Genomic DNA, 60,948 nt, shown 5'->3' with positions numbered 1-60,948 from the left:
GGTGCTGCGGGCACCTGGGATGTCAAGGACACCGGGGAGCTCACCCTCGCTGGGACTCGGGAGGCGGTGGCTGTGCAGCGTCGCCGTCCACCGGAGGGCGCAGGACGCCGGCTCGCGCGCTCCTCCCTCGCCCGGAATGTCCTATCCAGGCCCCGGGCCGCGCCCACCACAGGGGGGCCACGGAGGGCACCCCCGGGCCAGAGTCCAAGTAGCACGGAGAGATGCAGCCACCCTAGTGATGCTCTCCGTGGGCACAAGGTCTCAGAGTGCTGGCTTACCTGCCCCAGAGCGGTGACACTGTAGCACTGTCTGTTCACATCCTCTAGGTTTATTACGATATAATTGAAAAACAAGCTTTCATACATGTGTGTTTGGGTAATTTCAAACGTTTCTAAACAGCAAGAAATACGGGCTCTGCCTCCATCAGGCCTGGGTTGGAGTGTCCTTTTGCCCTCCCCTCCTCGGGCAGGTTCTGCAGCCCTTGCTGCGGCTTCCCTGAGCCCGCGGGTGGGATGGGGCGCCGCAGACCCGCCAGGGCCGTTGGGTGACCGCAGGGCCCCAGGCTGGCACCCTAGGAGGCAGGGCCGCAGGGCCCCAGGCTAGCACCCTAGGAGGCAATGCAAGTGGGGGGCGGGGTGCCCCGTGTTTCTGGACAGCCTGCAGATGGCGCCCCGGGAAAGGGATTGAGAGCTGCGTTCTTCAAGCTGCGTAGACTGTGCGGCAGCCGCTGCGAGGACCCCGGGGGCAGTGGGGTGGAGGGTGGAGGCGGAATTACAAGCAGAGGGGCCTGGGGTGCAGCGGCCCCCGTGCTGGGGAGGAGCACCAAGGGGGCGCGGGAGCGACACGTGGCCCGCCCCCCACGCGCCGGGCAGCCCCGCGACCCCCACGCGCGGCGGGGCCCTAGCCACCCCACCCTGCGGCAGGTGGGTAGTGTCGCTATGAAGAGAAAGCCTCGATTGTCCCTCTTGCGAACCGCCACACGCCAGACCTCCGCTATTGTGCTTTCTCCATAGAAATGCAAACGAGCCGCGTGCGCCGGCCGCAATCTGCTCGCGCGTCCCAGCGCCCCGCGGCGCTCGGCTGCGGGCGGGGAGGTGGGCCCGGACCCTCCGGCGCGGCGGGGTCCCGGCGCGGGGCGTGCGGCGAGGCCTCCGGGCGAGCTCGGGTCGTGCGGCGGCTGGAGGGGGCTGTGCCCCTGGGCCTTTGGCTTGCAAGCGGAAAGCCCGCGCGGGCTATTTTTACTTGAAATTCCGGTTGAAAAACAACGGTCTTACAAACTTCCAATTACAAGTAAAGAAAAAAATAGAAACGTAGCCACAGAAAGACATGCAAAAAAAAAAAAAAAGAAATCTTCAGTTTCCCCAAAGGTGCATTTCATAAAGTGCTGCGTCTTATTATATTAGCAAGCTAAGGTGGTTTTTTTTTTTGTTTTGTTTTTTGTTTTTTTAACTTTTTCCTTTTAAGGACTTGAAACAACAAAAAGGCGAGTGAAATCTGCAGGCTCCCGTCTGCCTGGTAACACGCCGACAAAAGCGGCAGATTTGAGGCATTGTCATCCCCCGCACCCCTCCCCACGTGGCCTTCTGGCACGAGCCGCGGCGGCCGCCTCATTTGCATCAGAAAGCGGGCGCCGGCCAATGGGCGCGCAGCCTCGGGCCAGCTGGCGGCGCCCGGGCTCGGCCTATATAAGGGGGCGCGGCGCGCCGGGGCGCACTCGCCAGCCGTGCGCTCCCCGCTCTCCGGTCCTCGGCTCCCGGTCCTCGGCTCCCGCGGCTCCCGCGTCCGCGCCGCTCGCTCCTTGCGCGGATAACTAGCTGTTCCCGACCGCACCATGACTCTGGAGGAAATCCGAGGCCAGGACACGGTCCCCGAGAGCACCGCCAGGTGGGTCGGCGCGGGGCGCAGGACGTCTCGGCGCGCGGGGCGCCTGTGACCGTGCGGGCTGCAGCGGGTCGGGCGGCCGCCTCGGGGGCCCGCCGGGATGGGGAGCTCGCTGGGCGGGGGGCGGGGGCGTGGAGGGGGGTGCATCCCCGGGGCCGGGTCGCCGCAGGGGCTGGGGATCCCTGGCCGCTCCCCGCGCGCTCACGGCGCTGGCTCGTCCGCAGGATGCAGGGCGCCGGGAAAGCACTCCACGAGCTGCTGCTGTCCGCGCAGCGCCAGGGCTGCCTCACCGCCGGCGTCTACGAGTCCGCCAAAGTCCTGAATGTGTGAGTGTGGACGCGGCCCCGGCGGGGTGACCGGGGGCGGCGGCGGCGGCGGCGGCGGCTGGGGACCGGGAGGCGGCGGGGGCGCCCTGGGCTCGCCGCCCTGCCCTCACCGCCCCCCCCCCGCCCGCGCAGGGACCCCGACAACGTGACCTTCTGCGTGCTGGCCGCCGACGCGGAGGACGAGGGCGACATCGCGCTTCAGATCCACTTCACGCTGATCCAGGCGTTCTGCTGCGAGAACGACATCGACATCGTGCGCGTGGGCGACGTGCAGAGGCTGGCGGCGATCGTGGGCGCGGGCGACGAGGCGGCCGCCCCGGGGGACCTGCACTGCATCCTCATCTCGGTGAGTGTGGCCTCGCCCAGCGTCGCCCCGCCGCGCCCTCGGCCAGCGGCCAGCGGCCAGCGGCCGGCCAGGCTGACCTCTGCGCCCTCCCCGCAGAACCCCAATGAGGACGCGTGGAAGGACCCCGCCTTGGAGAAGCTCAGCGTGTTCTGCGAGGAGAGCCGCAGCGTCAACGACTGGGTGCCCAGTATCACCCTCCCCGAGTGACCGCGCGGAGGGGGCCTTGGTCTGATCGACGACGTGGTGACACCGGGGCGCCTAGCGCGCGGCTGGCTCTGTGGATGCGCCCTCGGAGCGCGCGGGCCCGGAGTGCTGCGCGGAGAGCGGCGAGGAGGGCGGCCCTGCAGGAGGGGCCCGGCGGCGGGGGCGCGGGGGCGGGCTGGCCCCCCGCCCGGGACTCCGCGAGTGTGGACTCCGCGAGTGTGGGCGGCGGCGGCCTGCCCGGGAAGGCCGGAGGCGGGCCGTGGGCCCCGGGCCGGGAAGGCCGGGAAGGCCGGACCGGCCGGGCCGGCGTGACTCAGCAGCCTGCGCTCTGCGCAGGAAGGAGGGGAGAGGCCAGGCAGGCGAGGCCTGGACTCCGGACTCTGGACTCGGACACTTACAGGAGCTCTGACCCACTGAGCGGCCTGCACCGCTGTTGCCAAGCGGACGGGGCGATGCTCCGGTTTCTAAAGGATTCTGCTGCTGCAGCTTTGGAGTTTTGTTTCTTAAACAATAAACTAACTGAAACAGACTTCTTCTCTTTCTTGAGGGTAGAGGGTCCCTGTCCGAGGGGAGGTGGTGTGCAGGGCCCCAGGCGGTCCCGGAAGCCCCGGCGGGGAGGACCCGGCGGGCACCTACTCCGTCCTCCCGCGGGGCTGAGTGCGCGCGGAGTGGGGGAGGGGACGCTGGCCAGAACTTGAGCCCTGCCCCCAGTTCTCTTTTTAGGGAAAGACTTTTGAACTTGCAAGACAGGAGCACGCTTGCGATAAGACATCAGCGCAGGAGCTCAAGGCTGGCCCTCCAGCCGGATAACAGCCGCCTCTCCCTCCCCTCCCTCTCCCCCTCCCCCTCCCCGGCCCGCAGCCCCCTCCCTCTCGACAGCTGCTTATCAGAACAGCTTGCAGGATGCAGGCGGCGCCCCCCTTCACAATGGGTCCTGCCTTCTGCAGGCGCTGCCCTTTGTGGTCCCAGGGGATGGTGGTGGCTGGCTCTCAGGAACCTTTTCCTCTGAAAGGCACGGCGCTGACGGCAGTGTCACGGCGGTATTAATATCATGTGTGACATGATGACTGCATTTAAGTATGAGTCATCATTTTGTCACGGCTCTGTTAGAACCTTCAGAGATCTGAGCAAAAATGGCAAGACGGCGTCCACACCAAAGGGGTGAGCAATTGTGAGCGGAGCCAGCCTCTGCTGCCCGCGATGCTGAGTGTCCTCTGCCCACGGCCCAGGGAGGAGGACCCTGCTGCGGTTCACAGCCCCTTCGCAGACTTACTACGGAAGCGACAGAATTTACATCTTTCCCACAAAGCCTTTCTTTGAGAAACATTTAGGGGGAAGATGTCCTGAGTGAATCAATCTTTTTTTTTTTTTTTTTAATTAGGCCAGCTGTCTGGACCCCGCCTCCGAGCTTGACCGGAACCGGGCCCCCCCGGGGAATTCGCAGGGGGGCTGGCATGCCCTTAGCAGGCTGCCGGGCAGTCCAGGGAGCCTTCTGGGCAAGGGAGGAGGTGCTGTGTTGTTTTTTCTAAGAAGAAAATTCTACTGATTTACCAGCAGCCCCAGGTGGCTGATTCACCCTGTTGGCTCCACTTTTTAAACTCTCTCCAAATCCCGGAAGCGTTCACAGGAACACAGGACTGTGGGAGCTTAATTTTTCTTCCCAGAATGAAAGCATCCTGTTTCACATTTATCAACCCTTCACGACGTTTTCCCCTTCATGAGGAGGAGGCCCAAGGAAAGAATTCAGCTGTGTTTGTGTGCCTGGTTTCATTACTATCTTACCTGTTTGCTGCTCAGAGCCTTGACTTTTTCCTCGTCAGGGTGGGGTCCCACGGGGTGGGGGGCCACACCAGTCTGCATCCTGGCAAACGGCCATTTGCCACAGCACGCTATAGTAAACACAAATGGGGCATGATTACTTTAGAATGTGCCCTTCAATGAATAAATTTAGCAGAACAGAGGGCAGTGCAGGCAGGCAGACCCTCCTGCTGGCCTACTGACCCCTGTAGGACATTCAGCTGGCAGCTCCTAAGAAATGCGGCTTTCTTGGATTAGAATCTACAGCAAGGGCACCTGTTGGAAGCCCAGGGGCTAGGAGAATTTGCCAGCAAAAAAATGCATGCTTGGACACAGTGCCAGCCCCAAAGCTGCTGGTTTGTTTGTTGTTTGTTTGTTTCATGAAAGGGATTTTATGCAATTAAAATAAAATACTCCAGAGGACAGGTAATAAAATGCACAGTGCTTTTAAACGCATTATTGCCTTCATGCTTCCAATAGCCCTCAGTGGCAATGCATAGATAAGCTAATTATCACACGCATGGTGAAGTGATCCATATGGACTGTTGGAGACAATGCCCTGTGTCTAGAAAAGTGCTAGATGGATATTAATGGCAACACTCCTTAAAGGTTAATGAAGGCATTTGCTACAGATCACAGAGCTCAAAGTGGACCGGTGGATTTAGGCCCCCGGCATCTGGTTTCAGGGCCCTGCATTTGACCTACTGGGACCCACATCCAGTCCCAGCATGCTGACTTTGCAAGGAAGGCTACTTTCACAAGATAACTTTGTAAGTCGATAAAAGTTTTGTGTGTTCATCATAGGAAAACTGTAAAATACCAAAAAAAAAAAAAAAAAAAAGGAAGAAGAATGAAAGAAAGAGGTAGAAGGACGGGCATGGGCCATCCCCATACCTCTGAGGGGTACACAACCCATTGTACACAAACCCACACAGCACTTTCTAAGAAGCTGGTGTCTCCCTGCTTGTGCTGCCACTTCTCTCCTTGGCGTCTTGTTGCGTATCCCCATGTCCCTCAGCAGCCTCCGGGACTGGCGTCTTTTCACACTGCAGCCGCATGCACCCTGAAGCAAGGTATCCAGGCACGGCACCTTCTTTCCCCTGGAAGGCCAATCTCTCCAGCCGAGGCCTCCATCCTTTCCCCGGTGGGACTGAGGCTGAATACATCTGTGAGGCTCTCGAGCGTTTACAGCCTGCGGTCCTGTGGGTTCTATGTTTTATGAAACTGTTAGGAGAAGCAGCACAGGGAACATCACTGCTCCTGTTGCTTGCAGAAAGCCACTTGAAGCAAAGGTGATAAAAAAAAATTTTCAGGGGGAGCAAACAGGTTGGCAGATAGAGTGACACTGTGGGGTCCATGAAGGGGGCAGATATTCATTTTTGATTTTTAAAAAGTTCCACTGGGTGTTATGCTATATTTTGGCAAATTGAACTCCAATAAAAAAATTTAAAAATAAAAAAAATAAAAAAATAAAAATTTCTTGAGTTTAGATGTTGGGTCTTCTGAGCTATGAGCTCCTGTCTTCATTTGGGTGTATCCTCCCTCCCCCAAAGGTCAAAGAGAATTATTCCTCCCCAGCCACTGCAGAGAGACTTTGGCTTCAGTTGATTGGGGGACTTTTGGGGGGGAGTTGGGAGGTTGGGGATGGGGGTGGGGAGGGCAGTGGGACATGATCCCCCACGGCGCCCGAGTCCTGCTGGTGATGGCTACATGCCTTCAATTTCTCTTTGAGGGCAGAGTTACCTTTGGTCTTTGTAAGCAGTCCTGTTTGCTGGTCTAGCTCAAGCTTTCCTTCTGTGTGTTCTAGAAAATAATTGGTAGAGAATTTCACTTCTCCTGAGAAGTGAGGTATATTCAAAGATCCCCTGAAGACCTCTCTTCCAGGTAGAGAGGTGGGCATGCCTGGCGGCATCAGCAAAGGACCAGGATTGGATTCTGGGAGGAGGTACATGCTAGAAGCTGCCGGAAACTGCTGGAAGCTGCTAGAAGCACCTCCAGGGTTGCACCGCTCAGCCCAAAATGCGGCAAAGATCTTCTGAGGCGTGTGAGCAGGACCTGAAAGGGAAGGCCTTCAGAGCCGTGTGAGCAGGCCCTTCCTCATGGTGGGGAGGAAGGCAGTGCTCTCAGCTGCTGGGTGGGGAGATGGGCTGTTGATTCATTCCCTCATGCATTCAGCTGGTGCTTACTGTGTGGGGCATAGACTCATGCGGGGTTCTTGCCACCTGGACTCTTGCTCCAGCAGAAGACAGGCTAACTCTGTCAGGCTGCAAATCGGAGAAGATCACAGAAAGAGTTGCTCTCTGTTGGGGAGCGGGAGGGCCTCACAAAACGCTCTCTGAGCCGAGCAGCTTTATATTGGCAGGAATTCTATAACTCTCTCAGGAGGACCTGGGATGTCCTGTGTCCCTCCCCATCCTGACTCGGGACAGGCGGCTGCCTCTGAGCAGGGCCAGCCCACCACTGGTCATCTCACCTGGAAGCCCGGCTGAGGAGGAAGCTGGTGCGTGCTGTGCCCCTCTGCGGCTTCCCAGAAGCTGGCATGTCCAGCATGTCCTGCCCCCGTGCAGGTTCCTCCCAGGTGGAAGGCAGGATTCCACCTTGGTCCCCTGACCTCCACCCTCTGAGGTCACTCCCCCGAGGATGGGATTAAGGGATTTTGCAGATGCAATCAAGGTTGCAGATTTTGCAGATGCAATCAAGGTTGCTAATCAGTTGACCCCAAAACAGGGAGATGCTCTGCGTGGGCCGAGCCTAATTCCCGTGAAGCAGAGGGTTTTCTCTGATTGGTCGCAGAAGAGGAAGCAAGCCTTCCCCTGACACCAAACGTTTGGTGTTTTTCACACCAGTTCTCCAAATATCTGATGCCAACAGGGCGTCCAACAATTCAATTCACTTCTGACCACCACCCAGAGGTCGTAGCATCAGAACTGACAGGTGACAACTTTCCCCACTTTGGACACCAGCCGCAAACAGAGTGCCCAGACTACCCCCATCTCTGCCGGGCCAAGTACAAATTCGGGGGTTCCCACGATGCCTCCCAGGTTTGATAATTTGCTGGATCGATTTACAGAGCCCAGGAAAAACAGTTTATGTAATAAATTACCAGCTTATCATGAAGGATAGAACTCCAGAATAGCCAGTGAAAGAGATCCACGACACAGGGGGGCATGGAGACCCATGGCCCCTTGGGCTCCCCTTGGGTACCCCACCCTCCTGACACCTGGATGCGCTCACCATCCCACCAGCTCTGCAAACACAGCGAGGGAATGGATTGAATGAATCATTGGCCGTTGGTGCTGGAGCTCAATCTCCAGCTCCTCTCCTCTCCCTGGAGTAAAAGTGGGGCTGAATGTTCCAACCTGCTAGTCACAGCTTGGTCTTTCTGGTGACAGGCCCCATCCCAAAGTCCCAAAGCTGTGAAGGGTCCTCCAACAGCCGCATCTTCCTCCTCAATTCAGGTGTGGCCTAACGGGGTCAGTTATGGGTAACAGAGGAAGCTCTGCTCACTCCTGCCAAGAGGGATCCTACAAGCTCTGTGCCAGGAATTGGGAAACAAAGACTAAATATAATTTCCTAGTACCGTTGACCCTTTTACAACGAGGGCTTGAGCGGCCTGGGTCCACTTCTATGAGGATCTTTTCGGGTAAATACAGGACAGTCCTGCAAATATATTTTCTCTGTTATGATTTTCCTAATGATGTTTTCTTTTCTCCAGCTTCCTCTATCGTAAAAATATAGCAAATAGTACAGGTTACATGCAAAATACTTGTAAATCAATCATTGTTATTTTCTGTCCGAAGTAGGCTCTTTGCGTTTTGGGGGTAAAGAGTTACACATGGATTTTTGATGCAGGTGCAGAGGGTGGGTGCCCCCAATCCCTGCATCATTCAGGGTCAACTGTATACCGCAGGATGCAAGAAGTCTTGAGCTGAGAGCCAGTTCTGGCCCCCTCCCTGTCCCTTACCTTTTCCAGGGGAGTCAACACCGGAGGACCGTTGACTGAATCATTTGGTTTTTACCCCACCCTCTCTCCTTACAGGAAATCTTCAAGTGCCTCTGAGTTACACATCATTCTCAGTGTGGGAAGTCTAGTTCATGTTTATTCCCCATTCTGCAGAGGGGAAACCGGCCTGAGGCAAATGAAGGGCTGTTGCAGGTGAGCTATTGGGAGGCCCCAGCCATGTTCCAGTGCCCAGCAGACCCGCGCGCTCAAGGCTGGCCAAGGGCCGCGTGGCCCCGCACGCCACAGGGGTCGGTCTGTCCCAGGCCCAGCTGATGGGCCCCATGGCAGCACCTCAGAGTCCTCCAGCAAGAAGGAAGCGGCTGGGAGCACATGATTGAAGCCACAAGGGTCCTACCTGCCCATGACCTTTGGAGCCCAGCTTGATTGTCTGGAAATGCAGTCTTTTGGTGAAAGCCAAGCTTTTCCTTACTATTGCTTGTGGTTTCCTGTTCCTCAGAGTAGACACACAGGTCTGTCTCTCTGGCCTCTGTTTGTGGGGACTGCAGGTCAGTGACAGACGGGAAAGTTGACTGTGGTCTGCAAGTCAAGGCCTCGAGAGAAAGTCAGTTAGGGCAACGTCGTCAATATGATGTAGAAGCTTTTTTGTTTTTTTTTTCTTCCACCGAAGCAGGCTCTGATCCTACAACCACTGGCCATTTCTTTATCTCCAACCACGCATTTGATGTGGTTTTACTTCCTCACCTCAAGGGGAGGTGGGATTCGCAGCTGGGCTTCATGATTCATTTTTTTTTCAGGCTTCTAGGTTGGCCTTGGAATGAAGTCATGAGCCCCGCGGTCATGCGGCAAAGGGGTGGAATTGATTCAGCTCTTTGGCAGGGTCTGATTGGCCATCCCCAGTCTTTGTGACGGTGGCCCCGGGCCGCATTCGCGTACGTTCAAACTTCCCCACTGGGAATCATTCAAGAGGAAGGTTTAATCATCCAGGGCTGTCGGAAGACCCACCGAAAACCGTCGTGCATTCAGTTTCTGCCCTGGGATTTCTGCAAATCTCGAGTATTCTGGTTCCATAGGGGTCCCCGAGGACAACAAGGGGGAAGCCCAGGGAATGGAGCCTTGGTGTTTCGGGTCCCGCCAGGCAGCCTCGGAGCTGAGGCTCAGGCCCCCCGGGGGCCAGGGTGAGAGCTAGCTGATTTGGCCCCCAGGCCAGCCTCAACAAGGGCCCCGAGAGACTTGGTGGGGGAAACCACACTACCCACGTAGGTGGTGCAGCTGAGGGGCCAGAGAGACACATGGGGTGGAGGGCGAAACTCCACGTCTTTGCTGTAGCCAGGAGCCTTGGCCATGCAGAGCTGGTCTGTCTTGTCCTTTGCCCTGAATCTTGGTTATGTTGATGGAGAAGCGACCCCGCCCCCCACCCCAATGGGCCATTCCAGGACTTGGGGCATCCCATCCTCAGAGTTGCATGTCATGTCCCAGCAGCTGGGCTCAGGTCTGGGCTGGGACCCCTGCCGGCTCCTGCTCGGGTCACAGGCCACCAGCAGCACCCACACACGTTCAACAGCAGCAGCAGCCCAGTGGTGGGAGAAAGATGGGGACCAGAGGCCCCCTTTTGGAGCGGGGGATGCAGGCCCACACCCTCATCCTGCCCGTGACTGTCATCACCCACAGGACACTGCAGCCCAGAGGACAATGTGGGGGCCTGTTGGAGAAGGGGCTTGCATGCAGGTGTTGGGGGGACCTGGGGCAGGTAGGAGCGACCTGGGGCTTTAAAAGTGGAGCCTGACTCAGGCAGGTGGAGCTCAGGGCACAGCCCCAGGACTGTCATTGCCCTGGGCCTTGCTCTGAATTTGCTTCGAAGTGCCTCCCAGAGTAACCACTGGGCTTCCCCATTCAGGGAGCTGCACTCAGGAGTTCTTGTGACAGGAGAGTTTCAAGGGGCAAATCTAGGGCTGAATGGAGAGAGAGGGAGGAAGGGACAGGGCAGGGGGAGAGGTTCCCAGGCTGTCTGAAGGCAGCATCTCCCCTCCTTATGATTGGACCTGCTCTTTCTGCAGAATGTCTCTCTCCCCGTCCCTGTCTCTCTCTCCCACACCTTCTGTGCAGCTCCCCTCCCAGATCTACGACCTTGACCTTCCCTCCGTCCCACCTTCCACACCGCTGGCTGCCAGTTACCAGCCTGTGTCACTGGCATCTCCCTTGCTCTGTGGACAACCAGACTGAGTATTGCCACGGCTCCGAGGGCCCCGGGGTGGGACCCTCCTACTTTACAGGCCTCCTCTTCCCCCATGGAAGGCTCTCCTTCATACTATGGACATCCGTCTGCGAGCCTGGGTGTTCCTCACAGAGAGGGACGGGGTTTCACCTGAAACACCTCGACTCGATGCGGTGCCTGGGGACATGCTCAGTAAGGACGGCACCTTGAATGCTCAACAAAAGAGGTTGAAGCAGAGCCACCCAGGTGGGGACACTCGTGCAATGTGTGTTGTGGAACTGGCGCAGGGTGTGCCTCTTTGTCCTGCTGGTTGGCGTGATCATCATCAGCCTCCAACCCATTTGCCAAGTGCCCGTCTGGGATTGGAATCTAGGTGCTGGACAATTGGAAGATCAACACAGGTTTTTTCATCACTGGCAGAAGCACCAATTCCGTGGGGGACAGAGGACCGGAGGCGAACCTCTGAGCTGGGTGGGAGGGTCTTGGCTCCCTTCTGCGGGAAGCTGGGGAGCAGTGCATCCCAGGGAGGGGTGGCGGCCAGCTGTTGACGAGTGCCTGTGAAGGTCAGCCTGGATGTGGGGGTTCAAGGATGGGCAGTGGGCTCTGCAGGGGTACATCCCAGCATACCCTAGATGGCTAGGGCCTGGGCAGGCCTGACAGCAGGTATTGGGGGGAAGGCAGGGCCAGGATGCCCAGATCCAGGGCTCTGGCTCCCCACGTGCCTCCCCCAGAGTAGGCTTATGGCTCTCTGCCGGCTAGCTGGAGCCCCTGACCCGCATTAGACCGGGAGCTGGGAGGGTGGTCCTGGGGGCAATGTTTGCAGCACGTTTCAGAGCCAGGTTGAGGCAGCGAGCTGCCTACAGCTGTATTGAGGTTATAGAACTCATTTTGCAAGAGAGACCCCAGGAAGTACAAGCTGAGGGTTTCTGTGATGCTGCTGGTGGAGGGCCTCCCCTTGGGACGTCCACAGACATTAGAAACCGCCAAGAGAAACCCCACAGAGGACACCCCACTAGCTTAGTGCAGGGGGTGCTCAGCGGCTGAGTGTTAGGGAGCTCATGGTCTCAACACCCAGGACCCAGGGCACCAGACCGTGTACCAGGCCAATGCTGTGCCACCCCCCGTCCCCGGCTCCAGACCTCCCAGCAGCCCCTGTTCCAGGAAGCAGAGCCCCTACCCCTGGCCCAGTTCCCATCAGGTACCCCCCCTCCCCCCATGGAGCATATGGTTTTAAATTTCCAAAAGACAAATCCCTTATCTGAAACATCTGCATAGTCTGAGCATCTGTCAGACAAACGGTGAGCTGGCTTGTGGCTGAGGCGGTGGTGACACTGGGCAGAGGGGCCACCCCCAGGTCCAAGCGACCCACACCCCTGGGGAGCCTGCCAGCTCGGGGCGGGGGTGAGGGTGGGGGCACTGGTGCCAGCGAGGAAGGGGCTTCAAAGCGCATCTGGCCTTCTCTGCTTATGCCTGGGTCTGCCCTTTCAGGTGGGAAAATGATACAGTTTCATACAAAGATTTAGGTTTGAATAAAAAAGTATCGATTAATAGGCTAAGTTTTAGGATGTGGAATCTGGCCGAAGGTCCAGCTGTGCTCCCCATTCCTGGCTCCACCTAGGTCTGTGTCTGCAGGGCGGCTGGTACGCTCCCAGGAGGACATGGCCTGGGCTTCTCCTTGGATTTGGCCCAGGGAGGGGTGTGGGGAGAGAGATTTCTTCCCTCTCCCTCTTGCTGTGGGGCCCTGTCCCTGATGGCCCCCTCTCCCCCGCACCGCTGCCAGGACCCCCTCCCCGTTGTGGTGTGGGGTACTTCCTGTGGTCTGGGGGTCCCACCTCCTCCCTTGGCCCTGCAGCCCCTGGGCTCGGGCCACCTGCAGGGAGAAGCCCAGGCCTTGGCCATTGCAGCTTGGACCAGAGGGTGGGGGGGAGTAAATCTGAGGTCCACATCAGCTGCCTCCCGGGGCCTGGGGAGGAATGTGCCCTGGAGGAAGACCGGGGCACCCCAGGGTCATTCTTGCTTATTTCCTCCAGGTCTGGGCTGGTGGGTCTTTCTGGAACAGGGAAGAGCAGGCGTCTGAACCTCTGAGCACCTGCCCATCTCCGGGGTCTCGTGCGAATTGGGAGGTCTGGGGCCTGGAGACTTCCTCTCCCTCAAGTCTCTAGTAGCATGACACCTGCAGGCCTGTGGGACACATCTGGGTCCTGAGGGCACCCCACGGGGCTGGAGGTCATCCTGAAGTCCCCTCCAATGGGAGTTTCTGTTTGCATCCAACACACTGTGGCCCACTTTGCTCCAGTTCTTGCTGACCATTGGTGGCAGGGGGCTCTGACTCCCCACTCCCTGCGGATTGGAGCCCGTGGAAGTGACCATGGAGAAAGGGGGAGGGTGTGAGCCCCATGACCGGACAGGAGCTGGTCTTGGCCTCCACCCCTCCAAGGCATGGGGCTAGAACTCTGGGTGGGAGGGACTGTGGGGCTGCCCCTTGAATTTCTGCCCCTTGGCCCCTTCCCAGCTCTGACCTCAGGAACCTCTGTACCTCTCTGAGTGTTACTGCCCATTTCTGAAAGAACGTGACCTCACACACAGTCCCTGGGGGCTCGGAGGGAACCAGTGCACGAGTGACCATGGCTCTGGAGCTGGGGTGGCTGTCGGTGGCCCTTCAGTGACTGCAGGAGCTGGAGGCCCCTTTGCTCTTCAACAAAGCATTGAACCCAAGAGGCTCTTACAACAGCCTAGTTATAGGATTCCAGCTTTCTGTGACCCCATAACAACTTGTTCTATTAGCAGCTTCCTCTGACACCCACGCACACACCTAAGCGCATATGTGTGTACGCAACACCCAGGACCCATGCATGCACACCTCCCACACGTGTGTGCACAATACATATAACACACACAGTACATGTGTGCACGAGTACACACACAATGCACACACACAGGTGCACATGTGTTTCCATGGTCATCTGTTGTGAGGCTCAACCTCTGTCTTGCTAGACTCCCCAGCTGTTAGCTAGGTCAGCTGCTCACAGTCCCCAGTGCTCGCCATCCTTTCTCTTGCTTCTGCTTCTTCCCGTGGAGGCTGACCTCTGTCCCATAGAAATGCAAGGAGACCGTCCCGTGTCAAAGCTGAAGGGTCCCAAAGGCCTGCCTTTTCCCACAGGGTAGCTATTAAACAAAGCTCCTCCCCTTACAGGCAGTCTCTGTCCCTTAAATAATAAAGCACTTGCTTTATTATTTTTTTTCAGGGCTTCAAATTACTCCAAATAAACAGCTAGTACAGAAAAAGTAATGACCAGAACGCTTGGTTTCCACTAAACGATTATATTATGGGAACATTGCGCCTTCTGGAATACAAGGTAAGATGATGGATGGACAGCCGGTGAACAGTATGTTCTGTTCCGAGCTGCAAGTTGGTGGCTTTCATTCTCGTGCTCACTCTTGCACAGGTTAGCAATTAGTGAAGGAGAACTTGAGCTCTCCGGGCTCTCGGGGAGCCTGTCTTATTTGCCCTGGACCAGCATCTGGTGCCAAGAGCAGATTCCAGAGCCTGCGAGGCCTGGCTGACAAGCCCTGGCCTCAGCAAGACCTCACTGCCCTAGCAGAGCTGCAGAGAGCAGGGGCAGCTCTCCAGGGCGGCTGGGCGGGGCCGGAGACCTCTGTAGCTGGTGGTCTGCTCCACCTGGGCCCCTGGGAGCACCTGCTGGAAGGCAGATCTCTGGCACGAACACCTCCACTCCCCACGCCTGCCTGGGGCCCACCCAGCAACGGATCCCAGTCCCAGCCTCTCCCTGCCCCTCTTCCATCTGAGAAGCCCACTCAGACACTTGTCGTGGGGTCACTGCAGACATTGACCAGCGGAGGTGTGAAGGGCAGTACAGTGGCCCAGACCAGGAACGGCTGGCTCCGTCTCCCCACCCTGGAATGGGGGCGATGCTGATCTTCTAGGATGTGTGGGACTGGCAGCTGCCCTTCCCCAAAAGGACCCCTGCCCTCTGGGGGTTGTGCTGTGTGGCTGTTAGTCTGACACCCCCAAGCAGGCTCACCCTGGCCTGCCTTTCCTATCTGTGCCTTCTGACTATACGGGGTCTGCTTTTCGGGGGGTTGGGGCTCTGGGAAGCTGCTCTGTGCATGTCCGTGTCTTACCATCCAGGGCACCGAGCATTTCTTCACATGGCTCCCAAAGCTGCCGTGTCATCAGCCAGAGGGGGACCAAAATGAGCATTTGCGTCCATATTTTTTTTGTTGAAATGTGAAAAGGCCACTCCTGTGCCCCTGATGGACTCTCCCCGCTGGAAGGACAGCTGGCTGTGAGGCGGGCCGGCTGGGCCTGGTGGCCTCACGCTGCTCCGGAAGCTCCTGGTGTCCCCGGGCCTCACACCCCTCGCTCCTCAGTGAGCAAAGCACTTCTCATTGGAAGTGCTTCTGATGGGGTGTGCCTCACTGTGACCCCAGAGCGTGCCACGCCCCTTGGCCATCCTGGGAAGGCAAGGCCACAGAGGCGCCCTGAGTGTCCTGCTGATGGAGGACTCCAGCATCCCCGGGGAGATGCCTGGGGCACCTGCCCTTCAGAGCTGGGCCAGGAATTGTTTATAAGGCCTAGTAAACCCTGTGAGTCATGTGCTGCAAGAGGACGGCTCAGATGTCGTTGGGAGGCAAGAAGCCAGCCGAGAGGGGGAGATGAGAGCCGACCAGCCTCACTGGGTGACTCGGGGCCGCCGGCCTGTGGCCTGGGGCTGGGCGACCACGAGGTGCTGCAGGTGTAGCTCTCCGCGGGCAGGACCTCCTGCACTGGTTTATTTTCATCTTCGTGTCGAGTTCCCCTTTGTTACGCTGGCCTCCCTGAGACACAGTGTGTCGTGCTCCCTGCTTTCGCTCTTGGCACTTACGATGCACACCTGCCCGCATTTCCCATCCTTCTGGCAGGGGGGCGGGCACCAAGCGAAGGGTGACAGGCTGCCGGCAGGACCTGTGGGCCGAGCTGAGGAAACGAGGGACGAGCCCACTGCCATCAGGGACTCCGTGGGGACTCCACAGTGACTCGCCCCAGGCCCGGCTGCTGTGCCAGGTCTGGGGGTGCATGCACACCATCCACGCGCTGCAGGCCATGGGGCAGGGAAGGCCTGGGAGCACCCCTCCCCCGGCGACCAGGGAAGTGGCTGCCCACGTAAGAGGCACTGGGCGCCCCATGGGCCAGCTGGTCGGCGGCCAGGCGACACTGAGCACCCTTTGTTTCTTGCTGCAATGACTTCCCTCTTTGGGTCAATTATGCAGCCTAATAGCTGTTATTACGTCTGAACAAAGTGTGCCGCAGCAGCCTGTGGCGGTCCCAAGGGCAGCTCACCCTTGTCCCAGCGTCCTGCCACACTCCAAGACCGGGCACCGGCTCCTACTTGGCTGGTCCTCCATGGGCCACCTCCCCCAGGGTAGCCGGTAGAGACTTTAGGGGGAGCCCAAGGAGGGCTGTGGAAGAGGGGACGGCGTGGACAGGCGCACCGTGGACCTCAGCCTGTTTCCTGGAGGTTCTCGTCTGGATGCATCTGCAGGCCAGCCATGTGCTTTTAGAGTTGCCAGATTAAAGTCTCGGCAAGGTGAGCTGGCTTTTTGCTTAGCCTCTCATGGAACGTTGTGGAAGGGATGGAAGAGGCCCCACTGGTCTCACTGCAGCTTCCATTGGCATTTGTTTTCTCTCAAGGATGACTCAGACTTCTTTCCTGGGAATCCCTCTGCCAGGTGCAGAGGTGGTGCCGTCCCTGTGCACACGAGCCAGGAGCTCCCCTTCCAGGTCAGGGACTGGACTGGGCAGTGTGGGGCTCTGAGGTCGGTCAGCCCAGCTCCTGCCCTCGGGGAGTAGAGGATCTGACTTGTCCATCAGTAGCTCTGGTCCAGGGTGGAGGGCCTGGCCTCGGGGTCAGCCAGTCATAGCAGAGGGATGTGGATGCTGTGGTCAGGTGGTCGCCTCCACCAGGCCTCCGGGTGAGCGGTGATGCACCTGTTGCAATGGACGGGGACATAGTTCCTTCATCATCACCACCTTGGTCATTGCTGCCAAGAAGGCCAAGTGGCCAAGACAGCAGCCAGGGCTGCCGATAGGGAAGCCCGTGGTTCCCTAGGTGTGGAAGCTGGGGTGAGGAGGACAGTGAGGTGGGGCCCTCCACCCTCGGTTCTGGGGTTGACTGGGGAGCTCTAAGCACCAGGGATTCTATGTGGATCTCTGCCTTCTTTGTGTGTTTCCCAGTTTTTGCAACAGGGCATCCAACATTGGGTGATAAATTGACTTTTTGTAGGGTTGTTGATGATGATTGTGGTTTCAGCTTAGAGCAAAACGTTAGCTTTTCCGTCCAATCCCCTCTCTTATTGCTGGGGTTCTATCCCCCGACAGGCAGAGCAAGGCTTTCTGCTGGCAAGTACCTGTGAAGCGTGCACTGTGGCCCTCGTTGGGCACCAGGACCCGAACTCAGTTCAGAGCCAGGGGGAGGGGAGACCCTAGACCGAGGCAGAAGTGGGTCCTGGGCGGGGACTGCAGAGGGGTGAAGGGCCCTGGGGGGGGGTGTAGACACTACCCCTCCCAGGAAGCAGTGTGGACAGGCCAGTCGCATCAGGGGTGTTCTGGAAAGTTCCTGAGGGCTGGCAGCATGAAGCAGGGCTGAGAGCCGCTGGAGGCCCCCCGGAACTCTGCCCTGCTGGATCCCTGGGATCTGCTGGCTTGCAGACGCAGGCTCTCATGGGGCAGGTGGGCCTGGGGCCTGAGCCTCCGTCTCCAGCCCGTGCCGCGGAGCAGAGAGCAAGCCTGGCATGGTCCCTATGGGTTCCCAGCCCTCTAGATGCACGTCTGTTTCCTCTAAAGCACACTTTGGCATTCCTGATGGACCTTCCTTATCCATGGGCTAGTCAAGGGGCCCCAAACTAGCCAGTCAATGTGAATGAGGCAGCGGGGTGCCCGCAGGTGGGGATTCCTCTGGGCTGCTTGTGTTCCAAGTGCCCTGGGCCACCTCCTGGCATGCCAAGGGACCTTTGGAGTCACCAGGGTCCTCAGTTGCTGTGACGCTCTGCCCCTGCCGTCCTGTGCTTCATATGGCCAAGCCGGGGCTGTGGTCTCCCTGTGAGCCGCCCTGCTTTGCTGATGGCTACACAGAGCTGTGCCCTCCTCTGGGGCCGAGTGGTTGGCAGAGGTGCATCTGTTGGTGGTAGAGGCAGGACCCAATCTTGGGGCAGTGTTCCCAGCCATACTTGTGCTTGGCCTTGTGCCCGTCTGTCTGGCAATGAGAAAGTTGCTGGGCCAGACCTGGAAGTCCCCTCCACTCCATCATGTGGCCTCCAGCCTGGAGCAGTGTGTCCCTAGCAGTGTGTCTTCTCATAGGCCCTCTGCCCCTGAAGCATCTACATGGCTCCTAGAAGGGCAGGGCCATCCCAGCTCCCCCGTCCTTGGCAGATGCCGGGTCCCCCAGGGGACATTTGGCAAGTGTCTGCTGAAAGCCCCACTCTGTCCCTGGCCTCAGAGCACTGAGTCCAAGTCCCGTATCTCAAGGGGACCCGAGACAGGAGCCAGGGACCCCGGAGGCCCCACTTGCCCAAGGTCACCTCATTCTGCACCCCTTAGACCCTCCATTTGCTGCATTTCCTCAAGGCTCTGTCTCCACAGGGATTCCTGGGGAGTGGCAGGCGGGGCTGGGGGCTCACAGTCCACTCGGGACTCTGGGGAAGGCTGATCGAGGCTGCCGCTGCCAGAGGCAATGTTCCAGGGAGTTCACGTTCCTTCCAGAAGTCAGGGAACGCTCCATGCTCACATGTGTGTGGAAATGCCCGTGGGGACAGGCCATGACCCAGGACCCAACAGAAGCGCTCTGAGAGGTGGGGGGTGCGTCCTTGCGACACAGCTCCGGGTTGGGGTCTGAGGAGCCGGCATGATGTCAGACTGACGGGGACAGAGAGAACTGTGTGTGACAAGGTCAAGTTCCAATCTCAGGATCCTGAAAGGGAAACTGCTCTCCTTCCATCGCCTCATGGAGTGGACGGGAAGTCCCATGGGCACCCGGACACTGTTGGGCCTGGCCTTTGGGGACGTTGGGGGTAGTGGGGAGTGGCCGGGCATCGCTGTGATGCGATCCCCCCTCTCATCGTGTTTTGCACGTCTACTATGTGCCAGGTGCTGTGCTAGTGGTCACAAACGTGTGGGGGTGGGTCCTGCCCTTGGACTAGCCAAATCGCATCCCAGTCAGGTAGGTGGTCACAGAAGTCAGCAGTAACTACAGTGTGAGGAGTCCCTGAGTGCAGGAACCCATGTGCTGACAGCTGTAGGGATCTAGGTGATGTGTGCATATGGACTTAGCCCAGACAGCAGGAACAGCATGTGCAAAGGCCCTGTGATTAGTGGGGTGGAAAGTGGGGTGGGGATCTCTGTGGTCCCTTTTGACTGAGAAGGGAGTGGAAGTGACATTACATGAGCATCTTCAGGTCCAGCCACTGGGGGCGGGGGTGGAATCCTTAAGTTCTGGGCCAGCGACCCAGGAGAAAGGAGTCAGGTGGTCCAGGAGAGCTGCAGGTGCACTCAGGCCACTGTCTCCCGGCTGTGCCTGTGCACTGGGAGTGGGGAGGAGCCAGCTCTGCTGCAGGCCCTGCCCCCTCAGGCCTCACAGGCCCTCAGGTCCCACCCCTCAGCCCCTCCCCCAGGCCCCTCCTGTCAGGACCCATCCCCAGGACCCACCCACCCCCAGGATGCTGGAGGAGGCCTGTGGCCAGGTACCTGTCCCTTACCACCATAGCTTCCCAGCCCTGCAGCCTCAGGGTCGCCTCTCTTCCTGCGCTGGCCTGGAGCACTTCTTGATCTGCCCTGAGCAACTGGGCCAGGGGGTGTGTGTCCTAGAATTGTAGGTTCTGGCGGAGGTTTGTGGCCTGTGGGGTGGTGTGGGGTTCTGAGGGGAATGGGATATGGGGTCCAGGGGAGTGGGGGTTCTGGAGATGTAGGTTCTGGGGGGTTTAGGCTCTAGAGGGTTGGGCCTGGTGGTGTGAGTCCTGTAGGTACAGGTTCTGGGGGGTGTAGGGCCTGAGGGGGTGTGGGGTCCTGGGGGTGTGGGTCCAGAATATGAGTTTGGGGGGCTGTGATCCAGGCCACCAGGACTCTGATATTAGGGAAAACTCGAGTTCTCTCAGTCACCCTGCTCACCAGCAGGTGAATTCACTAACCTTGCTGTCTCATGTCTGTGATCGAGATGTGTCAGGTTGTTCTAGGATCGGCATAGCCGAGCCTGTGGTGTCTCTCACACAGATCTGGCTGGAGTGAGCTGTGTCCATATGGACGTCTGTTCTGCTCCTCTTCTCCTGCCCCCTTCCTCCCCATTTGGCTGTCCTGGGGTCCCCGGGGCCAGGCACGGGACCCCGATGCCCATGTGTCAAGCTACTTGGGCCAGTGCATGGACTCCCACAGATGCCCAGAAAGATCTCCAAGACCATCCCTCGGAGCAGAATGTTCCCAGGCATAGCTTGTCCCTTTCAGGCCATTTCTTTCTGGAAAACACGGAAATGTGCCAGAAATAAGAGAGGCATCCCTGAGAATCTTTAGACCCAGATGGACGCATTCCCAGAGCACGATTCCCACTGCTGATAATTAGGACTAGGGACGAGGAGAACCCAACACCCACTGTGGGCGCCCCATCAGTCTGCTTCCAGAATCAGGGCGGTGCAGGCCGGGTGCGGGGCCAGCTGGCTTCCCCACTGTTGACTGTTTCTCCATTCCCAAGCAACACCCCCCCACACCCCCTCCACAGCCTCTGCTGCGCTTCTGAGGCTGTAGCTCCACCTCTGTCTTCCTCCCTCTGGCTCCTGATTCTGCAGAAACCACCGACCAACCGTCTAGGAAATATAGACGTCTCCTTCCAGAAGGACATCCTTTACAGTCTGAATTCTAAAGACGATCGCCCCCCATCTGGCAGGAGCCCAGTGCCCATCAGGGGCGGCTAGTACTGAATCTCATCGTTGAACCCCTCCTTTCTTTGTTTTAGGAGCACAACTCTTCAAAGCCAGCACGGAGACGACAGGAATTCTTTCCACGTTGGCGAAGGAGAACACGCCCTCCCGCACGTGTGCTCTCCTCTGTTGGTGGCATCCACACTGGGGCTGCCAGGACAAGCGTGTGACATCAAGAAGAGCTTCCGGTCCCACCCACAGCCTCGGGGAGGAACGAGGGGCTGGCATTGGATCATTCGCCAATGGCCCGTGATTTATCAACGTGCCCAGGGAATGAAGCCTCCATAAAACCCCCAAAGGACGGGGTTCAGAGAGCTCTGGGTTGGTGAACCACAATGTGTCCACATGCCACCATGCCAAGGGGACCTTGCCCTGTGTATCTCTTCATCTGGCTGTTGATTCGTATTCTTTAACGTCCTCTATAATACACCGGTAATCCAGCAGGTAGACACTGAGCTCTGTGAGCCTAGCGAGTGAGTGAATGGAACCCCCGGAGCGGATGGGGGAGCTCTGATTTGTAGCCTGTGGGCCACGAGCAGGGGTGAGTCCCTGCACCTGCAGCTGGAGGGTGAAGGGAGGGGGGTGGGCGCAGCCTGTGGGGCGCAGCCTCTACTCTCTGGGGACTGTCTCTGTCTTCCAGTGGACGGTGTCAGAACTGAGCTCAAGTGTAGGACGCTGGTCAGCATCTGCTGGGAATCGGAGAAGCACTTGGTGTAGGACGAACACGTCATAACAAGCCACGGAGAGGGTTCCAGGTGGACGGACAGACTCCACGGTCGGGCTGGACAGACAGACTCCACGGTCGGGCTGGGCAGCGGCTGGAATCACTGGCGTGAGGATGGCGTGAAGTGGTGTCTTGGTGACTCCCTTTCTAGCGTGGGGCAGTTTCGAGGCCGTGGATGCTTGTATCGCTGATCTGTGTATTCAGCGTGTGCACCGGGCCTCCTGGGGCGCCCAGGAGAAGCTCTAACTCGCTGGTTCCTGACTCCAGTCTTCAGAGGTGGCTGCTTGGTGGCAGCATCCTGGCACCATCAGGAAAAGGTCTCTGAGGTCCTGGCAAATGCCGGCTGTTCTGAAGATGCTGCTCTGGGTGAGTCTGGCGGACGGGGAGCCTCGCCTAGCGCACGGGATCCCTGGGACAGTGCTGCTGTGGTCCACTAGGACCCGGCTGCTCTCCTGACTTAGCCTGAGAGGACCAACCGCCCAGGCCCTGCATTGGCAGGAAGAAGGAGCGTGTGCCTCCCCCCCGCCCCCCCACCGTGTTCTCAGGCCTCCCAGTGAGCGTCCTGTTCGCCGGCTCCGAGTGTCTCCTGGGCACGTCTCCGGGATCTGGGGAATGAGCCACGGGCGCCGGGTCGTGGGGAAGAGGAGTGAGTGGCTCCTTCTGGATACTGATGGTGCTGCTGGGTCACCAGGTGATCCCAGGTCAGGTGTGGGCAGTGTCAGCACCCTTGCCACGGGTGTGATGGGCCACAGACGTGATGGGCCACGGGCAGGGTCCCTTGGAGCCCCCTTCCCCCCTGCATATCTATAGATGTTAACAGCTTTGTAGGCGTGGGGAACGTTCACCCCAATTGGATGAGAAAGAATTGCAAAAATCACAGCCCTGGGGGAGGGTCTCCCTGGCAGGGCTGGACCCCCTCTATGTGCTCCTGACCTTTTCAGGGAGGTTCTGCTACCACCCTGTAGGTGTGACTGAGCTAGGGGAATGAGAGTCGCTTCCTCTGAGCTGCCATGAGCCACCCTTCATCTGTGAGCACATACCCAGCAGGCACAGCCAGCAGCCCCGGGTCTTGCCCTGGCCAGCCCCCTGGTCCACGGCCCCCCCAGAGTCAGGGGGGCACAGTCCATGCGCTAGAATCTTGCAGTGCAGGAGAGGGGCAGCTGGGGTGAGGGCAGCAGATGTCCTGGGGCAGCCTGACCCCCCTGGATGTGTCCCCGGCACGCCTTCCTCCTGCCCTCCGAAGGCACCAAAGTGTCTGGGAATGCATCTGGCTGGTTCTCCGACTTGAGGCCTCAGACACCCCAGTCTCGGTCCTCGGGGGTGTGAGCCCTGGCTTGTAACGGGACAGCATGATAGCAGCGGCGGGACAAGCCCAAACTTGGGAAGGGGCGCAGAGTTTCAAAGGCTCCCGCTTGCTGGGGCCGGGGTTGCAGAGCAAGGCTGCTCTGGTTTGCTGACATCCACGGCTGCATGTACTTATTAGTAGCTCGTAGAAAGAGAAATCTTTCTGTTTTACAAGAAAATGGGATAGAGCCTTTCGGGACTGGCAAGCAGAATGCTGGTGAATGTTGAGAGAGTTTAGTCCATGTGGATTCCACGCGGTGTTTGATTAAAGGCGGCTTGTGTAAACTTCTGTCTCCAGAGGGGCCGGGGCCTGGCTGGCGGGGGCTCTGGCTCTTATCAGAGATCACTAGGGGGAATGCCTAGGGACACCTGGCTTGGAAGGCAGCACACAGCTGTACCCCTAGGTCTCATCCTAGGGATGCCCTGCTCTGGGGAGGGGTTTCTGGAGTGCTTGAGGGAGCAACACCCACCTGTAGGAGGGCGTTGGCGGCTGCAGGGCTGGCCCAAGGTGGGGTGGAGATGACCCAGGCCCACTTGGGCTGACCATGGCGGGCACAAGAGGCAGGCCGGCTGAGGGGACAGGGTGGCTCGCTTCAGGGCCGGGTACGGAGCACAGCAAAGCCCACCACGAGGTGGGATCCCTGGCCTGCACCTCCCGGGCACCCACCTGCAGCCCTGTTGACCCCCTGGGGCCCGTGACAGTGTTTAGGCCTGGTGACAGCAGATTGCATTCCACGGCAGCTGGGTGCTGGAGGGTCTCCTGGCCCCCTGGGGCCCGTGACAGTGTCTAGGCCTGGTGACAGAAGCCTGCACTCCACGGCAGCTGGGTGCTGGAGGGTGTCCCAGCCCCTTCCTGGCACCCTGCGCTGTGGTGTCTCTGCGCCCCCAGATCTCCCAGTGGGACGAGCTCCACTGCTGTGTGTGGTTTGCTGGGCAACATGCTCCTCACTGGCTCTAATCCTCCCTGCCACCCCGTCCCTCCCTGCCACCCTGTCCCCTGCCCGCAGGTGACCTGCATTGGGTGCCCTCTCCAGGGCACTTCTAGAGGACCTGCAGAGAGGTGCCCTCTTGGCTGGGACCCTGAGGACCACGACCGGTGCTTCCAGGCCTGAGCAAAGCCCACCCGGTGAGGAGGGCCTCCTAGACCTCTGAGCCGGCCTTCTGTCCAGACGCCCAGTCCAGCCCAGCAGAGTGTGGCCCCTGCAGACCTCACCCATCGGTGTGGAGGCCCCTCAGATAGCCTGAGCATCTCCAGGCAGATCTCATGGGAGCCCCCGCCCGACCAGGTGAGGGGGTCTTGGAGGGTCTCCTTCTCTGCAGCAGCCACCTCACGGGCATGGCTGGAGGAGGGACCCTTTGGGGTGACACACGGCCACCCCTGTCTCATCTGTGGGAGTCTTTGTCCTCGGGCCGGGGTGGAGTCCCTGCCAGCTGGAGGGTGTGGGAGGCCAGGGGGCTCTTTGGACAATCAGCTCCAGGGTTGTTTGGGTTGAACTGTGTCCCCTTGCCCACAGAAAGATAAGGACATTGAGGCCAAAGCTTCCGATGCTCGTGGCTGTAACCTTGGAAATAGAGTCTTAGCAGAGGTGATCAGGATAAGGCGAGGGCATCAGGGGGGCCGTGTCCAATATGACCTGAGTCCTTGTCAGAAAAGATGCCAAGCTCTCCCCAAGAGCTTCTGGGGAGAGAGGCGGAGGCGAGGGCCATGCATCCAGAAGCCAGGGAGGGCCAGGGAGAAGCCAGAGACACAAGGAGAGATCCCACCCCGAATCCTGCAGGGAGTGAGGTGCTGCCGATGCCTCGATCCCTGGCGTGTGGCCTCCAGGACCAGGAGACAGCAAACGTCTGTTGTTCAGTCCTGTTTTGTGGTGCTTTGTTATGGCTGTCCCTGAGCTGAGACGCGGTGCTAGGCTGTGCCTTCATGCCGGGGCTGGGGGTCCACGGGTGTCACGGACAGGCTGTCAGTGACTCTCTTCCGACCTCAGAGGTCCCGGATATAGGTCGACACACCTGCTGGGCTTCAGTGAACCCAGCGTGGCCATGTGCATCCCTCACCACCCAGCCCGTGGGGCGTCATCATACCCATCTTGCAGAGGGGCAAACTGAGGCCCAGGGAGGACTCAGTCCTGGGTTCAGAGCACTGCCCGACCGCCCTGGTGGGAGGTGGGCAAGTAGCCACGAGACTCCAGGTTTTTTGCTGGCATTTCATGGCCACTGGACAAGCTTCCAAACTGGAAACCCAGAGGAGCACAAGGTGTTGGGCTAACGAGGGAGCGTCTCACGGTGGAGGAGTGACCACATCCAGAGTAATGGCTGTCTGTTTGGCTTCGTGTCTGGAGTCAGCTGGCTCACCCTGACCGGGTGGCCTGTGCCCTGGGATTCCATCGGCTTGCCTGTAAAATGGGTATGATGAGGAGCAGCCCCAGCAAGTAACTGATGAAGGACTGGGGTGGCCTCGTGAGCCTGGTTTTCCCGGAAGGCCCAGCATCCGCACCTGTGCTTTCTGTTTGCCACACTCATGGGCAGGGCGACTGTGAGTGCTGCCAGCTGTGTTTTGTGGCCCCTCTACACATCGAGCCCCCCGAGGTGACAGCCGGTGGTGGTCGGGACCTCGAGGCTTCAGGGTAGCTGGGGCCCACAGGACCTCAAGTGTCAGCCCCTCCTGCCCACCCAGCCTGCGGGGGTGGGGGTGGCACCCCCTACCTCCTGTTCCTGTGCTGAGCTCACACTTGGTGACAGGTGTGCCGGGAGGAGGAGGTGCCCGTGGGACCCTGATCGCCTGGGGACTCTAGTAAATGCTGTTTCGTGAAGGCAGGGGTGAGCACGGTGGATGTGGAGGTGCCAACGACCCTCCTGCCTCCCGTCCTCACGGCCAAGTCCCCCTGGGCAGAGAGACCTGCTGACTCCTCCTGCTTTTCTGCCCTCCTCATTTGTGCTGTGGATGTGGTGACAGCTAAATGCTATCATGTCCAGGTTTTGGGATCCTGCTCTCTGCTCATCAAGGTCAGGGCGCATGGCGATGGTATTCCGCATTTCCAGGAAGAAAAAGTGGGTCAAATCATGAGGTAAAATGTACCAGCAGCAAAATGATGACTATTTTCATCTATCTAATCTATCATCTATGTATCAATCACCTATCTCTATCAATTATCTATCTATCATCTATCAATCAGCTATCATCTCTATCAATTATCATGTATCTATGTCTATTATCTATCATCTATCTATCATCTATATCTCTATCAGTCATCTATCACCTCTCTCTCTCTCTCTCATTTATCCGTTGCTTGTCTCTATATCTACGGAAAAAAATGTGCAACTGTTTGGCCAGCCCACGTGGAGCAAAGACAGAGCCTAAAGCTGAGCAGAACGTTGATGGGCTTCAAACTCAGGAGCAAAGTGTCCTTGGAACACAGGCTTACGCGTGGTGGAGTGTTCTTGGGCACGTTTCGGGAATCATTGTCACCGCTGCTGCCCGGCAGGCCCCACGGAGGAAGCCAGGCCACTGGCTTGTCAGCCACTTCCCCAGGGAGCAGCAAGCGTTCCAGCACCGTGTTTACTCTGGAAGCGGTAAAGGAGCCAGATCCTGCCTCCATCTGCCCCGGGGCCAGGCCCTCTGCCGTCCTGTCTGTCCCCTGGTCTGTCCTGAGGGGAGGCGTCGGTTTGCACCAGGTCCCTGGTCCGTCCCCTGCCCAGAGGGGACAGCTTCCTTTGTTACTGGCTATGGGGGAAGGCGGTGATGGGCTCACGTGCTGTGGAGGCCGAGAAGGCCCCGGCGGCCAGCTGTGAGCAGGAGACGTGAGCAGGAGACGTGAGCAACAGCCAGTGCTGTCGTCCAGTGTGAGGCCGAAGGACTGAGAACCGGCAGCTGCTCCGTCTGGGGGCTGGAGAGGCTGGAGTCCCAGCTCTCAACGAGAGTGCAAATTTGCCCTTTTCTTGCAGCTGACTGGGGGCTGCCCATCCCCATTGGTGAGGGCGGGGCTTTTCATTCAGTTTCTGAATTATTTCAGTTTTTGACACAAAGTGAACCATCATCAGGAAACCCTGAGTGGGGCCCTGTCAGGTCAGCCATGCGTGGAGAAGCACGGCTCCACTGGGAACGCCTTCCTGCAGCCTTCTGCCCCCAGCACGCTTCCGCGCTGACTCCAGGGGCTTACGGGCTGCCATCACGCCGGCCATTGCCTCCCCGCACGCCACCCTTGGAAGTCATGCTCTCCAGCTTTGTTCTCTCGATGTAGGACTCTCCTTCCCAGGGAGCCTGCTTTCCAAGCAGCCCTGGTGCCAGCAGCTGCAGGCTTTTCTTTAGGGATGAGCTGACATCTTACCGAGTGTTCTCAGTTGGCCTGGCCCCCCCACTGCAGGTCACCTGGAGGAAGCCACGTGATGGGAAACGGAAAACAGAGCTGCTCCTCAGCCCTGAGCTCCTGACATTCCCTCCGGCTGCCTGGGCCTCCCTCAAGCTCCATTCCAGGAGCAGCTGCGGGCTGGGGTCCACCTGTTCTTCCTCCTCCGAGACTGACCTGTGGTCCTCCTTCCTGACCCATCCTGGCTCCTGCCCCCAGGGACCCCTGCTCCCTGAGGCCCCCCTGCCCCCTGAGGCCCCTCCTGCTCCCCCAGTCTCCTCCTGCCCTCTGAGATCCCCCTTCCCCCCATCCCCGTCCCCTCCTGCCTGGCTCTCCCCACCCCGGGGGGAGTGAGGAAGCAGAGAGGTGTCTGCCCACCTTCCCACTCATGGCACGCACCCCGCTGCACGGCCGCTGCCCGGTGCCTTCCCTGGCCCTACACCCGGCAGCCCCATCCTAGCATTTCCTAGCATCCTAGCCCAGTGGAGTGGGAGCTGGAGAGAGAGAGCTCGGGCTGAGAGTGGTCACCCCGCGGTCTTTGCAGACCTCAGAGAGGCTGCACGGAATCCCTGTGGCCTGGAGCACGTCCCCACCGGGGCAGGGCCAGGGGTCTCTGTCCACCGCGTTCCCTGAGTCCTGAGTCCACTGTTCACCACCCCTGGAGGCCTGTGGTCAGAGACCTACCTGCAGCAAGATTTCTCCCTCTTGACTCCAGGTGGGTCCAGCAAGGGCAGGGCCCGAGGTGCGAGAGCGCAGAGGTCAGGAGCCCATGTCCCAAGGCAGGAAGGCCTGGGGCCCCAGTGCCGGTTGCTCAGACATTGAAAACAGACTTCCCTTCAACCTGCCACTGTCTTGCAGCCTCCAAAGCCAAGCATCTGCATCCCTTTCAAGACAACCAGCATTCTGCTGCAGGCCCAGGGAGGGAGGGTGTGGGCTGGGTCCTGGAAGAGGAGGGGTCGGGAGCAGTCCCTCCCTCGGGCGGAGAGCTTAGTAGCAGGATGCCCTGTCCCCATCCCTCCCTGTCCTGGCTGTGGGAGCCCAGCTGGGTGATGTCACCGTCCCCAGTGAAGCTCTGGGAGCAGGATTTGCACATGAGGCCAGGGCAGATTGCATTTTCCAAAGAAATCACACCAGCATCCATCTGCACTCCACACTCTTGTCTTGCAGTGTGACTGGTGTTCCTTCCCCGAGAGGCAGGGGTCCCTGCTTGCCACCCCCTTGCCGCCCCTAGCTGCCTGTCACGGGACCCCGAGCCAGAGACCCTCTCCTGCAGCTCCTGTCCCCCAGAAACCAGGACAGACCTCAGCGACGGCTGTTGTTTGCAGCCCGTGTGCTCTGAGGTCTGTTGCTTAGTCGTCGCACGGGAACAGGTGCGCGGCACTCGGGAGGGCAGGAGCGCGTCCCCAGACCTCAGAGAGCCAGCGGACGGGCCTTCCAAGCTGCGAGAAGCATCTTCCAGAAATGTGGGCCGTAGGCCTCGTGTTATAAATAAAATATCTGCTGCTTCCACTCACTGTTTGGGTATCGATTTCCACGGGTTGGGGAATCGGCTCTTTGGCCTCCCATAAACCCGAAAGCAGGTCCCACGGCACATCCTTCCTGGGCAGCCTCACTGGTGCTCCGTATTTACAGGCACCTGGGCTCTCGTTGGTGCCTTTATCCAAATAGAAAGCGCTGGAAATATCAAGAAAAGGGCTGGGGATCTGCTCATTTGCCCAGACATCTGGAAAACAATTTTAAATATTTATGTGTGATCTGCAGGCATTACATGTTTGCTGTGGGGAGCTTCCGTGGCTGCGTGGTGCAGTAGAGGAGGAAAAAAAAAAAGACATTCTCTGTAGAGAAAGCAAGCATTTTGTATTCCTGCTTGAAATGTAGGTTGCCCTGTTCTTAAATGTATCTGAAAAAAATAAATTGGACTCGCAAAAGGAAGTTGTCCGGGAAAAGCAAGTCGTTGACAGGGAAGGACGCCTGCGGGCTTGGCCTCTAATGGGAGAGGGTCAGGATCACCTGCTGTGGACGCCGTCGCCTCAGGTCCCGCTGCGAGCAACTGTCAGGGGGGAGTGACCACCGTTGGCTGGTGGGGGCCGGGCAGGCTACGGCGACGGGGACGTGTGTGCTCACCCTTCCCCCTCACTCCGGGGACTGACGGGTCCGCTGCAAGTAGGCGGGACCTCCGTCTGCGTCTTGGTGCACCCTCTGCCAGCGGATGGGAGGGCCCGGATGGTGCCTGCGGGGCGCACCCCCCTCCGCCTGCACTGGCCTGGGGTGCGGAAGCACAGTCCTTCCGGGAAGCCGCTAAGGCCTCTTGCTGGGCGTGTACACCTGGGGACATCTGGGGGACAGGTGCATGCCTAGGTTTTCCCTCCTTTGCAGGGTGTGGCGGGTGGTGTTGGCCGAACCAGTGAGAAGACACAGGCCCGCCTTTCTCGGGGCAGCGAGTGGCTCTGTTTCCACAAGATGCAGGAGTGGGAACAGGCTGGGCACAGGGCCTGGGAGGGCGCGTGGGCAGCGCCAGGCTCTCGGCGTCGCCCCGGGAGGAAAGGCTCTCTTGGGAGGCCCTCGCGGTGGGACCGTGATCAGGCCCGGCCGTCTGCGGGTCCTGCGGGCTTGCGTTTCCCCAGGCCTGCTCCACGCAATGGCCTGGCGGGTGGTGTGAGGAAGTGCCGTGTGATCCGAGCCCGTAGGTGACCGTGCTCTGGGAAGTCTGGCTGCCTGCGGTGGTGGACAGAAGCCAAGGCACCCAGGAGAGGACAGGGGTCCAAACGGGCTTGTGCAGGAGTGTCAGACTTGCCGTCGGCAGGCGGGGACAGATGCGCAGTCGGCTGGTGTGTGCACAGGGGGGTTGATTTAGAATTTTTATTGCACAAACATCACAGCCCAAATGCCTGGGTCTACAAGGATCAGGCCACAGCACATTACTTTGTGCAGCTGAGCACTCGGGAGGTTGGGCTTTCATGTGGCCCAGAGTTACGGTTCCCTTCGGAGCCTCCAACCTGTGGGAAGGTTTCTCAGTGCCTCTTCCGAGTGGGGGTGGGGCTTCTGTCCCTCTCCCTCGATTCCGGTGGGACTGGGCCACCCCACGCCTATGCCTCGTGTCCTGGGAGTAGCTGGCTTCTGAGTCCTGGCAGCTTTGCCCCGTCTTTTGGGGACACCTGCTCTCAGGTTGTCCCCTCCCAGCCTGGTGACACACTGTGCAGCCCAAGCGCCATGGACACGGCACATGTGAGCATTCCCAGGGTCACCAGTCCATGACCCCCGGCCCGAGAGGGCTCGGGGCCCCCACCATCCTGGGGCCCCGGCTAGGATGCAGACAAAGGGAGCCTGAATCCTGACCCATGGCACTGGGAGCACAGCCAGGGGTCTCTCCCACAGTAAGGATGTCCAGGACCCAGGCAGAGGCCCAGGGGTCCTGATGGATGTGGGGTCCGGGGCTGAGGTTGCAGACACGCTGCCGGCAGGCGTGGGCCCTTCCAGATGTGTCGCCTTAGCCCAGCCATCAGCTGCTGTCCCTCGCAGCAGCGGGACCAGAGAGGGGAGCCCGGCTGCCGCGGTGAGCAGCTCTCACTCTCGATGGCACTCATTGGCCACAGTGTCCTGGGTGAAACCCCGTCCCACTGGGAGGCTGGGTTCTGTCGTCAGGGGCAGGAGGCTCAGGGCGGCTCTTGGATGAGGGAAGCCAGAGTCCACCCGAGAGGGATGGGAGCCAGGAGCAACGTGGCGGCCCCCAGACCCAGTGGACAGGGTGTCCTTATCCCGGGAACCGCCAGACACTGCCATGCCAGCCTGTCACCTGCACATCCACAGCCGCTCCTTGCTCAACCCCACTGTGTGGGGAGGTGGCCCCACATGTGCCCATTGCTCAGGACTCACTGTGACTCCTTGCTCATGATGTGAGCACATGTGGTGGCCGGGAGACGTGGTGGGGCCAGGGCCCCGGACTGCCTTCCAGGGAAAAGGAGGGCACCCAGGTCAGCAGCCCATGGGAGCTCCCAGCTCTGTCTCTACTCCTCTTTAAAAAATTAAAACTCTACTTATTTATTTATTTATACTTATTTATTTTAAAGATTTTATTTATTTATTCATGAGAGACACAGAGAGAGGCAGAGACATAGGCAGAGGGAGAAGCAGGCTCCCTGTGAGGAACCAATGTGGGACTCGATCCCAGGACCCTGGGATCACGACCTGAGCCAGAGGCAGATGCTCAACCACTGAGTCACTTAGACATCCCATTATTTATTTATTTTTAGAGTGGTTTTAGGTTTGCAGCAAAATCGAGCAAAAGGAACAGGGATTTCCCACATGCCCCCTTCCCCGCCCCACGCAGAGCCTCCTCCACCATCAGCACCCCCACCAGACTGCGGCATTTCCAATAACCCGCAAGCCTGTGTGGACACATGGTCATCGCCCAAAGGCCGTGGCTTCCCCTGGGATTTACTCTGGGTGTTGTGCACGGTTGCCAGGGCTGGTGGGGAGGAGGGATGAGCAGGGGGGTGAACAGGAGATTTTTAGGGCAGTGGGTCTACTCTGTCGTGACGGATACCCATCATTGTACACCTGTGCACACTGCCCATCACCCTACACGGCTTCTCAAGGCCAGGCCTGCAGCTCTGAGATGGGAGGAGGTTCCGGGTAGGGTGTGGAGGTGGGGAGGCCAGGCCTCGCCAGGGAGCCAGGGAAGATGGGACGATTCTCCCGTGGCAGCTCAGTGTGCCCCTACATCGGCTGGGGCTGCCCAGAAGCAGCGCCTGCGGTGGGATCTGAGAGCCACAGTGTGTCCAGGGGGGGTGGTCACGGGCCGTAGATCCGTTAGCCTCGGGTTTCCTGCCCACCCCTCTGCTTGGGCTGCAGGTGTCAGGATGCCGGGCTGCGGGGACTGTGAGCAGCCCCCTGCGAATGCATTTCCATTCCTGTGCTCATGGGGTGTCTCCCCCCAGGGCTTTGGGGCACTTCCTCCCTGAGTCGACCTTATGGAGGCCTCCTCCTCCCACATTTCCTATTAAATCATACTGCTTGCAGCGTGTTTGTGTATTTAATCCAACTGGCATTTATCCTCTCGTGTGCTGTGAGGACTCTGCTGAGGTTGTCTCTGTTCTGCACTCCAGGTGGAGGGGTGAGGGCACCCGGTTCGCTGTCCATCGGCCAAGGAGGGACCCCCCATGGAGGCCGGTGGGGCTCCCCACTCCTGCTCCACTGAGGGTGTCAGCATCTCACCTGGCTCCTCTGACTATCCCGTGCAGGCCCTGGGTCTTGGCCTGGCCCACGGCGCCCTCCCTCCCTGGCGCTCAGACCCTTCCCCGGAAGCCTCATCCCTCCTCCATCCTCCTCCTGCCCGCTGCCCCCATGGATGCCCATAGACCTTCCCCAGTAGCCCTGAGAGACCCTGGGGTGATGTCTGCCTCTCACAGGCCGTCAGGGCAGGTGTCCCGCCTCCTGACCTTGCTGAGTGTCAGGCCTCTGGCCTCCCCAGGCCCTGCGGAGGCACCGGACCGACCTCAGCCTGACCTGTCACACCTGCATGCGGTCTGCCTGGCCTGCCCTGCCCCCACTCCTTGAGACCGGAGTCCAATGCCCCTCTCTTTCGGGTGCTCCTTCCCCTCACTGTGGCCCTGGTCCCCGTGCCTTGCAATGCCCATCGCTTGTCTCTCGTGTTCAAGGACCTCAAGTGGGGCGGGCTCTCGATGGGGTTTCTCTGGGAGCGCCGCCTGCAGCGGGATCGGTAGGAAGCTGGCTGCACTGGGAGTGCTGCCCAAGGTGGTGCCATGTCGCTGTGGCCAGGAGGTCAGGTGCACAGCCTGACATGTTCAGCTGGAGGAGGCACCCGGGAAACCCTGCGTGCAGCTTCTTTGTAAAAAACAAAAACCAAAAAACAACAAAACCACCCATATTTTGTTCTCCAATCCCCAAACTATCATGTGATCCTGAAAACACGTGGGGTTGGGGCAGCCTTGCTGGGAGAGGGCCGTCCGTCTCCCGTGCGGGTGTGACACGAAGTGCCTGCTTGGACTACACACCCCACGGCAGCGCCGTCCCTGGACCCCTGGGATGAAGACAACAGGGCGGTCCCATTCCCCTCAGCAACAGGATTTTATTTCCCGCTCCTGGAGGGTGCAGGGTGACCGCAGGGCTGGCTGGGCCGCCGGAGTGCTCGCCCTGGCCTGGGTGGAGATCTGGGTCAGGGTCCTGTAGGACCAGAGTGAATGAGGTCACCGTGCACCAGAGTGAGGAAGACCAGCTGCGTTGAGCCTCAAGTGCCAGGCAGCACGACGGTGGAGGCACCACGTGGGCGCTGGGACCTTCCTGTAACGTGTCCGGGGGTCCGTCTGTGAGCCTTGCCCCACGAGGGGTCGTCTATAAACCTGGGATGGCAGGGCACCACCCCAGAGCCGCCTCCTCTCCTGGCCCCTCCTCGGCATGGGCACGCTGCAGTTACAAGCTGTCTCGGGATACAGCCCTGATTCCTCTCGACACTTGCTGACAACACCATTCCAGACCTTTGGTGAACATTCTAGATGGCCTGCATGCCCAGGCCAGTGAAGAGGCATCCTGCGAGCCAACACATGCCTGCTGCCATGCCATTCCTGGAGACACTGGCACCTGAGGTCAGGTGACTTGTCCAGGATCCCTGGCCTGTGTGACTTGTCCAGGATTCCTGAACCTGTGTGACTTGTCTAGGGATCCCTGGCCTGTGCAACCTGCCCGGGGATCTCTGGCCTGTACGACTTGTCCAGAATCCCTGGCCTGTGTGACTTGTCCAGGATCCCTGGCTGGCAGATGCAGGACAGGATCAGGGCCAGCTCCTCTGTTCTTGTCTATGAGAAGTTCTCTAAGGAGAGTCAATTCTTGGTCTCTTCGAATCTATTTTGTCTTTCAGAGACATGTCCCCTTGTTAGGAAAAAAACCTCACACTCTCAAGACCAAGGCTGAGGCTGCTGAGCTTCATGGTCAGGAATGAAGGTACAGGAATGAAGACAGAGCATCTTGCTGCAATGGAAAATCACTTTCCCCTCGGAGCAACCGGTTAAAGCCTCAGAAGGTGTTCCTTGAAATTCCACTGGTTCTAGTTAAATTCCCCTTTGCTAATAATACCTCATTGCTCAAGCAAATGTCTGTCGCTTGAGCCTTGCACGCCTGCATTGTGTGAGATGTACGTACAAACCCCAGACTTGTCACTGCAGCAGGCGGCTCTGCTGTCCTGGGGCCACAGGGCCTCAGCTTGTCCCCTCCTCGACCAGGCCTGGTGCCACTGGCAGACGGGGATGAGCTCAGGGAGGCAGTGGGGAGCGTGACAGAGTGTCTGTCCCGAGAGTCTGCTGCTGCTCACCCGTCACCCCACATTTAGAGGTTTAGAGGGACAATCATTTGATTGTATGCCCTGATTTGTGGGTCAGGAATTCAAGCAGAGTTGGGCTTGATGGGTCCCCTGCTCCTCCTGGAACTGACAGAGGTCATTTGGTGACACCCTTTGGTGGGTGGGCTGGCCTGGCGGGCCCGGGCCCTCTCTGGGGGCGGCTGGCCTCTCCCAGGGTGAGAAGCTTCCAAGGGAGGACGGGGCAGCTGCAAAACTCTGCCATCTGGTCCCAGATTTACCACACGTTCCCTTCTGCTATGTCCTGGCCAGGAGTGTCCTGGAGGCCTGGACCCCACGGAGGGAAGTCGGTCATCCTTTGCAAAGGCAGGGGGTCAGCAGTAGAGACTTTGGAGCCACCTATCATCCCCATGGAACATGTTCAGCCACCTGGAGTGTGGGACAGCGGGGGCGCTCGGGGTCCTGTGAACCACCCCCCGCACTTTGTACCCAGAGTCTGGGCTCTGGAGAGTCAGCTTGCTGTGCTTCTCCCGCGTGGCCCTGGGTTGGCTCTCTGCCCTTCCCGGGCCCTGAGAGCCCTGGCTCAGCATCTGCCCAGGCTCTCCCTGCCCCATTGTGGTTCACGGGTACTTTGTTCCTCTCTGTTCCCCTCCCTCCTTCCCTCCCCTCAGCAGCCATTCCACTGCCCCTGTCATCCCCCCATCTCCCTGCTCACCCCTGTGGTGCAGACTTGCTCGCTGCACCCTCCGTGCTGACTCTCACTGGCTCCCTTGGGCCAGGTCCCCCATGGGTCCCTCTCTCCTTAGCTCTTTGCATTACCCTGTTTCCCTACAGGGGCCTGACCCATAGGGCACTTTGAAAAATGATTAACTTGATCATATTTTCATAATAAAAGAATATGACTATTTTATGATCTGTTAGTAGCAAAACAAAGAATCTAACACATCACTGGAGAGATCTGCCTCTTTGGGGATGCCTCAGAGGTTGGCCGGGACCTCTTAGAGGCAGACCGTGGACACAGGTGGCCGCTCAGCTCACAAACACTGCCACCGCTCATGCCCGAAGCTTCTGACTGCTTTCCCAGCTGTGGCCCTGCTCCCCTCTCGGGACAAGAGCAGGGCTGAGTCCCACATTAGGAGAGGGCAGGGGCTCTGAGGCTGGGCCACATGGAGCGCCCTTCTCTCTGACAGCAGCAGGGCTGCATGGCTGTTGCCACCTCTTGCTCCCAAATGTGGCAACTGAGACATGGGCCTGAATCTTCTTGGCCAGAGCCTGGAGGCCAGTCTGTAGGTCCTCAGGGCCCCCCAGGCTGAGCCCACCTTCCTCCTGCTGTCCCCATCGCTTGGAGATGCTGGCAGCCTTAGGCTGGTTACCTTGAAATCAGGAGGTCAAGGTCAAATGTTTGCAGAGTCGTCCTCCCCAAAAGAGGGTGAGCTTTATGCCTCCCACCCCCTCTCTGGCACCAGGAACTTCCATAGGCACCCTCCTGGGGCTCACCCAGAGCCGAGAGTGGCTGCCCACTCAGCACTCATCGGCGTGGCTGGCCTCTCCCCGGCTACTAACACCGACCTCTGGAGACCTGGTTAGCCTGTGTCTGGTGGTGCACGAAGGGAGGAGGGCCCCACGGCCAGTGGCTCTAAGGAGCTGGGGAGCAGAGAAACTTCTCTGGGTGCAAGTGGTTGCAGAATGGTCTCCTCTGGGACAACTGGAGGCCTCCTTCTTGCAAGTGGATGAATTGGCCCTCTTGGTGCATGCCACGGGGCTGGCCCAGGCTCTGGTCCACCTGGAGGGCCGCCTTGTCTTGCGAGTGTGCTACACCGAGGCACCTGACCCGGGAGCCAGGGAGTTGCTGGCTGGTCCTGCTGTATCCGGGAGTCACCTGCCTTCCAGCATCTGTGTTTTTGCTTCCTATCTTAGCTGGGCTGCCTCTGCTTCTCCCATATTATGTGACAGAGGAAGGCTCGTCCCACCCCAGAAGCCCCTGGCCATGCAGGCAGCTCCAGGGAACTCATCCAGCTTGGAGAAGATGTCTGGGAGAAGGCTTGGCCCCTGCAGGATGGTCACCACGAGAGCCATGTGCCTGCACCGGCCTCCCCAGCTCTGCTCTTATCAAGCTCCTTGCCCACTTGCTTCTCCTCTGCCAGGATGCCCAAAGTTGTAACACAGGCCCCCGGGGCCCTGTCCCCTTGCGGCCAACAAATAATACCTTTATCTCTGTGGTGGGGCCATGGCCGGGCCTTAGGGCCCCACCCGTGGTCAGGGACAGGAGTCCCTCTGTGGTGTCACCCAAGCAATCGGGGTGTGTCTGCGCCCAGGGTGTCGGGAAGAGAAACAGGTTGCAGGCAGGATTCTGAAGATAAAGGACAGTTGAGAGGGGCTGAGGTCAGTTAGGATGTCAAGACGAGGTACCCAGGACCCCACACGCAGCCCGACCCAGCACCCCAAGTGTCTTAAGAAAATAGGTCAAAGGATCCTCAGAATAACTTGGCTTTCACGGCACACTCTCTGCTCCCCTGGGACCCTGCACTCCCTGCCGTTCATGGGGCTTCTGTGGGTCATGTGGATGTCCTGGGGTCCCCATCACCACCCCACTCTGGTCACCAGGTGAGGCTGGACAGAGACAAGTGAGCCGGCTTCCTGGGGTCCCCAGGGCTGATAGGGAGCTGCTTGCATGTGTGCTGGGCCCCTCCCGAGGGGGTGTTGGCTCCGTGGGGTCTCCTGCCCCACACAGCACACAGCCCTGCAGTGTCAGTTTCCAGAACAAGAGCATCCCTTGAAGTCCATGGCCCTCTGGTGAAGGCCCGACCTGGCACCCGGTGGGCGGGAGCCCGGACCCCTGCTCTGCTGCAGACCTTGGGCAAATGAGCTTCTCTGGGCAGAGAACACCGCCTCTGACCACAGGGTGTTCTGAGCCGCACACGGGACAGCTGGTGGGGAGGCCCCGCACAGTGGATTTCAATTGGTGCCGCTGCATCCCCGAGCGTGTGGGCACCAGACCTGAACCCCTTTCCCAGAAGCCTGCGGTGGCTCCTTTCAGGAAGGTTCCAGGTTGGGCCAACTTTCCGAGGGCGGGTGTTGTGCAGGGTGTGGGTGCCACTCACGGGGCCTGGACATCCGGTGATGTGATGGGGGCGTGAGAGGGGCCGCCCGGGGAAGCCGCTCAGAGCAAAGGCTTGGGAAGCCACAGCATGTCTGCCTGCTGCAGTTCTGCTCTAGGACTTGGTTGGATTTTAATGGTAAATGGCCAAGGGCCAAGCTTGTGATGATGGGGATCTTTCAAGAGTCCTGAGGCTTTGTTCCACCCACACTGTGTACGTGGGGGGCTAGGATGCCTGGGGGCTCCGAGGGCCTCAGCCTCAGAACCAGTGGGCACCTCTGGGGGTCCCCTGCTAACCTAGTTGGGCCGGAGCGGGGCCCGGGCATCTGCAGTGAAACTCACTGATGTAGACAACTAGGGGAAGAACGGGCGAGACAGTCCCGGGGGGGCCTTGGGGGTGGCAGGAGCCGTGTCCAGTCCGTCTAACCCCCCACCCCGCCCCGGGGGCATGCGGGGCAGACACTGTCCTTCTGGGAAGCTGCACAAAGAAGAGCTTCGGGTCTTTCTCTCCACGTATCTTCTCTTTCTTTTAAAACTCTACCAGGTTCAGCCTTCTCGGAGGTGGATTTTTCCCTCCCGTGGCTTCCTCCGGGTCATGCTTGGGGACGCGTGAAGGGACGACACCCCCACACGCCTTTGTCACGTTCTGATCACACACGGAGTCGGGATGGAGAAGGCGGCCCTCCAGGGCAGCGCTGGGAACGGGCGGTTCCGGCCTGGCGCTCGCTGCCACCCGGGGAACCTGTCTGGCCACTCCGGGGAGGTCAGCAGCCGCAGGGAGGGCTCCGCAGGTGAGCCCCAGCTGGGTGGCCTCTGTGATGTGGGGCCCGTGGGTGTCTGCCAGCCTGAGGAGGCTCCCGGAGCCGAGCCGCCTCCCCTTCCTGGGCTGCCCGCCCCTGGGGAGGGGGTGCGCCCCCTTCCTTGTCGTCTCCCGCACAGGCTGGGAAGTCGGGTCTCCAGGGGCAGAGGGGGGAGTTTGCTCGCTCAGGGTGGGGACCGCTGTCCACGGGGTTGGAGCAGGGTCCTAGCCAGTGAGCCGCCAGGCCAAGTGCTTCGGCCAGGGGGCCAGAAAACATGCACGGGGGGGATTTTATGACCCACTCTGATTTGTCTTGGTTTACATGTGCCTCTGTGGTCTCTGCTCGGCCTGACTCCTGCTGCAAATATTAAAGTCATGAGCAGAGCAAAGGTGGGCGCCTTCTCCTTACATTTGGTGGGAGAACCACGTTGTTCCCAGAAGCTGCGGTTTCCGTCCACGGACTGACCTAACTGGTAAGTGATTTGACTAAGTTAAGAGATGCCAGTAAATCTGGTTTTGAACCCTAGCTGACAAAGACACTGAGTTTAGTTTTTTTTTTTTCATAGCTGTGAGGACATAGGCCCTACGGCTCCACCTTCATCCTGCACAGTGTTCATCTTCATCTGCTGGACGTGGGACCAGCCTTAGCCTCGGGTTTGTCCATGATGGGCTGTGCTGCACGGCAGAGGCCACCAGCAAATGTGGATTGGTTATTCTCAGTGGGGCGCACAGGCCTTATCTGGTCTACATTGCCATATTTGGGACCTCAAGGGGTCCTTCCTGTATCTTTGGGGTCTGACACCCATGCTTAGGCCCGATGGGTGAAGTCCACGGAGCGCCGCTAGAGGAAGGTCAACCAGAAGGCCTGGCCCTTGTGTCTGGCTCTGCCTCAGGATTTCTCTTCTCCCCACCCAAGGACTGCTGATGAACAAGGCCTGGGGAGACCCAGGGAGCATGAAGAGCAGGAGACATTTCTGTCCGTCCTGACTTGGCTGACTCCTGCTTGTGGGGTGTGGGCTCTGTCCCCTTGCTCTGCTCAGACTGCTTCATTGCCTGTGACGGGAGGCGACGTCACCTCCCATTTGTCAGAGGTCTGCCCCCTGGGCCTCAAACTCCATCCAAACTGCAGACCAGAGAGCTGGGCATCATCTCCAGCTCCCACACAGGGCATGTGTGTCTCCCAGTGGCTGGGAGAGCTGTCCATGCTCTGTGCCTAGGCCATCACAGACGTGGCCTGTCATCTGTGGCCAGCTCCCGTGGCTGTTCCATGGGGCCCCGCCCCACACCTGGCTCTGGCATGAGGTACAAAGCGATGACCCGGGAACAGATGTGAAGCTCAGGCTGCCTGATTCAGAGCCCTGGCATTCAATGGGTAAACCTCTAGAATCAACAAATGTGGCCCTGGACTGACAGGTGATTTACAGACTCTTGGCCTATGTGTGAGGGATCCTGGTGCATCTGGGCTTGCCACGGGGTTGCCAGCATGCTGCAGGCAGGGGCTTACAGGCTGCCCCATTGGACCCCACGCACCCAGCTGACCTTTCATGGACAGGCTTCACTGCCTCAGAACATATGATGGGACGCGCGGAAGGCAGGGTCGGGCCAGGCCCCACGTGGGCTGTGTTGCTTCTGGCATTGGCACTGGCCAAGGCAAGGGTGCACAGTGGGTCTCCGAGGGGCAAATGCCCCCCACTCTGTGGGGCATTTCTTGGGGGAAACAAGATCATCGAGATGCTTGGTATTTTGCGGGCAGGGTTAGGCCCAAGGGGGAGCAAGTCCCAGGCAAACAGAATAACGCCATGGCCCAAACCATCCTGCCAGCTGCTGGACTGTGTGAAACACGATGTTGATGGTCTGTATGTCATACTCAACTTGCGTGTGTCCTAAACCATGCCTTTCTCACACGGCGGAGATTCACGGCAAGCTTCCCAGAAGCACTGCTGGGACCCTCCGGGGACATGCAGGCTTGGTTCCGCCCGGCGCTGGTCCACAGTCTCAGGAGATGTTGCCCGCGGGGCTGGGGTCCTGAAGCCGCACCCGCCGTGTCCTCAGGGATCCTGTGAGTGAGGAGGATGTCGGAGGACCACCGACCACGTGATCTCCGTGGTGGCCACCTGAATGCTTACTGCTCCAGGAGATGTTACTTTTCCTTCACTTCCTTTTATGCTGCCATTTGGGCACTTGATACTCCGTCTGCACTTGTCGGAGGGACAAGGAGGCTCCTGCGGGATAGCGCAGGACAGCGAAGAGGGGCTGCGAGGAAGGAGGCTGATGAGCAGGTGCGCACGCGCCCTGAGCCCCGGGGAGCCTGCACCTGCACCTGGGCTGCTCTGCCCTCCTGGCCCTGCCCTGCAGGGGGCCCTGACCCGACCTGGGGGGTGGGTGGCTCTGGCCTGTCCCTCCCCGCTACATCAGGTGCACAAGGAAGGTTAGTAGCCGAATCTGGGGGGAGGGGCCAGCCCCACACCAGGGCTGACGCATCCGCTCCCTGGGAGAGACTGCTCACCTCCGGGACTCCCTGCTGGTGCTCGGACTGTGTGTCCCCGCGGGGCGATTAGACAGGCGACGGGAGGTGGGAGCGGTGGCTGCTGGTCCCTGGGCTCTCTTTATGTTTCGGAAGAAAATAGAAAGGCACCAGAGCCACTTCCTGTCCAGCCTGGGGTCCCTCTGCAGAGAGGAGGGCTTTCCCGAGTGACCTGGAGCCGCCCGGTCTGGAAAAACCACTTCACCTCCGGCGGCTTCTGTCTCCTCCAAGCAGGCGCGGCCCAGCCCGGTTTCTCTGTTGATTCCCAACCGGCCTTGCAAGCAGCTCCAGGAGCGGGTTCCAACACTATTTGGAATAAGATCCTGGAAGTCAGCGCAGGGGGCTCCCAGGAGACGTCGTCGCCAGACATCCTGCCTCTGCTTGTGAACTTTCTGGCAGATTCAGGGAGGCAAGAGAGAAGCAGCCAGACTCGTTCACACATTCACACTGTGTTCGCATTCCAGATGATTCCCAGTTGAGCAGTGTGAGTGCATGCTACTTCTGGTCACTCCAGACGCTGGCAGTTTTCCCCGGGGAGACCTGACTATGGAGGGGTGTGCGTGTGTGTAAATGTGTGCACGTGTGCATGCATGTGTGGGTGCAAACCAGTGCATGCTTGTGCATCCTTTCGGTCATCTGGGCCCCTGACAGCATGTGGGGAGTCAGCAGGATTCACTGGACCTGGCTGCATCCCCAAGACGCATTGGGAGGCTTCCATCCTGGACAAGCCCATGGGCATGAATCTGGCTCCTCTTTGAAAGACAGATTGGAGCAAATGTGATGTGAGCTGTCCCCGGGGCCCAGCCTCTGGGTGGATATGCAGTCCCTGCGCCTGCCCAGTGACCAGCCTGTCCGGAGAGGGTGGCTGTGCAGCCAGGCCCTGTCGAGACCCCTGCCTTCTCAGGTGTGGGGCCCTTCTCTCTGCACATAAGCTGGGATTCAGAACCGAGGCTTTCTGGACGTGCATGTGCCGTGAACAGCCACCACCCCATGAGCTGATGTGTTACTATTTTGTCTTGAAACTAAGTGACGTAAATAAAGCCTCATGTCCATCTGTTCCGGTTGGACTTTGCCTGCAAATGAATTACAGAAAGACTTTTTGGATTTCGAGTGAATGATAAAGAGCTATAGCCCTAAAAACATAAACCAAGCTGGTAGACGCAACCAGGCCTCACAGGCACACAGGCTGTGCGTGCACACGCACACTCGCTGGAGGCCTGAGGGTAGCGGGAAGGTCAAAAGTCAGCCATAGATGAGCCCCTCCCCAGGGCCCTGCTAAAGGGGGCCAGCTGCCGCCCACGCTTCTGGCAGCAGATGGCCCCCTGCCCTGGGGGGAGGTCAGGTGGGGGCAGGGAGGCCAGCACCGAGCTGTCAGCTCTTGGGCCGCCAGCCCCCTCCCCTCCCACCCGCTCTCTCCCCTTGGCCAGGAGAGCCTGAGATGCTCTGTAGCTACTGACAGGGGCCTGGCTCCCCCTCAAACCCCAGGCAGACAGGTGGGACGTGAGGCGGGGACAGGGATGTGTAGCTGCTCTCAGGGAAACAGAGCAAGGAGCCCTGTGGCCAGTGGCCATGGGGGATCACCCCACTAATAATCTGGAGGCAGGCTTGGGAGAGTCTGAGTGGCCCCGAGACGACAAAGGGCAGTGGTCAGAGGTGACCCTGTGCCTGGTGCATTTAGCTGAACATGAGGCCCAGAGAATCTGAGACTGGGTATTCAACCCTTGCAGACCGACCGGCCCTAGAGTTGGCTTTAAGTTACTTTAAGCAAAAATAATGAGCTGTGGTATGTTTGCACAAACTGAGATGCACAGAAAGCAGAAATCTGTGGATGGTTTTTCCCATTTAGTGGAGATGGGGTGCCCTGGGGAGGAAGGTCATCTCTGTGGCCTGGAGTTGAGAGCACAGGAGAAATTTTGAGGATGGTGCAATGGGAAAGAGCCACTGGCCCTGAGCAGACATCTGGAACTCTGTCACCTTGTCTTTTCTTCTCCGTTGAGAATCAAAAAGAAGCTTTAAAATAATTCTGAAATACGCTATGCACACTGATGAGTGGATCTAACTTATGTGCCTATTAGAAAGAACAGTAACAAGGATGCCTGGGAGGTTCAGCAGTTGAGCATCTGCCTTCGGCTCAGGGCATGATCCTGGAGTCCCAGGATCGAGTCCTATATCGGGCTCCCTGCAAGGAGCCTGCTTCTCCTCTCTCTGCCTGTGTCTCTGCCTCTCTCTGTGTGTCTCTCATGAATAAATAAATAAAATCTTTTTTTTTAAGAAAGAACAGTAATAGAGACCCCCGCGAAGCTCCCATGGGGGTTACCACTAGAGCATGACCACACCTCCAACCACTCCCAGCACAGCATCCTCCCTTCTCTTACTGCGGCTTCCATGACCACTGGCCTGAAAGCTGCATTAATAGTTAACTTCTCTTGTTTGAAATGTTACTGTATACAGATATGTTGCTAAGCAAGAGATTGCTAAATTTTGCCAGTTTTTGAACTTTCACAAATAGAGTCATACTGTAAAGCGTGTGACTTGAATTTTCCTGCTCATGAGATGTATGCCCCGTGAGGCATAGACTTATCCACCAATTGTTTTCACCATTGCAGAGTACTTCACTGTAGGAACTGTTGCCAGGTTTTGCCCTGGCAAACGATGCTTATCTGTTTATCTCTGAAAGCTGCAGATCTGAGAGTGTGACTGCTTTGGTTCAGATCCTAGCTACCCTGTCCCTGCTTGTGCGACCTTGAGCAAGTCAACATGTTCTAGGTCCTGTACCTATAAAACGAGATAATAATAGTGCATGGCTTAGAAGGCTGCAGGGAGAATGAAGGGAGCTAGTCTAGTAGATATAGCACTTAAATTGCCATCTGGCATGAGGTCAGTTTAAATATTAGATATAACAATGATGATGATGATGGTGGTGGTAGTGGTGATGGTGGTGATAGAAATGGTGGTGGTGGTGATGATAGTGGTTGGTGATTGTGATAGTGGTAATGGTGGTGATGGTGATAACAATGGTGGTGGTGATAGTGCTGATGGTGGTGATGGTGATGGTGGTGATGGTGATGATGGTGGTGATGGTGGTGATGGTGATGGTGGTGATGGTGGTGATGGTGGTGATGGTGCTGATGGTGGTGATGGTGGTGATGATGGTGATGGTGATGGCTATGATGATGAAGATAGTGGTGATAGCAATAGTGATGGTGGTGATGATGATGACAGCGGTGGTGATGATGGTGATGGTGATGGTGGTGGTGATGGTGGTGACAGTGATGTTGATGGTGGGAGACATGATGGTGATGATGATCCTCTGCAGTGTACACATGCTTGTGTGCTCATCCCCAGTGTGCTCAGACTTCAGTGTCTGTGTCCTTGTTTGTGAGCCTCTGTGTGCACAGCCGCATTGCACGTTGCACACCCCTTTGCCAACATCTTCCGAGGGTTCTCAGCAGGCTCTGCCTCCTGTCCACGTGTCTCTGTTGAGTTGAGAGCTATTTATGTGGAGGTGGACACGGAACTGAGGACAGAAGGGAGGGATACACACCCCCTCAGGCATCCTTGTCCCTGGGTCAGGGGGTCTCAGGTGCGCGAAGATGCCCACAATCCATAGAGGCTCCTGGGGGCAGGTGAGGGGGTGCTGGGGGCATGGTTCCCTCAGTGGTGGTTCTTCAGGAGGAAGGGCAGCCGCTGTGCAGGGAGGGGTCCTCGGGGCCTGCGATCAGCTCCCGCCTCCCCTGCCGGCAGCCGGGACTCTACCCAGCAACCCGGCCACCCTCCATCTGCTGTCTGGAATAATGAGCTCACCCCTCCGCTGCTGGCACAAGCCAGCTTTCCTTCTTCTAGTCACTGGATTATCCTTTCAGTTTCCCATTGTGTCGGCTAATGGCCTCACAAGGCGCCTGCCTGTTACCTTTCCTCCCCCGCTGGCGGCTCTGAAGGAGGGCCCAGTCCCGCAGACCTCAAGGCTGGGCGTGTGCTGGCAGGAATGTGGCCTGGAGCTCGGGGACCTGCATCACCCTCTGGCCTTCAGGGCGGCCATCAGCCCGGCCTCCAGTGTCACAACATTGTATGGGGCGCCCTCCCCTCCTCTGCTACACGGCTCATCATCTGTGTCTTTTTAAGCCCTACCCCAATTAAGCACATGGCCATCCTTTGGCGGTGACAGATGGCCTGGGTGCCCGAGGTGGGTTGGAGCCTGAAGAGGGGCCCTTGGATCACTGTCGATGCCTCGGTACCCCGAGAGGAGAGGCGACAGGGCTCTGAGGCCAACATTCTGCCCCTTCGGGCTCAAGGCCGGGTGCTGCAGGAGAGAAGCTGTCAGGGTGGCCCTGTCCCTTTGGCCGCCTCCCACTGTCCTCCTGTGCAGCCGAGGGTGCAGACGGGCGTAAAGGGCCCCACGAGGCCTCCTGTGGCAGCAAGAGAGCTCACATGCTCAGGGGGAGTTGGGAAACTCAGCTGTCACCGCCATCAGGAAGGAGTGACCTGTGATAACGTGACCAGCCAGTGCTTGCTGTCCTCTTAGCTTTGCTTAGGGACGGATCTGGAAGAGAGGGTTGTTTATCTAAAAAGGAGATGTCACAGAACAGAAACCATGTGGCCTGTCCTGACGAGGGCAGACATTGGTGGCACCCGGATTTCCTGGGGTGGGGGGGGGCTGCAGGAGCCTGACCTCAGCACCCGGGGCAGCCCAGCTCTGACCTCTGCAGGTCCCCACCCCAGGCATGCGGGCGGTGGGTGGTGGCTCCCGTGGCTGCCCCCGTGAAGGCCCAAGCACACGTCCCTGCCGGCTGTGGCTTTGTTCTCTGAGGCACAGCTTTCTCCAGATTTGCTGATCTTAAAAGCGGTGACATGCCGTGTCAGATCTGCCTGAAGTCCAGGCACGTGGCCACGGCATCGAGCATGCAAATGAGTCGGACGCTTGCCCGTGGCCCCAGGGCAGCAGAGCCCGCCGCCCCACACCCCTGGGAGGCCCAGCAGGTGCCGCTCAGGGCAGGTGTGCGGCTCACCATATGCTCTGGCCCGGGTCGGGTTTCTGCGGCGTCTTTCAATTACCTGCCAGGTGAGATACAGCGTACAGCGGGCGGGGAGGAGCCCACACGGGCCTGCGGCTGCGTGAGTCACCTTGGGGCGCCCATGTGCCGGCACTGACAGCTGGTTTTTGTTTGTAGCTTTGGAGCTAGGACAGCCTCGAAACCCTGGCCACAGCCTGCGGGAAGGGCCAGGAGTGGGGGGCAGGACAGGGGGCTGTGGCCCACTGTTGGGAGCCTCTGACCCCGGGTGGCTCTTGCTAAAATCCTCTGCATTTTGGAGAGCTCTGCTGTACCCCTAGGAATGACATCGGACCCTCAGGGAAACAGGACCCCAAACATCTGTGTCCTCCGTTTCTGTGATGCCAGGTTTGAGGGCCGACAGTGCAGTGGTTCACTGTCCAACCCAGAGGCCACTGGCCACCCGAGGCCACTTGAATGTCAGTTAATGGAAATAAAACCGAACCCTTAGTGTCTTGACATTGGTCATGGTAACTGACAGTGCGGAGAGTGAGCACGCCTGTGGCTGCAGACGTTGGAGCGGGCAATGCCCTGTGGACAGGCCCTCCGGCGACAGGCGGTGGCCTGGGGCTGAGGGCAGAGGCCTGGTCTGCCGAATCCTCATTCCTCAGCGCCAACTGGGGTGCAGCTATGCTCAGAGAGAGGCCTCCAGAAAATCCAGCATGCAAGGACGGGGCGGGGCCCCCTTGGGAGTGGAGGCTATCCTTGGTTGGCCCAGGAGGTCCTCCTCTCCTCCGGCCACAAGGCTGAAAGAACCCTTGCCCCACATCAGACTTACTGCGGCGACTCCCGAAAAGCTGCATTAACGCGGCTCGGCAGCTGCCTCCGAGGACGCCAGCCTGGGGCTTGTGCCAGGAGCGTGCAGCCTCTCTGAGCGGCTCTGGGTCCCCCCTGTAATTTAACAGATGATCATTTTTGCAGCAGAGGGATAATGACCCACGCCAGGAGCTCTAAAACCCAAGGTTTGGTTCTCTTACACACTCAAGTGCACACCCAACAGCGTGCGGCAGAGAAGGGGTTCGGACAAACACAGAGTTTCGGTGGGGGGGGCGGGGGGTGCTTTGCTAGCCGGGCAGCATTTCACAGCACGTGCTGCCAACTGTTGCAAAAGGAAAGGCATCCCCCCGAAGAAGAAAGAGGGGAGATCCATGCATGATCGCAGGCCACGGCCCCTCCCGCTGCCTTATTCTGGGGCAGCAGGCCCGCGACAGCTGGGTGTCACTGACAGCTGCTTTTTCCTGGGGAGAAATTAAAAGATTAGGGGACGTAGGCACGTGCTGGCCTCAGGAGCCCAAACAATGCTTAATTTAGGGGGAACTTGTCTGGGGAGGCTGACAAAGGAGGAGGCTCCGAGTTGGCCAGGGGTCAGAGGGGGCTGGCACTGCCTGAGACAAAAGAGCCGAGGCGGGGAGGGGGCCGAGGGCCAGGGGGGAGCCGCCCAATGAAAAGGGGCCTCGGCAGCAGCTGCTCCAGCTCCAGAAATTTGAGACGGGTCTTTTCACAAACACAAATGCAGAGAAGAATGGGGGGCCACGCTGAGCTGAAATGGCTCGTTTGCAAATGAAAGGCAGATTGAGAGCCCGTCCACTTTCCAAGTTGTCACCTAAGAGGGTGGAAAATAGTTAGGGCAGGGAAAGCACGCGCTGGGCCAGAAGTGTGCCGAGCAGATGGGCCCGCCGCCCCCCCCCCCCCAGCCCGGCTCCATGTTTACATCACAATCATGGGCCCTGCCGGCGGTGCAGAGGCTCGCCCCCCCCCCCCGCCCCAGCAACCCCCCCATGATGTCTGAGTGGACTCCCTGCTAAAGTGGACGTGCTCACAGCCAAGAAGGCACAGCAGCTTATGAGGAGGCAGGCCTGGGAGCGGGGCACTGCGCGGTGCCCCCAGGTGGGATGCCCGATTTCCCGGGGCGCCGTTCCCTCCAGGAGACTGATGCTGGTCAGGACTGTGCATTGCAGGGGCGCCGGGCCCTCGCCACCTGCTGCTAAGGTTGCACAAGGCCCATCGCCAGAGTCGGGAGCCTGAGGGCAGGGGTTTGCACCCCTGCTCCGCTTCTGGAGTATTTCTGCCAAGAAGGCACAGTGTACTCAGCTGGACGGAGCCAGGGGCAGGGCCTTCCACTCTCCTCGACGTCAGGAGGCAGGGAAGGGTCATGCTGAGGGGGGGTCGGCTGTGTCAGCCCACCCTCCTGCCACTCCGTGCTGTGGGTGGTGATGTTGAAGCCTGCAGAGTCCCAGGGAGGCCTGCCCTGCACGTTGTGTGACTGCACCGTGGCGGCCGGGAGGATGGCCCTGAGATTTTAGGATACATGCGGTATTTAGTGGAAAAGGCACCATCCCAACAAGGGACTCCCATGAGCTCAGCTTGGAGCTGACGTGCATGCGTGTGTATGTGCGGGTATGTTAGGGACCAAGGGTGCTCTGGGGATGGCGCCGCGGCAGCTTCCCTGGACGACTGAGATTCTGCAAATACAGGGGTCGAAAGGAGAAGTTGGAGCAATGTGCCTGGAATCCCATAGCTCTGAGACATCCGCACAGCACCCAGCAGCTACCAGGGCCTAGAGTTACTCGAGGGATGGCCCGAGGTCCTTCTCAGCCCCCAGGACACCCCATGTGCACACCATTCCTGCAGCCTGACATCCCATGGGCCCATGAGCGACACCCACTGCTGCCCCCGCGTCAGCCTGGAGGATGGGTGATGGTGGGAATGGGGGGACTTGCAGATCTGGGGGGACGGTCTCTGCCTGGAGGACCTGCTGGTAGCCGTATGGACAGCAGGGGCTCAGCAGGAACCAGGTGGCAGGCACCTCTGAGATGCTCCCACTCGGCATCCCCAGAGTCTTTATGATGTCATCCTTGCCAAGTCCGCGTCACTGTTTTTACTCTTCTGGTTCTGCCCTCGCACCTGGACCGTTGGGAGAGGTTGTGAAGAAAGGCCCGGGCCCCATCCCAGAACACCTGCATTAGGATCCCCAGGTTGGGGGAAGCCAGGCACTGCTGTGCTTTACGAAGTTCCTTTAGGGACTTCTGAAGGGACACAGAGGGTCGGCCTTGATGACCCTGCTGGGTTCCTGAAATGAGTGGGGATGGGATGCGCGCAGGAAGGACCCTGACGCAGGGCCAGGTGTGGGGTCCAGGACACATTGGCTCATGTTGCTGGCCTGGCATCCTTCAAATCCCTGCCCCATGCCCCGCTCAGAGGCTGCGCGTGTGCAGAACGGAGGGGGCCGTGGCAGAGGCACATGCCCTCGGATGCTACGGTCGCAGGACTGAGCATCTCTGCGGTGCCTGGAACCTCATGGTGCAGAAGGCAGAGGTGTCCCCATGGAGCCCACCCAGCAGGGCCTGTGGTTCATGCCTTGCAGAGTGAAACCCCGCCCCAGGCCTCACGGACCCTTCCTCTCCCCGGAGGTACGGACCCTGGATGCCGGCAACTGGGCTTTTATCCCCTAGCTCCCCAGAATTTCTGGGGCAAACACGGACTCTCTTCGCTTTCTGCTCAGAATGTGGAGGGCTGCACAACACCATCGTTTGTGGTGTGTGTTTTTGTATGAGGTCAGATGCAGAGTGATTGTTGCCAGGGCATGGAAGTTGGGGGAATTTAGTTGTCCTGGTGGTGCTGGTGGCCTGAGAGGGGCGGGTGCCCGGCTCCGTGGAGAGGGTGGAGGCGTCCGGGCCCACGCGGAGGAACCAAGAGGGCGCTGCCTGGAAGCGGGTTATGCGGGTTTGAGCATCTACAGGCGCTCCCTGCTCTCTGGGAGCTGCCGCCTGGCCCCGAAATCACAGAAATGGGCTTTGTCGGCAGGGAGGCTGCGGGAGGAAGTGCCTAGACGGGGCCTCAGGGCTTTGGTCCCTCCTCAGCCCCACAGGCAGGTGGGGGCTTAAACAGCAAATGCCTGCCTTAGGCTCTGCAGGCAGCGTCCATCAGGCGCAGGCAGGGGGGTCGGGCTCTGGACAGAGCCTTCCCTGCTCATAGACGGAGGATGGAGAGCGCTCTGGCCTCCGATCTCATCATGGGTCCACCCTCATCCTCATGACCTCCTCTAACCCTCATCACCCCCCAAAGGCCTGCCTCCAAATGCTGTCCCTGGGGGTTCAGGCCTGCAACTTCCAGATGGGAGCCACCACCTTCGTCCCTGCAGTCCAGACGGGGTAAGAGAGCCTACCCGGCAAAGTGTCACCTCCCATGTAAATGACAGGCCCCAGGAAGAGTCTGTGGGGTCGTCAGGTCCAGAAGCTGCAAGGCAGGGTTCCCCGAAACCTCAGTGACTGAGCTGGAAAAAAAGTTAAGTTCTCGACAAGGGGAAGTTGTTTTGCTTCTCTTTGATAAGCAGTATTTTTGGTGTAAACATTTTCATTTCTTTTGTGAGACGTCAAGCCCTCTGTTCTCAGAGTCACAAAATGGGTGGCGGGTGTGTGGGTGGTTCCACGGCCGTTGTGGCCTCTCCACAATCCCCTTCTGGCCGAGACTCGGCCTGCATCACCGCGATGGTCCCTGTGTCCCTGGCAACCTTAAGAACAGGGAAGAATCAGCACAGAAAACACCGTACCGTACTTCATTCTGTGTCCAGGAATGGGTGGCTTTGGTGATAAGCAGGTTTCGGGGGCTGGCAGGGCCGTTCTGGGTAGCTCGGCACTGGCGTCCCTCTTAGAGGCTGGGGGAGGGCTGCAGGGTATTGGGGCCCTTTCTGAGGGTCACAGGATGTCCCGGCACAAAGGCCCAGCTGCTGGTGCCATCGGCTGGAGCGAGGAGTCAGCATCTGGTGTCCCTGGAGGCTCAGCTGACCCTATGCTCACAGCAGGGAGCCCCAGTGTGGGGCGGGGGGCAGCGCACCTGCTCTGTGACCATTCCTCAGGGGGACACCACGCACGTCATTGCCTGTCTGATGATGTCGGGTGATCACAGTGTAGCCTGATGTTGGTTGCTGTAGCTCTGGAGTCGGTCTGGTTCTCAGTAGGCCACAAAAGACAGAAATCAGTCTGTGACCAGGTGGGCAGCCAGGTGGGACAAGACGTGGCTGCCCTAGAGTCCTGGGGTCACTTCCATCTCAGCCCAGAGCCCTCATCTGTGAGCTGGGGACGGGGACAGCCCATTGCTATGCTGGGGCCAGAAGCCCATGAGCCAGCTGCATGCTGGGTGCTTGGAACCACACGTAGCTCCCAGAGGCCGTGACGCCTGTCCCCAGTGAGCATGAGAGGAGGAGCCCATGGGAAGAGGTGCTGCCGAGACGGTCCTCACCAGTGCGTCCTGAGGCTCCAGGGAGCTGCACGTGTGGTTTCCGTGCGTGTGTGTGTGAATGCCGGTGCCCAGGGCCCGGGTGGATTGCAGGCCCGACTTGGCAGTGGCCCCTGCAGAGGTGGTGCGCGGAGATGGCAAGGGCCGCCGCCCGCTTTGCTCTGCTCCTGGGTTTGCCACTGGCTTTCAGGATTCAGAGCTGGAAAAGCGGAGGTCTTTGCTGTGGGCCTCGGGCGTGGGGCGGTGCTGGGGGTGGCCTGGCCCCCACAGCCTGGGATGCAGGAGCTTGGAGGCCCTGAGAGAGGCCCCAGGGATGTGTGGCGTGGACAGAGTCCTGAGCAGAGGCCCAGGCACCCCCAGAGGAGACAGGGGCCCCTGGAGCCTCTCAGGCAGGCTCCCAAGGACCCGCACTCTCACCTTCTGTGTGGCGCCTTCCCCGAGGCCCTCATGGCACGCAGATGCCTTCATCCACCTTCATCCCTCGCGGGACATCAGCGTCCCCGCAGACCAGCACGGCCGCTGGGGCTAATGTTTCCAGCTGATTCAGCAGAAGGCATGGCTTTGAGAGAAGGAGCTTGGCGCCTATGCCGTTTTTTTTTTTCTTTTCCCTTTTAATGAGAAAGCACATATTGTGCTGTCCTCTCCACCTCAGAGCCAGGGGCTAATTAGACTCTAGTTTTCCATTGTTCCCAGGCAAGCAAAAGCTAAACATGCTCCTGGTGGAGGCAGGAGGCAGCAGTGCCCTGGGCAGCCCTGTTTCCCTGGCTCAGAGTTTCCAGCCAACAGCTGGCATATGTTTGGCCAGGGCCAGAGGCTGGCACGGTGCTGGTGGGTGGCACGGGGTCCTCTGGCTCTGCCCATCCACGGTGGCGCACTCAGGTGGGCCATGGGGTTGCCATTGCCGGCGTGTCTGCCTGCCGTCTGGCTCTGGTCGGGGCCACAGGACCTTTGCACGCCATGGTGTCAGTGTGGTCGGTGGCTTTTAGATATGGCTGTGTGTTCTGGGGCACCCCTCCCATGTAGTCACGGGGGGAGAGGGGAAGGGGGTGGTCTCTGTCCTTCTCCTTGGTACTGGGCCACCTGGAGGGCTGGAGCCCTGATCCTACCACCTGCCATGCTGTGGGGAAGCACTGCTAGCGCCTGCGAGCCAGCACAGGTACCGACAGCCGGACAGCTCGCCCTGGGACACCCCCCCCCCCCCGGGCAGCCACCACCACTGCAGCTGCCACTGCTGCTGCTGGACTACAACCATATCGCTGTCCCCAGGGCTTCCAGCTGAGCCCTTCCCCGAACCCCCAGAAATCAGAAAGTGAGTGTGGTTCCTTTAAGACACTCATCTTGGGCTGATTCATTCCAGACCCTGGACAGCGGGGCGTCCCCAGAAACCCGGCCCTGGCCCTTTTGTGGGCGCGGGTGGCCGCTCCCCTCTCCGGCTGCCCGCTGCGGCTCACTCTGCATCTGTCCCTGCTCTCAGAGGCATTGCCCGGGGCCTGGCAGCTCACAGAAGTTAAAATAAAGTCAAGAGAGTCCAGCAATGTGAGTAGCAGCGTGAGAAAGCGCGACAAACACACAGGGAGCCCCAGGGAACGGGAGGTTGGGACCGAGTTAACATTTAACTCTGATTTCTCGGCAGCTAAGGAGTTTTGAAAGCGCCGGTTCTTAATTAAAAAAAAAAAAAAAAAAAGGGCAGGGCTGTTCTCCAGGAGAGACAAGGTATTTTCCTGGCACTTATATCCAGGAAAATTAAGTATTTGCACATAAGGCCTAGGAAAGAACATAGCATTTCGTGTTTCCCACAGCATCGGTTTTTTTTTTTTTTTTTAGTGTCCTTGCATAATCACGCCTTGGGCGGGATGGCTCGTCCTGGGGGGGAGGGGTGCGGGGGGGGGGCAGTGTACCTAACTGCCAGCAGCTGGCTGGGGCCCAGGAGGTCTGGGAGACAGCCCCCACCTGAGTGGACAGGTCCCCGTGGGCCCCGGCCGCCCTCCCTGCTGCTGGCGGGAACAGGGTGGTGTCCGGGAAACGCCAGGGCGGATCTTCTGTGCCCTAGAGGGAGGCCAGATCCTCGTGCTTTAGAGCCCTCCCGACAGCATGATGCTGACACTCGGTTCTAAACGTTCCATCTGAGCTTGGGCTCAGGCCGAGAGCAGGGCAGGGACGGGACACAGAGAGCCAGAGGTCAGCTCCTGCTTCTCCCTTGGAAGGTCGGCCCAGCTTGACTTCTCTAGCGCCCGAGGCCATGCTGAACAGGTGCATTCGTGTGACCCGAGCCCAGGGCTGGGTTCCTCTGCGGCCCCTGGATCGACAGACCCCAAGACAGCATGAGTCACCCCTGCCCTTCCGCAGAGCTGGGCCAGGCCTGCCTTTGCGTGTGCACCGGGGAATGGCTCTGTGGGCTCCGTCATGGCACGATGCCTTCATTCCACACCAAACCCAAGCACATGTGGGTGCAAATGTTTTTATGCATTATTTCCCAGCACTGAAAATAAATATTTTTTAAAAGATTTATTTATTTATTTATTTATTTATTTATTTATTTATTTATTTATTTGAGACACAGAGAAAGAGGCAGAGACACAGGCAGAGGGAGAAGTAGGGGAGCCTCTTGTGGAATTTGATCCCAGGACCCCAGGATCACGACCTGAGCTGAAGGCAAAAGCTCAACCACTGAGCCACCCAGTTGCCCCATAAATAAGATTTTTAATAGCTATATTAAATTCATCATTTTATGTGCCATAATTTAGGTAAGAATTCCCCTGTTATTGGAAATGTAGACTGTTTCTATACGTTACTATGAACATTCTCAGGCAAACTTTTAAAATATAAATCTTAGTATTCTTGATAATTTCCTTAGGATATATTGCTAGAGAGAGGATTACAAGTCAACATATATACATTTTAATTAATTAATGTGTGTGAGAGAGAAAGAGCATGAGTGAAGGGGAGAGGCAGAGGGAGAGGGAGTGAGAGAATCTCAAGCAGACTCCTTGCTGAGGGTAGAGCCCATCACGGGGCTCGATCCCATGACCCTGAGATCATGACCTGAGCTAAAATCAAAAGTTGGACACGTAAGTGACTGAGCCACCTAGGTGCCCCAAGGTATATAAACATTTATAAAACTCTATGTTGTAAAATTACTTTCAAGTAAGATTCTACTTAATTTCATTTTCCTTTGGAGAACTCCTGGCCAGCCCTTTGTCATCATTTGCATCGTTGGGACCTGCAGGACGTGTTCAAAGTTAGTCATATATTTATCTGGGATTTGAGATTTGGCTGGGAGGAATTCGTGAGTGTGTGGCATTGTTAGCATGCTGTAAATATTGACCTCTGTAGCTAGGTGTAAAACCACAGGATTTGTGAATTCAAACCACTAATGAATTCTGAATATAGCAACTCTAAGAACTGAGTTTAGAGTTGACTCTATTGTGCTGATAGCAGGAGAGAAATACTGCTGACTGCATGGAGACTGCACTGGCAAGGTGAAGGGGTGATGAGCCAAGACAGGACAAGGGTAACCATGAACACAGCCTGCTTATCTGGCTACCTCTCCTCTCTCCTCCCCTTTCTCCACTCCTCCTTGCCTTTCGTCTTCCTTCCTCATTCACTCATCTATCTATCTATCTATCTATCTATCTATCTATCTATCTATCCATCCATCCAACCATCCATCTATACATCCTTTCATGCATCCATGCATCCCACCCACCTACCCAGCCACCCATCCATCTATCCATCCATCCATCATCCATCCATCCATCTACATATCTTTTCTTTCATGTATGCATGTATCCATCCATCTACCCACCTACTCAGCCATCCATCCATCTACCCACCAATTCATCTATCCATCCATCAATTCACCCACTTGCCCACACACCTATCAATTTATCCTTCCTTCCTTCCTTCCTTCCTTCCTTCCTTCCTTCCTTCCTTCCTTCCTTCCTTCCTTCTTCCCAAGCATACATCTATCCACCTACCCACCCATCCATCCATCAATCCTTCCTTTTATGCATGCACATATCTATCACTCCATCCATCCCACCAAGATTTTTAAAAGCTTATTCTAAATACTACAGCAATAAGTCTCTTTCAGTGCCTCAATTTGTCAGATATTTTTCACTACTGAAGGCTAAGGGACCGAACCTCCACAACACTGAGCCATCTAACACAGTTGCAGAAAACAGGTCTCAAATAATCTAGGGCACAGGTGATATTTTGAGAGAGGCTAGAAACACTCCTCTACTTCTGAGAAAATCAGATATTTTTATCTACAGTGAAGAAAGCAGAAAATGAAGAAGGATAAAATTCAGATCCCACACTGGGTGTTATTCTGTATGTTGGTAAACTGAACACCAATAAAAATTAATTTATTAAAAAAAAAAGAAGAAAAAAAATTCAGATCCCAGGAGTTTAAGAGAACCTTATAGACCAAATCTATTTTTTTGGTCTTTTGTAGAGAATTCAAAGGTGTCTCCAAGGTTCCTGTACCTATGTAGATCAGAACTTGACCCGGTGTAAGTAACTGAAGGGAATGCAATCTGAATTATGGTTGTTTTGATATTGCTCAGGTTTTGACCTCTTGTCCTTGATGATAGCTTTACTGAGGCAGCTTCCTTCCTGTCCAGAGAAGACAGTATCTGCACCCTTCATAGTTCTAGATCATTCATTTTTCTTTGATTTTGTGATTCCATCAACCAAACAAAATATGGGACAATGCTGTCAAGGTCTGACTTTACAGTCATCTTATGAATCCTCTTGGATTGTTTTTTTGAATTTGGCCCAGGTCCATCAAATGTTCGTCAGCTCAGGACCTATTTCCTCAGGGCACCTTAGTAATTCACTGTGTGCTCTGGGCTCTGTGGGACCTGCTATGCTAGGGGTTATGGTCTGGACACTAGGATCTTCAAGCTCACTGAGGTGACAAAAGTACTTATGAAAGAGTTGATTAAAAATGCATATTAATAATAATAGTAATAGTACTTATTCAATACTCATGTTGGTGATAGTGGGCTACACTTAGGATGAAGTGGCCAGTGGACCTGAATCCAGGGAGTCTGGAACTTTATTCTGGAGTCCAAGGACATTATTAGGCTTTTGAGTTGAAGAATACAGTATAATTTGTCAAAAACTAGGGTCTCTTCTAGATTCTGCAGAAGACTGAGATATAATGCCTATCACAGGTACTGACTGAACAACAATTGAATTTCATTCCATTAGATGTATTTATCAATGTAGCCATAACAATCATTTAAACAAGGAAGATTGGAGTGTCTGAGTTGGAGCTCTGTTGGAGCTAATTGATCAACGCTGGACATAAAAATAACACTAGAAAAATCAGCAAAGAGGTCTTCTGGGCCACCTTCAGATGAAGTTAGAGATGTTTTCCACTCATTTTCTAGAGCAGAAATTCAGTCAAAATGGCTGAAAAAAATGGTGGCATCAAATAGGCAATGTTGCAGACAGTGGTCTGAGCTTTTGGACAGAGAATTATAACAAAAAGAGACAAAAGGAATAAGTAATGAGAAGGGTGGTTGGATTATTATTATTTCTTTGATGGAGAGAAAAGTAGAAAATTGGGGGGAAAAAGTAGTTGTGAGGGAAAACAAGAGGATGGTGATGATCTAATGGGAGGAATTTGGGTGGGGTTGTTGGTGCTAGGTCAATGTCTCCATGACTCCAAGGAAGATGGGGAAGGCCAGGGAACAATGGGGAATGGATGGAGAACATGGACACTCCATGGATGGACAGATGGATGGATGGATGGATGGATGGAGTGGAGAAAATTGGAGGCAGAGAACAGAGGAAAGGGAACAGAGTTGGGAGTGGCACGTGACCCTGGAAAGCGGCTCTCTCAGGTGAGGTCCCTGGCTTCCAGGTGGCCAGTACCAGGAAAACACAGGGGGCAGGAATGCACCCAGCAAGGGTCTGGGCAGTGGAAGATGACTGGCACCAGCTGAGGGAGAGGGGTATCTGGTTGCACATGCAAGGTGAGTTTTGGGTGGAAGACTAACCACCAAAAACAGCTCTAGAGGCATGGATTTCCTTTCTCTCTTTGGTAACTGGAGGGGGACCAGTGAACTACTTTTCTGTTCTTTCTCCTGTCTCCTGGGACAGGGCTGCAGCATGCTGTGTTCCCAGGTGGGGGGCCTGGGGGTGTGTGGGGTGGACAGGAAGGAATGCTTCCACGGAACTGTGTGCAGGCCTGAAGTGCGTGGCTGCCCACGGCCCTGTGCTCAGTCACTGGCACCCCCAGTGGGCATGGAGGGGCTGCTAGCTGCACACGCTGTCCTGTCATGGGTGACATCATGCGGCTTCCTTGAGTGCAGAAGCTCCGCCTTCTCTGCTGCCCCACGTGTGAGCTCAGCTCAGGGGAGACTGGAGAAGAGGAGGGCTCAGAAGTTTGCACTGTGGCCTTGAAGCCCGCACCTCATGGTCAGCCCCGGAGTCTGTAGACCTGCAGGCCCTGTGTACAGCCGCCGGCATACTATATGCCTGCTGCCCCCCAGGCCCTGTCTCTATGTCTAGGGTGGAAGCTGCGGGTGGTGATATGCAAATTCATGCAAAGCAGAGGGGAAATCAGCCTGGCCTCCATTGGGGACCCCTTTGCTCCCCCTTCTACAGGGGTGCCTGTGTTGCTGGCTGCAGGCTGCAGGACTGCCTTTGGACCACCCTGGTTTCTCAAGCCTTTGCTATTGGTCAGATTCTGCACAGGTCTCTAGAGCCCGCTGAAGCTAATTTGAATTTCACCATCAGCAACAGGGTCCTTAAAAGAAAGAATTCATCAGATTTTAGTTCCATTTGGACCTGAGTCCCATTAGGATCTTGCGTGAAGTCTCATAGCATCCTCTCGGCTCAGAAGGAACACCTCAAGGGCCATCTACATTTGGAATTCTGGGAACCCTGAAGTCTTACCTGGCAGGTGGGAAGTGAAGTTTGCATCTTGCTTAGGTGACTGAGCCCTGAGTCACTCCCTAGCGATGTGTGTTCTCTGGAGCGGCTCCCACCATCAGCTGACTGTTGGTGAGCATCTGGTCCTCTCCCTGGTCCACCAGCTGCACCCGGAGCAGAGCGTGTGGTGCAGGGAGAGGAAGGGGAAAGGCGCTCCTGCCCTGGGTGCTGGCAAAATATGCCAGGACCTCCCATTCTGTCACCGCAGCTGGGGGCAGGTCCGTGTTCCAGGATAGAAGGCGTTGGCTCAGACGGCAAGCAGAGCACCGGATCATATGGCTGGCACGTGGCGAAGAGCGCTGGGGTCTGACGTCCTTGCCACAGCTGTGTCTTCCCCTCCCCCAGTACAGTGACCTGGAGAAAGGGGCCTTCATGAACAGCTGGTGTCACGGACAGTGGCCTCCAGGCCACCTTGCGCAGGTTCCAATCCTGGCTGCCTCGCTGGCTGGCTGGGTGCGTATACAGCTGTGAGGGTTCATTTTGAGTGTTAACCTGGCTGGGCCACAGGGTGACCAGATATTTGATCAAACATCGTAACATTTAAATGAACGGGCCTGGTAAAGCCGAGTGCCTTCCCCCAGGGCGGGTGGGCTCCATTTAATCAGTCGAAGTCCAGCTATAACGAGACAGGGCTGCCCCTAGCAGGAGGGGGTCCTCCGGCAGACGGCCCTCAGACTTCGCCTGTACCATCAGCTCTGCCCTGCTCTCCAGCCTGCTGGCCCACCCTGCAGATTTTGGACTTGTCAGCCTGCACGATCGTGTGAACCGACTCCTTATCATAAATCTTGTTCTCTCCATACACACATCCTGTTGGTTCTGTTTCTCTGGAGAACCCTGACCCCTAGCCTCAGGTTGCTGTCTCTATGTGTGTGTGTGTGGGGGGGTGAGAGTCCCCCAAGCCTCAGAAGCGTGTGAAGGATGACATGGGATGATGAAGACAGTGGTCTTCACACTTCAGAGAGGGTTGCCACCACTTGGAGCTTTGTTAAAACTCAGGTTGCTGGGTCTCAGCCCAGGAAATGCTGGCTTAGCATGTTTGGGGCAGGGGACCCAGGAGTTTGCAATTCTGCGTGTCCCTGGGGGATGCCACTGCTCTGGGAGCACACTTTGAGAGTCACCAACTTGGTGGCGGTCTTGCTATTGGGCTCATTGGATGTGGATCAGGTGTAGATGGCGGGCATCCCTGAATCCGTCTGTGCCAGGACTGGTGCCCGCAGTGTGGCCATGAGCCAAGAGCCCGGTGTGTCCTCCCTACAGCACAGGTCACCAGGGACCGAAGCACTGGGAGCCAACGGGGTGGCTGTGGCATCTGCTTAGTTTCAAGAGCACGATGCCAGAGCAGCTGTGGGGTGGGCCCTCCACCTCCCTCAAAGTGCACACCAGTGGTTCCCAATCTTAAAATCAAACTGAATAAAGTTTAACTGATTTCAGAGAGTCTCAAGTTTTACATTTGTCACATTAGGATCATCGATAATTCTAGAGCCCTGGTCAAAAATCATCACTGGTTTACATGATACTGGACCGTAGTATTGAGGACAGTGAGGGGACAGCAGAAGGGAGTCTGACTCCTCAGGCTCTTTGAGGAATGGGAGCCACAGTCAAGGTCCCAAGCATGGAGATGATTATTTTGAGATGACATGTTTTATTCTAAATGGACTTGGTCAAATTCGGTAGTGTCCTGGGAGCACCTGCTGCACCCTGGTTCCCCGATGGTGTGAGTCATGTGTGCTGCATACCTTCAGTGCCCATCTTTTGGATCTGGGCCTCCACAGAACTGGCTGGTAAGCTCCTCGCTCTCTCTCCTTTCTGCCTAGATTGTACCCAGCAGTGCAGTGAGCCTGCAAGTAACTGCCTGTCCCTGCCGGACACCTGCTGCATGGACACCCGTCATTGGCTGCCATTATTAGTCACGTCTAAGTCCCTATGAGTGGCTACGGGACTGGAGAGCCCAGCTGAGGGAGGGGGCTGGAGATCCTGTTGGGGAGAGCAATTCCAGCCCTAGCTCAGGTCAGCTACTCGGACTACTATGAGGGGAACACCCCCATGGAGCCCATCGTTGGCAAGAAGCTCTGGAGTGGGTTCTGAAGGGAGAGCCTTCCCTGCCCTGCCGTGAAGGGCCTGGCCGCCTCGGGGACAGTCCAGCTCGGGCACTCCAGGAGGGCCCATGACAATCCACGGTGGCCCACCGGGGAGCAGGTCCCTGCTCAGGCTGTGCTCTCAGGGACTCGGGGGAAGCACCCTGCTTGCTTCCTGCTCCCCTCCCAGGCTGGGGTGGGGGGGCCTTGGGCATCTCCTGGGGATGAGCACATTCATGACTATATGAGGACTTCTTCAAAGGAAGGAGGATGCACACCAGCAGGGAGTGGGGGCCTGAGGGTCTGTAGTTCTCCACAGTTCCCAGGGGAGGCTCCTCAAGCTGCAGGGCTCTGGGTCTGGACATCCCTGATAGAGGCACAAGCCAACGTTTGAATTGCAAATTGGAGTAGGGAAAGTTCCTCTCTGTTTTCTGACTTCTGTTTGCATGATTTTTATCTCCTAGCGTTGACTCTTTAACGTTCTGGGCTGTGCTGTGCATACAGCAGCACCTGGCAAAAATGTCTGTGTCGTTCACCAAGGAGGGAGGTCCCCAAGTGGATGAGGTCGGGGATGTCCCATGGAGGCACTTACCACCCCGGTGCAGGTGGCACAGTCTGGCAAACTGAGCAGTCAGTGCTTGAGGGCGAGTCCCTGTCCTGGGGATGGGCACTGGCTTCTTGCAGCAAGTGCAGCTCAGTGGTGCACGGGCTGGCCTGTCCCTGGGTTTTCCCAACACCTGTGCTAAACATGTCATGGACGCCCTGCACAGCACATCCTTAGAGGTGTCCCTTGCTGCGTCCTCCCGCCCCCG

The 60,948-nt window shown here is 57.9% G+C and overlaps 1 protein-coding gene and 1 long non-coding RNA gene across 5 annotated transcripts; both read left to right on the top strand.

The window, feature by feature from the left end:
- The first annotated feature begins 1,701 nt into the window (after nucleotides 1–1,701).
- On the top strand, nucleotides 1,702–3,286 carry GADD45G (growth arrest and DNA damage inducible gamma). 2 transcript variants are annotated; one of them, XM_055310783.1, is made up of 4 exons: nucleotides 1,703–1,884; nucleotides 2,106–2,207; nucleotides 2,340–2,553; nucleotides 2,650–3,286. In XM_055310783.1, the coding sequence occupies exons 1-4, from the start codon at nucleotides 1,832–1,834 to the stop codon at nucleotides 2,758–2,760; spliced, it is 480 nt and encodes a 159-aa protein (XP_055166758.1). In that variant the 5' UTR covers nucleotides 1,703–1,831; the 3' UTR covers nucleotides 2,761–3,286. The 2 variants fall into 2 exon arrangements, with proteins under 2 accessions (XP_055166757.1, XP_055166758.1); XM_055310782.1 differs by having other exon boundaries at nucleotides 1,702–1,884; nucleotides 2,340–3,286.
- Nucleotides 3,287–20,943: 17,657 nt separating this feature from the next.
- LOC129499689 (uncharacterized) lies at nucleotides 20,944–28,980 on the top strand. 3 transcript variants are annotated; one of them, XR_008662436.1, is made up of 4 exons: nucleotides 20,944–21,231; nucleotides 21,331–21,780; nucleotides 23,766–27,816; nucleotides 28,269–28,980. It is a non-coding gene; the product is annotated as an uncharacterized LOC129499689 (long non-coding RNA). The 3 variants fall into 3 exon arrangements; XR_008662435.1 differs by having other exon boundaries at nucleotides 20,944–21,163; nucleotides 23,766–28,980; XR_008662434.1 differs by having other exon boundaries at nucleotides 23,766–28,980.
- The last annotated feature ends 31,968 nt before the right edge of the window (nucleotides 28,981–60,948 follow it).

The sequence above is a fragment of the Nyctereutes procyonoides genome, unplaced genomic scaffold, assembly GCF_905146905.1.
Source record: "Nyctereutes procyonoides isolate TBG_1078 unplaced genomic scaffold, NYPRO_anot_genome, whole genome shotgun sequence".
NCBI classification, from domain to species: Eukaryota; Metazoa; Chordata; class Mammalia; order Carnivora; family Canidae; genus Nyctereutes; species Nyctereutes procyonoides.
The sequence above is the reverse complement of the archived record's forward strand: the minus strand, read 5'-3'. Positions and strand labels throughout refer to the sequence as shown.

Excerpts from the sequence above, each read along its gene's own strand:
- GADD45G (XM_055310782.1), top strand. The coding sequence starts at position 1,832 with ATGACTCTGGAGGAAATCCGAGGCCAGGACACGGTCCCCGAGAGCACC. Across the intron at positions 1,885-2,105 it reads GTCCCCGAGAGCACCGCCAG|GATGCAGGGCGCCGGGAAAG; the intron begins GTGGGTCGGCGC and ends GCTCGTCCGCAG. Across the intron at positions 2,208-2,339 it reads TCCGCCAAAGTCCTGAATGT|GGACCCCGACAACGTGACCT; the intron begins GTGAGTGTGGAC and ends CCGCCCGCGCAG.